This window comes from Oryzias latipes, chromosome 19 (genome assembly GCF_053564925.1).
Source record: "Oryzias latipes strain Hd-rR chromosome 19, Olatipes_Hd-rR_3.1".
NCBI lineage: Eukaryota > Metazoa > Chordata > Actinopteri > Beloniformes > Adrianichthyidae > Oryzias > Oryzias latipes.
Genome location: NC_136255.1, coordinates 6,414,755 through 6,475,796, shown reverse-complemented (window position 1 = coordinate 6,475,796; position 61,042 = coordinate 6,414,755). Strand labels below are relative to the sequence as shown.

General features: G+C 39.4%; 4 protein-coding genes across 6 annotated transcripts; 2 read left to right on the top strand and 2 right to left on the bottom strand.

Moving 5' to 3' along the window:
- Positions 1-183: 183 nt before the first annotated feature.
- Positions 184-8,742, bottom strand: kctd2 (potassium channel tetramerization domain containing 2). Its single transcript, XM_023949437.2, has 6 exons — positions 8,050-8,742; positions 7,019-7,127; positions 6,847-6,938; positions 6,641-6,736; positions 5,538-5,663; positions 184-5,182 (listed from the first exon to the last, which is right to left on the bottom strand). The coding sequence occupies exons 1-6, from the start codon at positions 8,404-8,406 to the stop codon at positions 5,153-5,155; spliced, it is 810 nt and encodes a 269-aa protein (XP_023805205.1). The 5' UTR covers positions 8,407-8,742; the 3' UTR covers positions 184-5,152.
- Positions 8,743-12,021: 3,279 nt separating this feature from the next.
- Positions 12,022-24,474, top strand: tubgcp2 (tubulin gamma complex component 2). 2 transcript variants are annotated; one of them, XM_004080662.4, is made up of 18 exons: positions 12,022-12,159; positions 12,489-12,665; positions 13,566-13,694; positions 14,887-15,063; positions 15,207-15,366; positions 15,435-15,642; positions 16,072-16,271; positions 18,324-18,513; positions 18,593-18,738; positions 18,814-18,994; positions 19,144-19,324; positions 20,503-20,675; positions 21,733-21,861; positions 21,941-22,061; positions 22,139-22,282; positions 22,561-22,662; positions 22,742-22,905; positions 24,200-24,474. In XM_004080662.4, the coding sequence occupies exons 2-18, from the start codon at positions 12,516-12,518 to the stop codon at positions 24,273-24,275; spliced, it is 2,631 nt and encodes an 876-aa protein (XP_004080710.1). In that variant the 5' UTR covers positions 12,022-12,159; positions 12,489-12,515; the 3' UTR covers positions 24,276-24,474. The 2 variants fall into 2 exon arrangements, with proteins under 2 accessions (XP_004080710.1, XP_078794046.1); XM_078937920.1 differs by having other exon boundaries at positions 12,034-12,132.
- A 1,142-nt stretch (positions 24,475-25,616) lies between these two features.
- LOC101166011 (zinc metalloproteinase-disintegrin-like atrase-A) lies at positions 25,617-43,525 on the top strand. 2 transcript variants are annotated; one of them, XR_013651672.1, is made up of 23 exons: positions 25,617-25,776; positions 26,110-26,216; positions 26,337-26,410; positions 26,490-26,565; positions 27,742-27,818; positions 28,209-28,407; positions 29,435-29,500; positions 29,570-29,632; positions 29,702-29,871; positions 29,951-30,032; positions 30,104-30,240; positions 30,346-30,538; positions 30,701-30,790; positions 33,207-33,405; positions 34,306-34,408; positions 34,711-34,882; positions 34,973-35,053; positions 38,763-38,847; positions 40,451-40,571; positions 40,639-40,780; positions 40,873-40,982; positions 41,109-41,159; positions 41,660-41,733. XR_013651672.1 is itself a non-coding variant. In XM_011488419.4 (23 exons), exons 1-23 carry the CDS (start codon positions 25,740-25,742, stop codon positions 41,789-41,791), a joined length of 2,505 nt encoding a protein of 834 aa, XP_011486721.3. In that variant the 5' UTR covers positions 25,617-25,739; the 3' UTR covers positions 41,792-43,525. The 2 variants fall into 2 exon arrangements, 1 of the variants encoding a protein (XP_011486721.3); XM_011488419.4 differs by having other exon boundaries at positions 40,873-40,920; positions 41,660-43,525.
- A 1,412-nt stretch (positions 43,526-44,937) lies between these two features.
- LOC101159621 (inhibitor of nuclear factor kappa-B kinase subunit alpha) lies at positions 44,938-57,235 on the bottom strand. Its single transcript, XM_023949501.2, has 22 exons — positions 57,087-57,235; positions 56,477-56,597; positions 54,864-54,958; positions 54,603-54,720; positions 54,392-54,461; positions 54,221-54,309; positions 54,058-54,147; positions 53,847-53,971; positions 52,857-52,964; positions 52,607-52,742; positions 52,249-52,443; positions 51,833-51,935; positions 51,599-51,722; positions 50,513-50,664; positions 50,371-50,432; positions 49,327-49,436; positions 49,187-49,236; positions 48,996-49,101; positions 48,755-48,902; positions 47,860-47,996; positions 47,445-47,544; positions 44,938-46,359 (listed from the first exon to the last, which is right to left on the bottom strand). The coding sequence occupies exons 2-22, from the start codon at positions 56,588-56,590 to the stop codon at positions 46,294-46,296; spliced, it is 2,298 nt and encodes a 765-aa protein (XP_023805269.1). The 5' UTR covers positions 56,591-56,597; positions 57,087-57,235; the 3' UTR covers positions 44,938-46,293.
- Between the last annotated feature and the right edge of the window lie 3,807 nt (positions 57,236-61,042).

The window sequence follows — 61,042 nt, the reverse complement described above, 5'->3', positions numbered from 1 at the left end:
GTTTAAAAAAAAACAGAAGTCCTTAATGATTTTCACTACTGCGTTTTTCCAAATATCCTTATAAATATCCTTAGCCAAATAACATAAATCAAAAGGATTTTTGAATATGCTCAAACCTATTTCCCTTTGTTTAATGCTGTTCAACCACAGTGTGAGAACTGACAGAAACCCCACAGAACCACATTCAAAACACAAACACATTTTATGATTAAAAACCAGACTGGGTTTTGTTAAAATCGATACATGTTAAGAAACAACAATTGTAGACAAAATTTAAAATATACAAAATAAATAAAAAGTGAAACAAACAACTGAAATGTTTTTTTTTTTTTTGCTTTCAAGCGTCTCTCCACAATTTCCTTTGAGATTATTCACATTTGACATCAATACTGCTGATAAATGAACACGAAGCAAGTTAGTGACATTTTCAATACGACCTACGAATGTGCATGTTTACAAAGGCATGCAGTGTTTACAGGTTAACTGGTGATATGATTTATAAAGTATTTTTATTCTTTTAAATAAAACATCTTTGTTTCCTTTTGCATTTCCTGGTTGATAAAAGGTTATAGAAACTAAAAGTTGGCTGGAAGAGAGACTGCAGTCTGTCCGGCTCGATAAGTTTGTATCATTGCTACCTTTCTGGATGAAAAGTGACGAAAGAAAGACACAAACACATGAAGGAACTGTGGGTGGAGGACCAACAACATAAAAACTTACATCTACACACCACAGAGCCATGCCTTCAACTCTGCACCCCGCAGCCCAACCACACATCACATACACTTTGCACAAACACAAAGGTCAGACAAAATCCATTACACCACTTCGTAATCTCTAAACAAAAGCATGCTGTCGTGTATTCACATGCCCAAAAAAACAGATACAACAGTACTTTATGCAGATTCGTTAGTTCAGGGTAGCACAAAGTCACGGTCAGGCAACTTTTGCTTTAAAACCTTATACATATATTTTTTATCTACTTGGCCATTGAAATTAACTGTTTAAAAAGTTCCTTTAGGTCAGTGATTCCCAATTCTTTTCTGATTGTAATAACTTGTCACAAATATTGTCGATTTTCTGTCATATTTTTTAATTTCCTCACTGGTCATATTACCGCGTCCACATTTCTGAGCTAAATCAACGCTAATTAGCATGCTGTGCTGTGTGGAAAAAGTGCTTTTACCTTTATGAAGCACATGTAAAAAGCATCATTGCATTTTACTTTTGTTAAACAAAAAGTAGTGCCTAAATTTAAATTACTTTGATTTCTATTTTTTCTTCAGAGGAAACAAAACTTTGATTTCAACATTAGCAAGCTAATTTTGAACAATATTTATTAGGTAGCTTTAGCTACAATCGACAGATATTTGTGACATCTAGCAGCTAAAGTGCATGTCTTAATATTTTTAATAAAAGTTTCAACGCTGTTTGTCCAATGAAAAACACATTTTAGAGACTCGTTTTATAGTAATATTAATAATGATGAATTAGGTGGATTCTTAGTGGGATAATATCACTTTCATGCTGGTGTTTTAGGTTTTGGAGCTGTATTATTAATCAATTTAAAACCTTTCAAACTGCTACAGGTACAAAAGCTACAGTAAACCAAGTCCAATAAAAGTTTTGTTGTTTGAACACCTACTTATTTAACAGCCAACTACTTCCAAAGGAACCCAAAGTGGCAAATGTCCTCATGTTAAGGTTGGGAACCATTGAACAAATATTAGCTTGAAAAGGACACAATAAATAAATAAAATGAAAATGATTTTCAAATTGCATATGAAAAATGTATATTCAAACACTGAAATGAAATATTTAGAAGTGCTAATACAAAGATCACTGCTAAGTTTAATTTAAAAAAAAGAACAAGCGGAAAATAAACTTCAATGTTTTCTTTTAACTGTCTTTTGTTTGGTAACTTTTCAAATACACTGACAATGTTTAACAGCAGATATAGAAACACGTCTAAATCTCTTGAAATAATAAAATGAAGCTAAATGTGGGTCAAAATTGGCAAAATAAAAGTGGCTCTTGAACAGTTTAAGCCTTAAACTTTAAGGTGACGAGTGAATAGAAGAAAAAACTATGACAGGAACAATGTGTTTTTGTTTTTGGCTCGTCTCTTACTGAATCATTTACAATAGAGATCAGGTTATAACATTAGAGGAGGAGCTTCCTGGCTTTTTTTTTAAGGGGAACACATCTCTGCACAACACCGGTCAAAAGGCACGACACCGGACAAGAACTGATGAAACAATACCCAAGGTGCTTTGCAAGAGCCAGAAAATGAAGGAAAGAAAAAGTGGTCTCAACAAAATGAATGGGCATTATTGAACACATGGTCTGCTAAATACACAACGCACCCAAGTGGGGAAAAGTACATCAAAGAAAAAAACGACATCAAGTTTTGATCTCTTAGACTAGAGACCATGATAGATACAAAAGAGCTGTTGTGTTCCTGTTTTTTCAAACAAGTGACGGTCCAGTTGGTAGAGGGCTTCAAATTGGTCGGTTTGATCCTCACCGAGAGTCACTGCGTTCTTGAGTAAAACACTAAGTCCCACATCGATCCCTGTGGTCACAGATGTGTGACAGAGTTCACAAAGTATGAAGAAAAAGAGGATGTGAAGGAGAAACAACAGCAAAGCAAAACAACAACTAAAAGGTGCAAAGAAATAAAGAACTCTTAGATATTCTCTTACACTCAAGTGATAGATGCCATTAAGATATAAAATCCAATCACAAATTTTGCAGATGTGTTTTCAAAGGTAGGCAAATCACGTGTAACGCAAAGCGTCTGCAAGTGTATAAATGGGTAAAAATATCAGTAATTGCAAAATTGGAAACTGGTTTAAATTGTAAGTTATTCAAATTACACTGACTTGTAAGTTGATTGTGCGTGTGCATCCAACTATTTACAAATTGTTGGATGCACAATCAGTCAACTATACCGTCTGTGCAAAAGACAGGTTGAATTTTGAAAGATTTTTTTTCCTTCTCTTCTAGTCTTCAGTCACAAATGTGCGCTGTGTTTAAATGTAGATTATTCTGCATGATATGCATTTGTTGCTCTTCACAGATACTTTAACGTGATTGCATTCATAAAATGTTAAATGCACATTGCCACACATTTGTAAAACTCGTAATTCAGCATATTTCCGAGAAAATAAATCTAGAAATGTTTAACCATTATTCAAATTTAAGGTCCATTGCTGACTTTTTCTGGCACACATTAATTGTAAATAAAATGTTTAAAAACTTTTGGGGTTTTAAATGGCATCTGGGTCTTTTAAAACTGTTGTTGATATATTTATTTATTTATTCTAAGCAATGTATGTACACGTTTATTTTGATATTTTTAACTAAACAAAGAGGAGAGCGTAGCTTAGAAAGTGGAGCCGCCATCTACCTGTTGATGGGTCAAAGGTTCAAATCCCTGTTAGTCCCTAACATGATGAAATAAAATGGCATATAGATAAATAAAATGCACAGAATAACTCAAACAATAAAGTTTAAACGTGAAATGGGCAAAGGGTGTTTTATGTTCTTTTGAATTAACTAAAAAAAAAGGAAACTGATATCAAAGTTTGTTAAATTACAAGAAACATTAGGAAAACGTTCGACTTTTTGCAGCCTTTAAAGTTCCTTTTTTTGTTACCTTTAGCAGCAACTTCAATAAAACTCCTCCCCGTGTGCATTTATCTGTACATTTTATGACTAATATTTAGCTTACTCTGTTTTTTTAATACATTTTCTAGCATCGTTCTGAAACCTGGGGACTTTTACTTTAAACTAGTGTTGCTAAAAAGCTCCTATCAACCCATGAATGTGTTCTACCCTCAGGTTGTTCCAAATCTGACCATGCCTGAACGGAACGCTTCTCGTCTGGCACGTTCACTGACATCTCGTTCATTTGCGTTTTAATGCAGGCTCTGAGATTGCATAAGCAGCAGTTTAGCTTTTGCAAAGATTGCTACACGTTCTGCAGAATGAGAAAAAAGGACATCTGGGAGTCATTATCAGTACAAAAACAGCACAACACATGGGAAACGATGGTTCATGGGGGGCATCTGAGGCATTATCCACCTCATTTCAATGATGACGCTTTCCTTTACTTCTCATTACAATTTTTAAGATATGCATTGCTAAAGTAGAACACAGGATAAACTGTAAAACCTTTTTTTCCAACACTACAGAAAACGTGCAGCTGAAAATGTGATATTTCAGTTATTCAACGGAGAGCCGAGGCACTGCAAACGCAACTCACACCCATGTTTCACAGGTGCTCGTACTGGTCATAAATCGGATTTTTTCTCTCTCTCTGTTTAAATAGATTCACTCACAATATGTATGTAACAACTATGATACAGAAATAACTAATTACACCGTTTGCATTCAGTTTTTATCATGTAGCCTATATAGATGTATATAGATTCCTCTCATGCCTTAAAAGGTTTTATACGAATGGCGTGAAATCCGACAGTTTTTTTTTGTTTGTTTTGTGGGTGAAAATATCAAAGATTGTCACGGATCAAACAGAAACCGGACGGTTTGGGATGTTGTGGCTCAATTTTAGAGTTTTGAAAAACTCCAGAAAGCGTGGTGGTGGTGGTGGGGGGGTTACACAACAGCCTGGTTCACAGCAGCTGGAGATCTGGCATCCCAAGTCCTCAGCATCCTTGACCCCCCGCCTCCTCCGTCTGCTGCAGGTAAAGACCAGCTACGTCACCCTTTTTTTTTAATCTCCTCTTTGTCCTTTGAGAGTCCTGAGGAGGTTCCTGCTAAACCGAAAGCCAGATTTGAAAGAAAGTATCCGGCGTGACGACAGGAAGGTCAGAGTGAGGATGATGGCTGAACGCAGGCGTTGTGCTGCGCTGTCTGCCATGCTCAGCAGCACTGCTCTGACAGCAACCAGCAAAAAGGAAAAAACTGCGACGAGGAACTCACTTATCAACTCCTCACAGCACATGAGAACAACCAGAAGGAAGATGAGTGAGAGTCGTGCTGCAGGAAGAGGATACGTCGAAGAGCTTCTGCTGCGGAAAAGGCCCACCAGAGGAGGGGGGGGCAAACTGACGATGAAGATGTTCATCAAAGTTGGTGGATGGGAACTGGAGGATGTGCTCGTGTTGATGCTGATGGGGTTCCTTCACATCCGTGAACCTCGTTCTTGAAGGATCTGTGAGAAAAAGAGGACGTCAAATCCATTTTTGTCATTTTTAAGATAATGTCTTTAAATGAAAAGAGTCATCACTTTTCATTTTAGTCAATGATCATCTTAAAAAAAAAACAATCAAAATTACTGGGTGAAAGCCAATAAAAAGGCAGAATTTGTTTTTTCAGAGTAAAACTGTTGATGAGACCTTAGCTAATCATCAGCTTGCAAACATTTTTTACAAACTCTAATAATTAAGTGGGTTTGAAGCCCAGACCGCTGAAGCTGAGCAGGTTGTAAACCTGGCAGGAAACAACTGGACAAAGTGCAAATGAATAACAAGGGTGTGAAGGGGCGACGAAAGCAGAAAAATGTCTACCTTGGCCTTCTCTGTGGGTTCGATGACGATCCCATTGGTGGAGTTGTTTAGTTCCCGGGAAACCACACAGAGAAACTCTGCCTGGTCTTCATTGCCATAATTATACGATGATCCAATACTGATGAGCTGAGGATGAAGAAGTAAAGTCCGTTTACCACATCCAGCTTTGCTTAAAACTCATGTTTTACTCTGTCAGACACAGAATTTCTGCTGGTATTTTTTCTCAAATGACAATAACCTGTGCATTTAAAATGATGACGTCATCATTTAAGGAATGGGCTTGGATTGAAAGTTTTTTTTAAATTAAAAAAACCCAGGACTGTTGACCTTCGATACTTAAAGTCCTCCCTCTTCTCCACCTTTATAACCTGACCATTCCAGACTTCCTCATCCAAACCACAACTCTTCTTTTTTCTGTCCTGTCATAGACTTTCTCTAGATCTACAAAAACAGTGCAGCAGATGGTGATGATGTACAGATCCTTTCCAAAAAAGATCTGAATACCATAGAAAAGTGTATTCATTTCAATAATTTCATTTTAAAAAGTTAAACTTTCATAGAATTATTAGATTTCTCCACAGTATTCTAATTTTCGTGGGTTTTATGAGCTGGAACTGCAAGTCATGTAAAAATAAACTGATTTTATATCTTAGGTTTAATTTTTCTTTTAATGAAATCATGTAAATGTAAAAAAACACTTTGCCATGATTTTCTAATGTTTGGGAGACGGTCTGCACATGTGCGCAGTAAAACGTGTATCTGAAGTTTTATTTGGTTAACTGAACAAAAGGTTAGAACTAAGACTGCAAAAGCTGAAAATGAGACTTTTTATGCAACTAACTGCCAGATATCGTGCTAAAATGTCTCGGCCTTGTCTTTGTTTCTGCTGAGCAACCGTGCTAAAGTGCAAAACAACTGAGATCAGTCAATGTTGACTTAAAAATGAACGCTGGAATTCCATGATTTCGGCTAAGACTTCACCAAAGAGGTATTGACAAAGCATCGACTCTGCACCAAACAGCAGGTCTTTTTAGACCAGTTGATGCTCTAAGTGCCAGCTTTACCAGCAATCGCTCAAAAACGCAGCGACCATATCTCTGCACCTGCTCAAACTTCCAACCGTCCGACATGGTGGAGACCATCTGTGTGAGCTCCTCTTCCTGGCACTGCAGCACTCTGTACACATGCTTCACAGGACCCTGAGGAAAGCAACAGAGACACCCCATAATAACACATTTTTAGAACAGTCGTTTTCGTTACATTTACACCTATGCAGAGCCTGGTGAGATAACTGGTTTGTTTAAAGCACCTGAGATGTTCGGTTCTCGTTGTCCCGTATCCTCTCCTTCACCATCCTCACCAGAGACGCGATGTTGTAGAACTCGGCTTCTTCGAGAACCCCTGAATCACAAAGCATCCATCTGTAACCCTGACATTGCTCCCAGCAGATGGGATGGCGCCTTAAATCCGCCAGCCTTTACCTTCTTCTGCCAGGTTTTTGTCCATAATCAGTTTTCCGTGTCGAAGGTAGTTCAGGATTGGGCCAAAGTATGTGGGGTCCCTGTCTATAAGGTAGGCTCCCGTCTCGTCCTGGAACATAAACAGCAGCATTTAGAGTTTTTACTGCCATGAAATTCTAAATAATGTCATTAAATTGATATTTACGATGTTAAAAAGCTCACAAAACGTTCTCTTAAAGCAGTAGTTGTGTAGGATCATGTGTGCCTTGCTAATGGGCTAATAGGCTCACACAAAAGCTAAATAATGATTTTGTTTCTATGTGATTGTGAAAAAAGGTGAGTTTTAAATGTCGCAACCTGTTTCTTTTAAACACCAACTCTGATATAAATATAATTTTTGGGTGTTCTATCATGTTCTTATTGCATTTTTCTGACGATGGAGGACATTCATTTAGAAAATTGAGATGAAGTTTGCATTTCTGAGTATTTCTGTATTCAAATGGTTGTGAATCAGGAGCAGATGTTTGAAAATGATCGTATTTGTGACGTAGAAAATACGCTGGCTGGACCCCAAGCCCCCTGCTCCGCTCCATTCTGATGCATCCACATCAACTAATAGATTCATGAAGGTCTTTATTGTCTGAGCTGGCATCTGGATCCAAACTGGATAGCTTTGATATTGGACCGCGTCAAAACAGATAAGTGACAGGAAGTGGGGGCGGGCTTGCTCCTCACTGACAGTCTTGCCAACAACTTCGTTATTAATTAACTCCTGCTACTCTGCAGAAACTATGTCCCAGAAACAGATTTTTTTTTTAAATTTTGGCTAAAACGGCAAAATCATAATTAAAAGACGATCGTTGTGGGACTTTAAATACATCAAAATCTATGTAAAGTAAATAAACTTGAATATTTGACTTTATGATTTTGTTTTTTGTACCAAATTCAAAACAAGAAACAAAGCAGATCTTGAACAGAATGAGTGGATTTATTCTAACATTTCTGTTAATAACAGGACTGTTTTTTGGGGGTGAAAACATTGAAATACTGACTTTGTCAGAGTCCAGGTCCGGGTCTTCCTGACACAGTCTGAATAGGAAGGATTTGGGGTCCCTGCATAGCGTCTGTTTGGTTGTGATGAAGTAGGTCCCACCCACGTTCAGTCGGACCCAGCGTGAGCCCGGTTTGTCCGCCGGTTCGGACGGGGAGCTGGGATTGCTCTTCATTGGGAACCCGAACACCGACCGGCCACCGCCCGCGCCGCTGCCGCCGCCTCCTCCGCCGGGGCTCAGCTGGCTGCTCCGCGGCGGAACCATGAGAGTGGGCGACGCCAGGCGCATGGAGGAGCGGCGCTCGGGCTGCTCCACGGTACCATTTCCGCTGGGTTCTACCACATGCAGTTCGGCCATGATTCCGAATCTGTTTCAGTAACAACACACACGGCTGCACGGCAAGCTAACGAGACACCGTGGAGCAGCAATCTGTCCTGGCCGATTTGTAAACAGAGCGGGACTATTTTTCTCTGTCGGGCCGGGGTGGCTGGCATCGGGGCGTAGCTACTCACGTTCGACCGCATCCACCTCCACTGCTGCAGTGTAGGACTCAAATATAACACTTAGCTGCTGAGCAGCATCGCGTTAAACCGTTTCTCCACTAGATAAATTAGTCATTCTTGTCTGTTCAAACGTTAGTCAGAGAGGCCCTATTCTTCCGGGTTGTAACGCGATTACTGTTTACTTCCGTTGTGTCACAGCTTTTCAAAATAAAAGACATACAAAGGCGCTCATCGACAATATTGAAAATACGTTTATTTTAAAATACACCACCACTACTTCTACTACTACTACTACTACTACTACTACTACTGCTAATAATAATAATAATAATAATAATAATAATAATAATAATAATAATAATAATAATAATAATAATAATAATAATAATAATAAGTACTAAAATAAACAATAAAATATAAATATAAAATATATAAAATAAACAAAAACAATGGTTATGGATGTGTGTTTGGATTGATTTGCTTGTGAGGTGTATTTTTTTTAAATGGGTAATGTGGCAAGTTTTGTTCTTGATCAAGGGTGATGTAATAGAATAAAAAATATCAAGTAACAACTAGAATATTTATTATTAGTTTAAATGTAACATTTAATTAAAATTTTAACATGGAGAATTAAACAATTTTGTTTTTTAAAAAGTGCTGATGTCCGCATAATATAGAACATTATTCAATATTCGAATAACACAAATACAAAAAGCGAAAATAGTGATAACCCATAACCTCTCTTTGTTTACAGTTTTGAATTTTTAAAATCCTAAAATGTGTGTGAAGACAGTAAATCTGATTCTTTTGCCAAAAATGTGCCAAAAGTACCTTTTAGTATCAATTTTTATTTAAAAAAAAAATGCAATCAAAATTTTCAAAAAATTCTCCAAGTGAAAAGCATTTGGCAGTGAAATACTGTACTCTTGCTTATTTCTTTGTTGACAGTGAAAATCTGACAAAAATAGATTACCTGAGGCAGAAGTAGCTCAATAATCCAAAGTACTCAGTTACATTGTCATGTAGTTTAAACAAGACCAAAGCAATTCATTTTAACGATGTGTTTATGTATGCCTACCATGACCAGATTAAAACTTTTGGTAGTTTTTAAAACAGAGTAAAATGCGGACATGTACACTGGTGACATTTTTAACAACAGAAATGATTTGGCAAAATTTTAATTGATGTTTTATGATCGATACACTGCGAGAAATTATTTTTTTTTCTTTTATAAACCAATCAAGACTCAGTTGGCACTTTTTTTCAGATTTAAGATAAGATAAGATAAAGATACTTTATTGATCCCAGCTTGGGAAATTCAGTTGTTGCAGCGTCGGCGTTAGGCTCAAGATACAAACTTACACACAATAGATGACAGAGAACCAAAACAATCAATCGGAAAGAAACATCAGTGAATTAGCACAGTTTTATTGCATGCCACATCAGGAGAGAGAAAATAGACGGACCATAAATGACTTTATCTATTGCACATGGATGACAAGTTATAGAGTCCAATGGAGTGAGGAATGAAAGATCTCCTGAAGCGGTTGGTGTGACAGCGAAGCTGCCTTAGTCTGTTGGAGAAGGAGCTCCGCTGACCGTCCAGTACAGGATGGAGAGGATGCTCAGGATTATCCATGATGGATACCAGTTTATTTAAAGTCCTCTTCTCCATCACAGATTCAAACGTGTCCATTTTGCAACCAATTACAGAGCCAGCTCTTCGGATCAGTTTGTTCAGTCTATTGCTGTCCCTAGCAGATATGCTGCCCCCCCAGCAGACCACCGAGAAGAACAGAGTGCTGGCCACAACAGACTGGTAGAATATTTCAAGCATCTTGCTGCACACGTTGAAGGATCTTAGCCTCCTCAGGAAATGGAGTCTGCTGCTGGCCTTCTTATACACAGCAGTGCTGTTGCTCTTCCAGCTCAGTCTGTTGTCGATGGTTGCTCCCAAGTACTTGTACTCCTCTACCTCTGCCACATCTCTGCCAAGGATGCTGAGAGGCTGGGAAGCTGGTGGTTTCTTCCTGAAGTCCATCACCATCTCTCTGGTCTTTTCCACATTCAGCTGCAGGTTGTTTTCTCCAGACCATCTCACAAATTCATCCACAAGATCCCTGTACTCCTCCTCCCCAGATTTAATTTAAAAGCTAAACAAATACCTCTTTGAAGTCTTGGGAAGTTTAATTTTTTCCCCCATTTTCTTTATTTTTATAAAAGCATCAGCTGCTTAAGAATATGCCATGGGTTACAATATAAAACCTAAAAAAAGTTTTGTCACACACCATAAAGTAACTACCTCCCGGTTATTTACTCATCTTCATTTTACAATTGTATTTCTGCAAATACTACAGATGAAAAATAGCCTTTGGGCTAATTCTGGCGCATTGGAGCCATGCTTTTAATGTGCACTGTCCCTGTTAAATAAACTAATAAATAAATGAAATAAATATATTTTTGTCGTTCTAGACTCATTTAAACAAATAAAGATGTTTCTTTTTCTCAATGAAATTAAGAAAAATAATTTTCAATGGTTTTTTAACCCCCTCAGCCAAAAAAATAAAATAAAAAACGACCCTCTCACCCTCCGTGGGTGGTTTCTCTGCTAGCACTGCCCTTTCTGGACTGACAGGTCTGAGATGTTTCCAGGTATCTGTAGCCACTCCTCCAGCTTGGGGGTTACTGCCCCGAGTGCTCCAATTACCACAGGCACCACTGTCACCTTCACTTTCCATGCTTTCTCTAGTTCTTCTCTGAGTCCCTGGTATTTCTCCAGTTTCTCATGTTCCTTCTTCCTGATGTTCCCATCGCTTGGTACTGCCACATCCACCACAACAGGTTTCCTCTGTTCTTTATCCACCACTATCAGTCTGGATCTGGAAGTCCCACAGGATCTTTGCCCTCTCATTCTCTACCACCTTCGGAGGTGTTTCCCATTTTGACCTTGGGGTTACCAGTTCATATTCTGCACACATGTTCCTGTATATTATTCCAGCCACTTGATTGTGGCGCTCCATGTATGCTTTACCTGCCAGCATCTTACACCCTGCAGTTATGTGCTGGATTGTTTCAGGTATAGGCTGTTTGCACAGGCTACACCTTGGGTCTTGTCTGGTGTGGTAGATCTGAGCCTCAGATCTACCATATATATATAGATTGATAGATATAGATATATATCTATATATAGATACAGATATATATCTATATATAGATAGATTTAGACATAGATATACACACACACATCTATCTATCTATCTATCTATCTATCTATCTATCTATCTATCTATCTATCTATCTATCTATCTATCTATCTATCTATCTATCTATCTATCTATCTATCTATCTATCTATCTATCTATCTATCTATCTATCTATCTATCTATCTATCTATCTATCTATCTATCTATCTATCTATCTATCTATCTATCTATCTATCTATCTATCTATCTATCTATACGTTTGAATACCTAGCCTGTAGGGGGCAGACTCACGTCATGTCCTTGTAAAGTGTCAACAAACGAAGAAGAGGAATTTGAGCAGCATTGGGCGCCTTTGGTACATGATTCACTGAACGTTGGTGAGCTCATTTTCACGACTCCTGCAGGTACAGAAATAGTTGAAATGTTGTATTTTACCCGTGATAAGGTTTATTCAGAAATGACCGAAATTCAAATATTGGCAAATTTTGCACTTGCGTTTGGATTAGCTAGCATACTATTTAGCATTTGCAGTTTGCAGGCTAGTTAGCCTGTTTACTAGTAACATTTGGCTCAGCATCAGAGTACAGAGAGACTTTAAGTATTATATATATAAAGTAATTGTATCTCCGTAGCCAATCTATAGGCGATTGTTTGTCGGTGTGAACGAGCTGATGCCTGCTGAGATGCTGTGTTCGCTGAAGCTAAGATGCTCTCCTCTGTTTTTGTAACCCAGCCTTCCTGACAACTGACTGACTGAGCCATGAGTGAGTTCCGGATCCACCACGACGTGAACGAGCTGCTCAGCCTGCTGCACCTGCGTGGAGGTGATGGGGCAGAAGGTTACATAGATCTTCTACAGAAGCACAGGACACCGTACGTCACCACCACAGTGTCTGCTCACAGTGCCAAGGTGGGTCATTTATGCTGTATTTATTTACAGGCTAGTCTATAGTCATGCAAATCTTATCATGGTTTTCGTTTTATGACATTAAAAAAGCCCTAATGAATGCTGTTTTGTGATTTGTTTTTCATCTTTTGAGGCGACCTTGGATGGCCAGAAAGGGGGGGGGGGGCATATAGATCATATTATTTATGATTATTATAATTAAAAGGGAAAAAATGACAACCTCAAAATATGTTTATATAGACAAACCTGCACTTGCTGGGAAACAAACAAAAAAATGTTATTGACAGAATGATTATTTACTCTAAAACTGTTCAAGAAGTATTTTTTAAACCAAATGCCAGACAGCCCAGTATTTCAGATATTTGGATTAGGGATGCCCAAACTGTCAGTCTAAAAACAAACCATATGTTCCATCACTGAACCAAATTGTTGGGGGGAAAGAATTGTGCAGCCTTACTACATACCAGTACAGTCAAAGTGTTAAATTTGTGACAAATTTATATTATATTAATTTTTATTACATAACACCAGACTAGTGTAACCCAATTGAAAGATTTTCCTTCGTTGTTACTTGCTTAATAACAAATTTAAAAAAGGATTTTTCTGAATCATAAATGGATTTTAGTATTGTTGTTTTGTAATGTATAAATCATATGGCGAACCCAAAAAACTTTGAACCGAGTAATGGAGAAAGTGAATCAAGACATCCTTATTAAAAGTTTAAGATTTATTAGTTAAAACACATTTTTTCCATTTGAAGGATGTTAAAAGATAAAATTAAAAAGGTGGCTACAAAGGAAGAGTAGCCAACTGCTAAAGACAGAAAGGTGTAGACAGTAGGAGTCGTAGTGGTTTTACTGTTTATAATTTGCAATGTCTGATATTACTTCTTTTGTCTCTTAGGTCAAATTAGCGGAGTTTTCTAAAACACCAGAGGATTTCTTGAAGAAATACGAGGAGCTCAAGTCTAAAAATGTTCGAAATCTCGACCCTTTGGTGTATCTGCTTTCCAAACTCTGTGAGGATAAAGAGGTAACGCACCGTATTTGTTGTGCTGAAGTTTAGGTGTCTGCATTCATACAAAATGACATTTCTTTAGGAGGTGAAAGTGGTCATTTTAAAGCAAATCCTCCCAGTAACATGACCTCTTTTTTTCTGTCTGAATATGTGGTTTTCCTTAAGGACCCACTCTATTTAAAAATGTGGTTTTGGTGTTTTTAACATGTTCTTCTGGAAATGTTCTGTTGATGGAGGAAATATATAAAGAAAATTAATTTTATCATTGCATTTCTGAGTATTTTTTATTTAAATCTATGGAAATCATGAGGGCTGTCCGGTCTCTATATGACCGGAGAAAGAGCTTGGTTCACAAAACCGGCAGTAAGTCAGACTTGTTTCCGGTGCATGTTGGACTCTGTCAAAAAGTGTCTTTTAGGACAACACAAGGGAATGCATTCAAAAATAAAGATGCTCCAGGTGAATCAGTCACTGGGTCTTTTCATAGTTTTTTATTGAAATTTAATTGATACTTTATTTATCCTATAATGGGGAAATTCTTCTCCGCATTTTGACCCATCCTCTGGGGGGAGCGGTGAGCTGCAGGCTCGACAGCTGGCTGGGGAGAGCGAGGATCGATTCCCCCAATCCTTCGGTTGTTGGACGACCTGCTCTACCGCCTGAACTAAACTGCCGCCCAGAAATGAATGGAGAGAATTTCCAGGGGCAGCCAGGGGCGAGAGGGGGTCTGGTTTACCTCTCTGCTCTTTGCAGATGATGTCCTGTTGGCTTTATCAAGTTGGGCTGCATTGGGGCGGAACGAGGGGAGTCTGGGCATCTTTGCTTAGACTGTTGCCCCCGCGACCTGGTCCCAGATAAGCGGAGGAAGATGGATGGATGGATGGAAATCATGAGCTGACAGTTTAAGAGCTTTTTTGTGACGTATGTTGGAAGAGGATCAAGCTCCCTGCTCCACAACCTGGAAGGGAAGAGGGGTGGGGTTGCTCTGTGCCAATGGTCCCGCCTACAACTCAGAGGAGATTTTCTAATGAACTACTAAAGCTCTGCAGAAACTATGTACTAGAAAATGATGCAGGTTTCTGGTTTGGGCTAAAAACTGTCTATTCATAATGAAAAGGCCACAGAGAAAACTTTGATAATAGATCAAAAGATGATCAAAGTGGGACTTTAATAAGAACTTTATTTTCTTTTTTTCCCCTCTTTTTAGACTCTTCAGTTTTTGCAACAGAATGCCAAAGAAAGATCAGAGTCGTCAGCAAACACAAATTCAACGACAACTACCAGCTACACTCTCCCTCAGTCCAGCGCCAAGATGTCCATGCAGGAGTTGGATGAGCTGCGGAAGAAGCTTGGCAACGTGACGGCCAGCTCCAACGCCCCACTGGTGAAGAGTTTTCAATTTTCTTACAGCATGCCTGAAATATGTATACATGGAAAAAAAGATTGACTCTCCCATTTTCTTTCAGTCTTTTTAAAATAAGTCTGTATTTTGGTAAATGCTGCTGTTGCTCATCATTGTTTCTGCAGCCCGCTGAAGTCACCAGGAAGATGTTGAGAGACAAACACAACAAGAAGAACCCCACGCAACCAAACCCTGTGTTCCCTAATTGGGTGTATGACCGTCCAGCCCTCATTGGAGACTTCATCACAAGCCCCACTGCAGCTGGAGACCTGACTGTAGCTGTTGGTAAGAGTGCCGTTCTGCTCAGACCTCTGATTCCGGTTTCACTTTTAATCCTTTCATTGTCCGTTCAGGTACGCTGCCTCTGGCGACCCAGGAGCAGGCCCTGGTGGAGGATCTGCTCTTTGTTCTGGTTGGAGTTGATGGGCGGGACATCACAGCTCAGCCCGTCCTGGGGAGGCAGAACCGCTCTTTCATCGTTGATGCGACACTGGACATGTCCGTGAAGGAGCTGGTGAACAGAATCCTTCCTGTTGCATCGTATTACTCCACTATAACTCGGTAAACGCTGGTTTCAGTTCACCTCTTCTCACTGAAAAACAGTCAAATTCTGCTTTCCTGGACAATCCTTTAGATTTGATCTCTGCTTTTTGGGCCACGTTTGAGACAAACTTCTGTTGGAATATTGAATAACAAAAATAAACTCATTTTTGACATACAAACCTTGAAAAGTTAATTTAATAATGGATAAATATTATTCTAACAAGTTTAAAATGTAAAAAGAGATCTAAAACCCAAATAAATTCCAATCAGACCAGAGAAAATTGAAATGATAAATGGCAGAAAACCATACAATCATTTGCTATCTTTAGGACAGTCACTCTTTTATTTTAAAATGATGATTTTAATTCTAGAAAATCTTCTTAATGAAAATTTAGACGTTAATATTTCTGTGAACGTTATTGTCAAATGGTTTTAAACCTTTTGCAGGTTCATCGAAGAGAAGTCCTCCTTTGAGTACGGCCAGGTGAACCACGCTCTGACGGCAGCGATGAGGACCCTGATGAAGGAGTACCTCATCTTGGTCACTCAACTGGAGCACCTGCAGCGGCAGGGCCTGCTGTCCCTGCAGAAGCTTTGGTTCTACATCCAGCCCACCATGAGGACCATGGAGATCTTGGCGTCCATTGGTGAGAGGCTGACTGGGAATGTCCAGACTTTAAAGTCCCACTTCTGTCATCTTTTGATCTATTTTAATGAAAGTGTTCCCGGAGGTCCTTTACTACGATTATATAGTTTTTAGCCAAAATCCAAAAGTCTGTGTCGTTTTTTAAGACATTAAATAAAGAAAATTAAGATAAAACATCGTTAGAGTATTTCTCTATTGTGTTGACTCAGGAGCAGACGAAAAAATGCTGTTTAAAAAAGCTTGTAGTTGTGACGTACAAACTACAGTCGACAGGTCACAAGCTCCCTGCTCTGCTCCATTCCGATGCATCCACTTACAGACAAACAGATTCATGAACGTCTTCGTTTTCCTCGTCAGAGCTGGAATCTGGATCTAAATTGTACGGCTGGATAGCTCTGACATTGCTCGCCATTTTTGTTTGCATCTGTGATTGCTCGGGTTCTGAGGGGCTGTAAGGTAGCACGAGAGAGTGTGGACAGAGGACTAATGGAAAATGAATGCAAGCTTACTGCGCACCACTGGTCTTCCCAACTCAGAGGAGAGTTTCTGATGAACTCCTGCCGCTCTGCAGAAACTAGAAAAACAACACCTATTTTTTTTTATTTTGGCCAAAAGCAGCATAAATATAGTGAACACTTTGAAAATAGATCAAAAGATGATCGAAGTGCAATCCAATTTTCTTTAATTTACTTAACAGGGGAATTTTCTTTTTTCTCATGCTGTGGAAGTTTTAATCTTTTTACAAGGATTCTTATAATTAGTAAAAGATGCAGTTGCATTTTTTACCATTTCATTGTCTTGCATTTACTTTTTTTTAAGTAAGTTTCAGCCTTTAAGCCACAGTCTTTTTAAATTAAATTAAATTAAATTAAATTTTTAAATCAGAAAATCGTGGCACTAAAATAGGTTTTAATTTATTGCAGGTATGTTACCTCAGTGAGCACTTTGCAAGCTGTAGCGAACTTTACTTAAACCTTAATGATTTAGCTGCTGTTTACATTTACAAAGGATATTTGTGGACTTGAAAAGTCACAATCCTGTTTGATTTGTGCTCAGTGTACCAGTTTTTTTCTAATACTTTTAGCCAACCATGCAATAAAAAAATACCTATTTAGTGACCGTGAAAGTACGGGCGTGCTTTACTTTCAAATAAAGTTTGTACTCATTCAGATGTGTGCAAATGTTGTAAAAGTCCTTAATAGTTGCCCTTTGTGTAAGTGTAATCTACACTGACAGCCGATCCCTCAACACTGTTGTATCTTTAGTTAAGTTTGAGGTTCTTCTTGCAGAAGCAGCTTCTCATTTGAACCACCAGGGGGAGCTTTGAGTCAGTTTTCTTCCAAATTTTATTTAGGAAAATTGAGAAAGTTATAAAACCGTACATTTAAATTCACTTAGGTCCAATTTTGGACCCATGACTTATATCTCCATTCTCAACATTTCTTTTCTTTTTTCCATAACATAACTTGGTGTCTAACAAAACACAAAACAGGGAACAGCGGATGCATTATGAGGGAAAGAAGTAAACAAAAAACACACTAAAACATTCAACTTGATTATAATTACAAGCCAGACATTCATTACTTCCATTTGTTGTAAGTGATTAACATAGAATATCCATTGTGGGCATCTGTTTCCGAAGTGAATAGGTTAGTCTTTCTATCTGGCAGATTTCATTTACAATGTCTATCCAATTGTCCAAGCTGGGTACAGTGGGGAGGAGCCAGTGTCTAGTCACTGCTTTTTATTACCAGTGGGTATTAATATTCTGAATAAAATTTTCATTGGTAGGTGGGAGTTGTGTCTTACAGACTGATAAAATCACAGGGTATTGTCTTATTTGATATATATTCAATATGTTTATGTATTTCCTTCCAAAAAATTTTTATAATGGGACAATCCCAAAATATGTGGTAATGGTCGGCTTCTACTTCTCCCCACTGTTTGAGTCAATTTTCACAACCTCTGTGGTCTCTGGATTTTCTGAATTATAGATAAAGCAGGACAGAAAACAGGAATACAGACGGGTTTATTGAAATCTGCTGTTTTCCAGCCTCCTCTGTGGACAAAGGAGAGTGCATGGGCGGAGCAACGCTTAGCCTTCTGCATGACCGGACCTTCAACTACACAGGTGACAGCCAGGCGCAGGAGCTGTGCCTCTACCTCACTAAAGCCGCCAGCGTGCCGTACTTTGAAATTTTGGAGAAGTGGATTTACAGAGGCATCATCAAGGATCCGTACAGGTCTGCATTCAGAGGGGAGACAAAAAATCCTGATAAGGGGTTTCCTGGCGCTCACAGATTCTCCTGTTCTCCACTTCAGTGAGTTCATGGTGGAGGAGCATGAGCTGCAAAAGGAGAAGATCCAGGAGGATTATAATGACAAGTACTGGGACCAGAGGTACACCATTGTACAGCATCGAATCCCCTCCTTTCTCCAGAAAATGGCAGACAAAATTCTGAGCACAGGTACAGGGACACAGACCCAAACAGGAAGAGAGACGTGACTTTCTACGCATAAGACTTATAGATGACACTTTACAGGGAAATACCTGAACGTGGTGCGAGAGTGCGGCCGAGATGTGACCTGTCCTGACGCTAAGGAGGTTCTGTACACCCTGAAGGAGCGGGCCTATGTGGAGCAGATTGAGAAGGCCTACAACTACGCCAGCAAGGTCCTCCTGGACTTCCTCATGGAAGAGAAGGAGCTGGTTTCTCGTCTGAGGTAAACCGTTTTCTTTGTCCAGAATAGCTTTTTTCTTTTTCTTTTGTCTATTAAGTCTAGATTTCCATGAAAGGTTAGCATCTTTACTGCTCACAATAATGACATATTAACAGTTATTACATTAACAATTGTAATTTTGTTTTTGCCAGATCCATCAAGCACTACTTCCTGATGGACAAAGGAGATTTCTTTGTGCACTTCATGGATCTGACAGAAGAGGAGCTGAAGAAGCCGGTGGACGACATCGTCCCCCCCAGACTTGAAGCTCTGCTGGAGCTGGCTCTGAGGATGAGCACCGCCAACACGGACCCCTTTAAAGACGACCTCAAGGTGGGGCCAACAAATTTCAAACAGAGATCCACCGATGTGGGGTTTTTTTTCAGGACCGATGCAGATTATTACCGGTAGTCAAGAAGGCTGATAATCAATATTTAGAGCCAATATTCATTTACTGTAAAAAGAAACTTATTAATGGCATAATCCTCGCTGAAGATGAAGGAATGATGAGGATGGTGTGCAAAGAAACTTTCTTGCATGTTTGCATGTTGCCTCTGAGCAGAGGAGGGAGGGGCTGGGGTTATACCTGCGCATGGAGCAGCTGAGGTGCTTGCGCTGTTTCTTTTTTTCCTCTTACTACAGGCTGGACAAACGTTTTCTAACGCACCATTAACATCGTTGAAAGACATTTGCATTGGCGCCTTAACTCATTAAAGGTGACGGCCCTAGTTGCTAGTAGTGTGGCACAGGGCTGTGGCCGGATACTGCTGAAGACCGCTCAGTGCTGCTGCATCAGAGCCAAAATAACCAGTTCAAAAACGGTCCGTTGGATTAAAAAAGAAAAGGCTGATGCAGACATGCATCAAAATAACAAATATCAGTGCCGATAACTGGCCTGGCCAATAATCTTGAGTCCAAGGTTTCTCTTAATCATTGACGTCCACTGGGCTCCACATCCATCATGTTTTCTGTTACTCTGCTTCAACAGATGAGCTCTAGTGAAGTCATAAGTGAGCCGTCCCAGACCCTTTTGATCAGGCTTTTTCTAGGGCTTTCATTGAGGGGCGGGGCTCTGTGCTGGAGGGGCAGACCTCTGTCCAAACTGAAGGCAGCTGCTTTGTCTGGGTGTTACTGAGAGGCTTTTATTTTGCAGGGTTTTAATCCTAAACATTTCCAGTGTTTAAAATGATTTTAAACAAAAGCAACTGAATAATGGAAACTAATGTGTTATCTTCTGACTCAATAGCACCTTTAGAGCTATTTAAAAGAAAAATTCAACCAAACCAAGCTGTGGGATTTTCCTGACAAACACACAAGGTCACATTTTCTCTGTGGACACTTTTTCCTGCAGGAAATTTTGGGTTTTAACAACAGAAAAATGCACATTAGGTCTGTTTACCAATTTAGTATTAAAGGTAGCCATCAAAATAACTGATAACGCATCTCAATGCCCCTCTTACTTTATTCAGATTTGTATTTTATTCCTCAAAACGCTGCTGTTCTTTCTCCAGATTGACCTGATGCCTCACGATGTGATCACTCAGCTGCTGCGAGTGCTGGCCATCGAGACCAAACAGGAGAAGGCCATCATCAACGCTGAGCAGGCGGACGCGGCTCTCAGCGGCCTGGAGGCCTTCTCCTTCGACTACATTGTTAAGTGGCCGCTCTCGCTCATCATCAACAGGTCGGTCGGAAATCTTTACAACTGAGCAGTCCAGCTCAATGTTTGTTCTTTCTTGTGTACCTTGACCATAAATAGAAAATGGGATATGAACCAGTGGTCTCCAGCCGCAAACCGGTACCGGTACACTTGGTACTGAGCCGCAGAGAGAGAGGAAAATAAAAAAGAGGCCTATATTTTTACTATTTTATTTCTAATCTGATTCTTAAGGAAATTTTATTTAGGAAAACTACTGGATTCTCTCAAACACATCCAGCACATTCTTGACGCATGTCAAGCCCTGCAGTCACGTATTGAAAATCCATCTACCATTTTCTTAAAGCAGCTGTGCCAACCGCTAAACTGAAATCCCCAAGCTAGCAAAGTTAAGAAAAAACAAACGTTTCTTTTGGCAGAAAATAATCTTCTGTGAAGAAACAGAAGAAGTGCCTTTGACTTAAAAAAAAAAATGCAATCTGCATTTAACAGACAAAAACCAGGAGTCTGTACTGCAAATATGGATTTATTGTGACAGTTGTTCCCACATACCATAATTATAATGCATAATAGTTATCAACCAGCTGTCTAAAGTAAAGTTTAAAGCAGATGCAGATGTTTTACAGGGGATGAAGATAAACTTTACCCTTAAAAATTAAGAGAAGGAAAAATAAAATCTGATGCCCACTTTAGCCTCATTTGCGGTCAGTGAAAATATTGTCTGACATTAAACCGGTCCATGGTTTGAAAAAAGGCAGCGACCACGGGTAAAAAAATGTAAAAGCAAAAGATGGTAACACTGACATCTAGTGTTTAGAAGAGGTAGTGCAACAAAGATTCATAACAGGAAGGTTTTTTTTTAAGCTATTTTATTTTTACAAGCCTGTAAAGCAGTTAAAGGCCAGTAGAGCCTCAAATAAGCTGGATTTAGGTGATTTTAATTCACCGATGCTTTGGGGTGTTTCGACACACACAGTTGTTGCTCAGCTGTATTAGAAATTTAAAGCTCTATGGCACACGAATGAATGATGTTTCAATAAATGATGACATTTTGTGCTAATAACAGCTCGTGTTTGTTGTTCAGAAAAGCGCTAACAAGATACCAGATGTTATTCAGACACATGTTCTTCTGCAAACATGTGGAGCGGCTGCTGTGCAACGTGTGGATCAGCAACAAAGACTTCAAGCTGTACTCCTTGCACTGTGCCAAATGGTGAGCTGACATCATTTCATGGACGCTTTGGTTAAATATCAGTCAGAAAAAGTCCTCAGACTCTGCGATCTGTGTTTAGGTTTGCAGCGGCGTTCGCCCTGCGCCAGCGCATGCTTAACTTTGTGCAGAACATCCAGTACTACATGATGTTTGAGGTGATGGAGCCCACATGGCACATCATGGAGAACAACCTGAAAACAGTGAGTGAAGAAGCCTGCAGGAAGACGTGATGCTTCCAGCTTTTTGGAGCTGAGACGTGTCTGCTCTCCTTCACCAGGCCTCCAACATTGATGATGTGCTGTGCCACCACACCAGTTTCCTGGACAACTGCCTGAAGGACTGCATGTTGACCAACCCGGAGCTTCTAAGGATCTTCTCCAAACTCATGACCGTCTGTGTCATGTTCACAAACAGCATGCAGGTTTGTTGTAGAGGAAAAAAACAAGATTGCACTGCTTCTTCTTCTTTTAACGCTGCATCCTGATTTATGTAGTTTTAATGTCTATGTTAACTTTAAGGAAGATTTAGATGTAAAATGAAAGATTTTACATGACTATTAAAGTTTGATGTATATGTTGACATGCTTTTATGCAGACAATGGTTCCATGGTTGAAGTGTTTCAGATAAAACCGTTTTATATAAGCCTTTTTTTAAATAGTTAACCTATTAAGTTGAAAAATGATGAATGTGTCACTGCAGCGGTTCACACAGACCATGAGGTTGGAGCGTCTGTCTCGAGAGCAGGGGACGATGGACGAAGCTCCAAGTCAGAGTGAAGCCGAGAAGAAGCTCAGCACAAAGGTCTTTGAAATCTCTGAAGGGTTTTCTGCTCAGGTCACATTTTATTGACAATTTTTTTTTCTTCTCTCATTTGTGTCAGTTTTCAGCCGAGCAGGTGGACGCTCTGCAGTCGGACGCCAGTTTTGAAGCCACCATCAGCAAGTTTGACAGTAACTTCAGTATGCTGCTGTTGGACCTGCTGGACAAACTCAGCATCTACAGCACCAATGACTGTGAGCACAGCATGATCAGCATCATCTACAGGTGAGACGCCGGCCCACAGCTCCGGGTTTGTTTGTTTGTCCGTTTGTTTGTTTGTTTGTTGTGTAGTGGGGGAATTTCCCATGAAGCTCTGAGTGTTTTTGCATGGAGGTTTTTGTCACCCATAATCCAAATCGGATTGTATTCTCAATTTGCATTTTGAAAATACATTATGTAATTTAGAATTTAAAAAGAAAATGTATTCAATTCAGTCTTCCTTTTTTTAAATTCAAGTTTAAATAAAGAAAAATCCATTGGGTTTGAGATTTTCCTGGCTTTTTGGTACCAACATTTAAAAAATGAAAATGCATTTTTATAACTGTCAGTTCAATATGCAAGTTGGTCATGCGTTTTGAAAAAATACATTATGCTGCAGTTTTTGGAAATAGCATATAAAGCAAAAAAAAAAGCATTTTCAGTCTGTACATAAGCAATCATTCTTAAAAAAACAAAATAAAACAAAATAAAGTTTCAAATAAGACCAAGCTTTATTTCTTTTAAATAGAATAGAATAGAATAGAATAGAATAGAATAGAATAGAATAGAATAGAATAGAATAGAATGGCTTTATTGTCATTGTGCATAGTACAATGAGATTTAAGCTTCACCATCAGTGCAAGAACAGTAAGGGAGGGAAAGGTAGTAAATAAAACATTGTAATATAATAAAATCAAAAAAGCGAACAAACAGTATATACAAGTGTGCAATATAAGCTGTAAACTGTATTGAAGAGTGCCGAGATAATTGTGCAAAAATTGCGTATGAAAAAAAAAAAAAAACTGTGCGTAGACATGTCAAAAGTGCAGAGGTGGCAATGAGGTAGATAGTTGGAGTAAACAGGAATGTTTTTTTTTCATCTGTGCATTTGGGAATTGAGGATGGTTATTGCCTTTGGAAAGAAGCTGTTTTTTAGTCTGTTCGTTTTGCTTCTGATTCCTCTGTAGCGCCTCCCAGAGGGCATCAGGTTGAACAGGTCTGAGCCGGGGTGTGAACTGTCCTTAATGATGTTTTGAGCCCTAGTGAGACAGCGCGCGGAGTAGATGTCCGTCAGGGTGGGGAGAGGGCACCCAATGATTTTCTGAGCCGTCTCTACGACTCTCTGCAGTCTCTTTTTATCCGCGGCCGTGCAGCTGCCGAACCACTTGATCTATTATCAAAGCGGTCCCAGTGGTCTTGATTATGTTTATGCTTAGGATTTATCAAACAACACGTGGAGCTGAAATGCACAGAATATTGTTTGTTTTGATCAGCTTGACCCATTCATTAAAATAACGTTTTTCTGAATATGACTTTTCAGGCTGGACTTCAATGGATTCTACACTGAGCGGTTGGAGAGGATGGCCATTGAGCGCAGTCAGAAAGCAGCAGCATAGTTGTCATCTGTGTTTCATTAGCTGTCATACAGCAGACGCTAGCTTTAGCTGCAGACAGTTTGTACAGTCAGCAAGTACATAATGTGTATAAACCGTGTCCTGGATTCAATATTATTGGTATGTGCAAATTTGTATTTATGCCTCGACTCTGTAGTTAAAAAGTTGTATTGAGCTTCATTAAAAATGTACATTTGCTTTACGCATTTCTACCTCTGTTGTTTTGTAAATGATATTCTGCTTGATAAAGTCAATAAGCACACTTTAGTCCATCATCAACTGCTGCAGATTTCTTTTGTTTCTTTCACCTTTTTACTGAATTTAGGCTGAACGGATTTGTGACTTGAAGAAGGGATTGGGAATTTATTGTTTTGACGTCTGAAATAATAAGACATAACCCAATTTGAGATGACAAACTTCAAAATAAAAGCATGAATTTTGGTTTGTTAAACATAAAGAAAAATCAGCTGAAAATGTCGAGTCAATAGTGTTATGTCACAAGAGAACTGAAGATATACGTTTTAATGTGAATCGATTTTTGTGTGTTGCTAATACTGTAGTTTTAAAGCTTTAGAAGGGTAAACTTTAAAGAAGTGTTTTAAAAATAGTTGTATTATTTCAACCCTCAGATGTTCTCCATTTTATAGCAAAATGAGCAAAACACAAATTCAAATTTATTTTCTGATTTTTATGTCTATGTGAAGATACTTGGGACCTTTTTAGGATATGAAGCCATGTCAGATTTTTGACTGTATTTTCATCTTAACTGAATTCCTTTTTCTTTCTTCATCAAGAGAAAATGAAATAAACTGATTTTTTTAAAATCAAATTCAAAAATAAAAAATATATAATTTAATTTAAAAAAGTAACAACTTATTATAAATATACAAATTCCCCAATAGTGGTTTAGATCTTTGAATTGTATTAATTTAGTTTCTTATGTGGCTGGCAATTTAAATTTATTTAAAATCCTAAATTTCACTTTTGAAAAATAGGGCTTCACAATTTATTCATTGACATTATTTACAAAAATACTGTATTATTTCGCTTCTCATATCTATAACTTTATTAATCTTATACAATTCAATCAAATTCATTTGATATTTTCATCCAAAATCGTCTTTTCTAAGTTCAGAATAGGTTTTTTCATTACTAATAGGTTAAACAGGACAAAGGTCTGACATGGAATTATTATTTTTTTTTTACAGCATCGAGTGCTGGGTTTAAAAATGAATATTTAAATGCCTCTTTTGTTTGCTAAATTGTTGCGAGCATAAAATGCTCTGCGCCACAAACTTCATAACAGAACTTCTGAAGTTTTTATTTTGAAATTCCTCTGTCACGTGCTACGTCTCCTCGCGGTCATGACCGTTTTCTTTCCGTGAAATCGTGAGTCACGGAGGCGGGGCCTCAGCGGCGGATTCCCGGCTCGGTTTGGCTCCGCCAGAGAACGAGCCGCGCGCCGTCATGATGGGAAAGGTGTTGCCGCTGTGTTTTCTCTTCGGTGAGACTTTATTCTGTTTTTAATAACAAAAAATTACAATTTATAAATAGTGTCAGACACTTATTTTTTTCTGACCGGAAACTGTTTAGCTATCGCTTCTTTACGGGTTAAAGTATTTTTATCAAAATAAATGTCACTTCCCGTGAAAAGAGTTGGATAAGGATTTTTTAAGCTTGTATGCGTTCCAAAGTGTATTTAAATGCAAAAAAAGTTTATATCACTTGAACAAATAGCCAATTATTGTAATAATACTATTATTAATATTCAGACTAAAGCAAGCTTCTTAAACATAATGGTACAGTCCGTCATCATGCCGAGTAACGTTTTGTGCAGCCTGCCTCGTGCACGGCGGGCTGTTGCTTTCTCACGTTCAGCATTACGAGGTGGTCCGACCTCAGCGACGTCACGACAGACACAGGAGGAGCCTGCAGGATGGTCAGGTAAGAACACCTGAGCAACAAAACTCGCTCACAAACTTTGTCCACTTGAAAGAACTCATTTGTCCTGTTTATGGTTCTGCCTTTGTTTGTTTTTGTCTGAATATTTTGTTTTTTCTTCAGAGTTATCCAGATACAGTTCAATATGATCTGACAATCGAAGGGAGAAACCGGACTATTCATCTGGAAAAGAATTGGTAAAAATCAGACTTGATTTGTTGTTTCAGAATATTAACATGAAGAAGTTAGTTTACATTTTTATTCCATATTTATCAGGAATCTTATTGGGAGAAACTACACTGAAACATTCTATACAGAGGATGGAAAAAGGGTCACAACAGCACCAAATAAGGTGAAATTTTCTTATTAATCATGTATAATTACTTATTCATGTTTTATTTTAAATATTGCCTTTTTTTTTGTTTGCAAAGTTGTGAAATTTTGTTTTATGTATTTTTCCCTCGTAAAAATGCTAAAGTTAAGCTTGAAGTGCCATGGAAGTGTTGTTAAAATGTTCTTGTGGCATTTTTCTCATGATGTAGGACAGATATTAGGAAAATCAAGCTTAAAATAGCATCTCTGAATGTTTCTTTCTACAAATTGTTGTGAATATGGAGTAGACAAAAATAAAATACAGTTTGAAAAAGCTTGTTTTTATGATTTAGAAAATAAAAAGGGCACAGCTCCCTGCTCTGCTCCATTCTGATGCATCCACTTGCAGACAAATAGATCCATGTACGTCTTTGTTTTCCTCATCAAAGCTGGAATCTGGATCAAAACTGTACGGCTGGATTGCTCTGAAATTGCTTTATTTTTGTTGCGCCGCTGATGTTAGGTTGGCGGTCAGAGGGGCTGTAAGCCAGTGGGGGAGCATATAGACTTCTAGATGATGGGAAGGTAGCAGGCTTAACAATTCAGAGGTGAATTTCTAATGAACTCTTGCCGCTCTGCAGAAACTAGGTCTTAGAAAACAACACAGTTTTTTTTAAATTTTGGCAAAAAACTTCAAAATCATAAGTGAAAGACCACTGGGAACACTTAAAACAATCACATGATGACGTGAGTTTAAGCACTCATTAGAACATGTCCATTTTGGCATCATTTCTTTAACTTACTTTACCTCCTACGTGTTCATAGGCTGCTAAAAAAAAAACAGCAAATTGTTAAATGTTAAATTTAAATTCACATTTACTAAAAATTTCAGTGCATCCGGCAAAGAAACAAACAAATTCCCAATTGTTTGGGGCTTAAATGCTTATTGTTTGTGGGATTTTAATTTACATAGATCATATTTTAATTTTTTCTTCTTATCAACATTCATTTTTGTTTTTCTGTCTTTACTGAACTCAAACACCATAATTAAAGGCTGACCCCACATAATAAAGTCTGCCTGTTTGTGAGCGTCATCAGTCTAGTAGGACAGAGATGCAGCATTTGCTCCATGTGACTCCTGATTTCTTGGACATTACAAAACAAGAAAGAGTCTTTGTGGTTGGAGCCTGAAGCCTCCTCTGTCCCTTCTGTTTAGGAGCACTGCTTCTACCACGGACACATACAAGGCGAGGAAGACTCCTCTGTGAGCGTGCAGATATGTTCCGGCATCAGGTAGGAAAGTGTTTTTTGTTTTTGTTTTTTATGCATATATTTTCTGTTGTTTTTTTTAACCGCTTGTATCAAACTAAATGTTTCCAGTGAAAACTTATCAGCTGATTGAGAAGAAGTCTTGCTTCACCGTGTTTGAGCTTTCTGCTTTGTAATTATTACTTGGCAGTGCTGCACATTTGTTCTGCAGTTGTTTCTCAACCTCTTATTTCCTCCTAAAGAATTTTCTTTTTTTTTTTATCCAATATGGTATCTGCTTACTGTTTCTCTTAATTTGCATTCCCACACACAGAAAGTTCTTTGTTTTGTGCGATATAAAGCTTGATTTTGTTTCCTGCAAAGCTGATTCCTGTGTCAATAACCCGGTCCGGTTCTTTCTTGTCGCGGGCACAGCGGCTTCCTGAGAGCGCAGCAGCAGCTGTTCCTGATCGAGCCTCTTGGACAGACGATGGAGGAGGACCATGCAGTTTACAGAAGTGAGCAGCTCAAGCGTAGCTCTGGCCAGCACTCTACCTGTGGCCTCAAAAGATCTGCAGAGGACAGAAAGCAGCAGGGCCCGCAGCCTGCAGCCCTCTTCATGTCCAGATCACGGGTACGCTCCTGCCTTAGGGCCTCTGTTACTGGAGACATGTTCTCCCACATCTTATTTGAACAAGTCGCACTATTTTGAGTCATGTCTTTATTTTACACGGTGTCTCTGTGAGCAGTTATCCCCTTTTCAGTCGTTAGATAAAACATTTGATGTACGTCAGAACAGGCTGGCTGCCAGAGAGTCTGGCAGATTTGGTTTGATTAGAAAGCAAATGCCAAAAACGACCTACTTTTAACTGGTTTTATCAGATTGTCTTATGTTATATTGTTTCAGTCAGCTTGAGCTAAGATTCCCGCATTAAAGTTTCCCAATACTAACCCAACATTATTAAATAATATTAATAATAGCATATATATAATATAATAATATTTCGGTAAAATGCGTGAGCAATAGATGAACGTAACTTTTACCAGTTCACCACACCAACGTCTTTCAAATTCTACTAACTTTTTCCCAATTTGCTTCTCGATGCATTTTTGGAAAATTCAAGGTGGGGGCTTCTTTCCGAGGTCAAAGGTCAACAAAACTTCAGTTGTGGTTGTAGACCTAACCTGGTGGTGTGTGTTGGAAATTTTGTGAATATCGCTGGAAGAAAAGTTTTCTTTTCCCATATTGTGTGGAAAATGTGTAGCCACAAAACTGCTGCCAAGCTGTAGGTCCTGTGGCCATCCCATGATACTTTTAAAACTTTCTTTGGATATCCCCAAACATTTGGGGGGGGGGTCGCTATACTCCAAATTGATTTTTGGCGGGTATTATGTTTGTGTAAAGTTTGCTGGGTTTTGTTGTGAAACTTTCGCTCAAAGGCACTTTAAAAAAGAACAATTGCTAAAGAAAAATTCCCAAGAAAAAATCCCAGCTAGTTCATAAAAAGTCTCATCTCTGAATAGCTTCACACCAGAAGTCAGTTTTCTTAACTCATACGTACATTCAAAGCCTAAATTGTAAGCGCTTGCAAATGCTAATTGTCTGCATGAGCATTTTATGAGCTGAGTCTAGTTTCAGACGTGTTTCTGTGTTCTTTCAGAGATCAAAATCCGTCCCAGATCCACAAAAGTTTGTTGAACTCGTCGTGGTTGCGGACAACGCTGAGGTAAATGTTTCTATGACAACATCAGTTGCACCTGGTTATAAATCTGATGACAATTGTATCCATTTGCAGTACAGTCGACATGGAAAAGAGACTCGACAACGGATTCTTTTAGCAGTGAATCATGTTGATAAGGTAAAGTGGCTTTCATCTGTGGAAGGCTTCTGTGCTCAGCCACTTCCTAACCCAGCGCTCCACCTGCAGCTGTACCGACGCCTAAACATTCGGATTGTGTTGGTGGGCCTGGAGATTTGGTCCTATAGAGACCTCATCAACGTGGATCTGAAAGCAGGGACTACTCTGGACAACTTCCTGTCATGGCGTCAGTCCGACCTCCTCCTGAGAGTGCAACACGACAACGCCCAGTTTGTGACGTGAGCGCCGCATTGCAGACATTACAGGGAGAGCTGCTGCCCGCCTGAGCTCACTCTGTCAGGCTTCTGTCTCTAATAGGGGGACGGACTTTGAAACGGACACCGTGGGACTGGCCAACAAGTTTGCTATGTGCACCCCAAACTCTGGTGCTGTTAACCAGGTAGGTTTTATGCCTCAAAGGTCATCTTTATCTATAGAGTTTGAATCCACATCGCTACACCTCTCCTCTAGGACCACCATGAAAACCTGATAGGCCTCGCCTCCACCATCGCTCATGAAATGGGACACAACTTCGGCTTGTCCCACGATGAAGACGGATGTCTGTGTGGTTCCGATGACAGCAGCACGGACTGTGTGATGACAGAAAAGTAAGAATTTCAATATCCTCTGGGATTTTTTAACTCTGTTTGGTCGTGTTTCTGAGAAAACCTTCGCAGCAGACAGGATCTGACTGTCCTGCTCTCTGTGTGCAGGATCAAAAATGGGCTTTTTCCAGAGTTTTTCAGCAGCTGCAGTTTAAGGCAGCTGGATGAATTCATGCTGCGAGCTCAGCCTAGCTGCTTGGAACTACCTGGCTCCGGCTCCGTCAAGAGCATCGCTTTGGGCCCCCGCTGTGGTGACGCCATACTAGACGCCGGAGAGGAGTGTGACTGTGGCACTTCAGAGGTAACTGACAGTCGAGTTCATCCAAAGTTTTCGTTTTTAGGGCTCTCTCTGTAGAAGAAAAGCTGGAACTGGAGCTTGAACATTAATGAGTTAATACATTTATCTAATAAAATCCCAACAGAGTTTACTTCACACAGACTAATGTATTTCCTTTCATTGTAGGAATGTAACAATGCTTGCTGCGAGGCATCAACATGTCGGCTCACTGCAGGATCCCAGTGTGCTCACGGACAGTGCTGTGAGAACTGTCAGGTACTGAATGAATGCAGAGCCTTTGTCATATGAAGTAATTGGGAAGTACACAAAATCTAAAACTTTAAAACAAATACAAGTACTTGAAAAAGAGTAAATAATTCACTGGGAAAAAAATATTTTATGTACTGACTAACACTTTGACCACATATTGGGTAAAACCAATGGAAGTGAGCAAAAACTGTAAGAAACACGTAAATTCAGGTGTTTTCAAATATTAAGACACAATTTAGACATATTTAAACATTCTATTTAAACAATATATTTCAATTAATACTTAAGCCTTTGCTTTTTATAATAAATCAAATTAAATCCAGTTATTCCTTATTTCTTGCTATGATTGATGATTTGAAGTGAATATTTGTCACAAATATCTGCAGGTTTGTTGGAGGCACCGATTGTGGTTAAACAGTCAGAACTAAGTTGTTTGTAAGATTTAGAGTTAGACACCTTTGTACTGTCCGACACTGATGGTTTCCTCTTAACACAAGTGTCTGCCCACACCGATATCATTCTGCATCCCTCAAATAAATAATACAAATGGAACATAGAAAAAAATAGTACTTAAATAGAAACAGCCAGTTGATAAGCATGAGATTTGCTTTTCATTCAAAATCAATCTACATCAAGGTAATTAGTATGGCGCTGTGAAATTACTTCAAGTTTATAACTTTGACAAGCTACTGAAGTAAATGTATATGAGTAAACTACTGTATACCTCCTTATGCCTTAGTCACAAAAGCCCCTAGATACCAGTTGTCTGCGGGTGAAAAATTATTGAATGCTTGCTGAACCAGTAGAGACGAAATGTTCCTGCAATTTTTGTTCTATGGACCTGCTGTGGGTGACCAGTCACGGTGAACACGTATACAACACATAAGGATGTGTAAGCGTGAAGTAGCTGAGACACAGGCAGGTCGTACACATTTTCCATGTTTTCAACGCCTCCAATCAACTTCACAAGGACTTTGTTAGAGATGTTCACCTGATAGTTACGCACTCCTTTAACGCAGCCTGATTGTCAGAATTGAGGAAATTAGACAATCAGAGGGTAGTTTGTGTGGACATCCAATGGCCGTCCTATGGGTACTTACGTCTCACCTACACAAGCCGTGTGTGTAGCAATTTGTGCGGGGATCAGTAAGCAGCCTGTACTTGTACCTTACTAAGAACCTGAGTGCAACGTAAGGGCATCAAATGACACCATCACCCCTACATCATACGTGCGTACAACTTCCATTATCCTTACAAATACTTCAAGTGACACCCACCTCTGAATGTGCAGAAATAGAAGAAGGCAACATTTGTATTCTTTCACTATTTTTATCACAACAGTTTAAGGTAAATAATGCTTTCTTTCTTGTTGTAGCTGGGGCTGATGTAGCATTTATATGCTTTCTAAACTTTTCCTTTTTTTTTAATTGTTTGATCAAATTTAAATGACATCAGGCATTTCAGCTGTGAAGTGGAGCCTTTCCTGAGCACTAAGAACAGTCTGAACCAAAAACCTCTGTAGAAATGTGATAGTCACTGAACTGCAATTGTTGCTTCCTTCCTTTTTGGAACAAATTTCATGTGAGGATAGATGACTAAGCTTGAGGTCTGCCCTTGAAATTGGGGCTGTTAGTAGTAAATAAATGATCTGCAACATTTGGAGCTTTCTCCAAACAAATAGGTTTTGTTTTTAGCCCAAGTTTAGATTTAGGGAGATTGTGAGTTTGTCCATTATTCCAAAAACGTCTGCTTTTCCAGGTTTGAGTTTGGAGAGAAATAAAATGAAAATAGTTTCCTTCCCATTGATTTTGTGCAATAGTTCTTAATCTATTGTGGTTTGTATGAGTTTGCTCATATACTGTAGCACAGGACTAGACCACTGAGGAAGTCAGTGTCTACAAATATCTTCATGGAGGAATTTACTGCTCCATTCGGTGCATTAACATAGATTTCAACAGTCAACAAATATCAAGAAAACTCCTTCAACAACATGACCTAAAGTTTAAATGAGACATTTTCTTTAAAAAGAGCTTTTTTTTTTTTTTTTTTAAATAATCACCTTTTGGTGCCTGAAAATGATCTATTAGTTAACCCTTTAAATAGGACATGTCTGTTCTCACTTCTGCAGTCAACAGCCTGGATTAAAAACAGTCTAGAAAGCATTTGCAGCACCAGAGAGCTCCCTCATAGAGACTCAAAGGCCATCTGGTTAGAGACGATGGGCATCAGCACCAACCCTCTGTCCATACCTACAGGAAACAGAGGGTGATAGTCTTCCGCTGTGGTGTAATTTACCACATCCTTCCTTTAATGACAGCTTCAAGGACTGGAAGACTTTCACAGAAATAAACAAGATAATGATGATTACAAAGAAAAACAAAGCTTTGTTTTTTTGTAACACGGCCTGCACTTTAATCCACAGTTCAAAGTGACGGGCAGCGTGTGCAGGAAGCCAGCGAGCGAGTGCGACCTGCCTGAGTACTGCACAGGAGACTCCCAGGACTGTCCTGAAGATGCTTTTGAGATGAACGGCAAACCCTGCTACACACAGACGCAGGGCTTCTGCTTCGACGGCCGCTGCCCCACACGAGAGCACCACTGCTGGAGGCTGTTTGGGGAAGGTGCTCTGCACACAACCTTTGCTGTCTCCTATAGAGACTGCTATGCTTTCCAAATCAATCCAGTTTCAGTGGAACCAACCTGAATAAATGTAAAGACGTGTTTGCAAAACTAAATTTGGATGGAGTGTTATGCCTGTGATTGTGGTAACACTGACCATAGAGAACCATAAAGGCTGGTTTATACATCATAGCGATCAGTCATCTCATCGGCCTTGTATGTGTCACTAAGGTTGGCTGGTTTTGTTTGCAACTATCCACAAGAACTGCAATCAACTTTTGAGTGGCGTTTATACTTTTCAAGCCTGATGACGCAATTGTGTCCAGCGTTTCAGTGGTTTGGTATTTTATTTAGAGTTATGTATAGGGATCTTTGAGGTTCTGTTATTTTATAGATGTGAAGCTTACTTTTTCATATGCAAAGTTTTTCTGAAGACATTTACGTTTCATATGAATGTGTTTGTGGTTAATTAATGGTGCATAGGGAGGTGGTACATCCATTTGTTTTTTTGTATTTTAAAAGCCTCAGCATACCAAATAACTATACTCTAAGAATTTTACTATACTGTACTAAGATTTGCCACCTCCTCCATTCCTTAATTGAATATAGTGGAAGTTATAGTTGCAGTAGAAAGTAAATACGCTGTGGAAAAAGTCGTGTTTTTATTTTTATTTTCTTGGAACTGTGTCAGAATAAAATAATGTCTAACCCCTCTTGCATCTAGAATGCAGTAATAGCTGCTTTGACTTCAAAATCCAGGGACATGGAAATGGCAATTTTCTGGATTGAGTTTGCTCCGCCATGGTGTCTTTTAATTGCTCCAAAGATTAAGCCCATGTCTGAGTAAATCTGCTTTAATATTTCAACGTTTTTAAAAAAATGTGTTTGTTTCTTAAACTCAGGTGCCAAAGTGGGACCTGATCTGTGTTTTAACTCCAATAAAAAGGGGGAAGATGGTGCCAACTGTGGAAGGGACAGATCCGGCCCTATTCCCTGTTCTGCAGGGTAAGTTCCAGCATTCACAAAGAATTTACGCTGCAAAAAAAACAAATCTAACTAAGAATCTGTCAAATCTGAAGTCAGATGAACTATTGTATTTGATGTCTTTATTTTTAGTAAGTCCATTGTAAGTGGAGCATTTGTGTAATTTCCAAACATAAGATATCGCAGATGTTTTTTCAGCTTTTGAAAGTAGGATTTGCTACGTTTAGAATGGAATTCAGGCCCACACACTGTTTGCACACATCATTAACTAGGCCCAACTGTTGGTTCTAAAGATTTCCTTTTCTTGTCTCTTGTCTTTGTAGAAATGTCAAGTGTGGCTCGATGTTTTGTGTGAACGGAGGTGACTCCATCACAGGCAAACTGGCCGTCTACAATGTGTTCCGCTTCAATTTAGAGTGTAGAGCCGCCGTGGAAGACGACCGGAGCAGAAACCTGGACATGGTACCAAATGGAGCCACATGTGGACCAAAAAAGGTAAAACCCTCGGAGGAAAGAAACTCTATATCAGTCACGTTTTAAAATACCGTGAGGTGTTTTTCTGAGAATGAAACATAATTTGCACAGATTTGCTTGAATCATCGATGTGAGGACATCTCCGTTTATGAAAACAGGGAAGATTGTGCAAAGAAATGCAACAACAATGGGGTAAGATGATACAAATCAGTCCAAATAATTTTTTTTTTTTTTTTAAACCATAAAATACAAGTATGTTGATTTGAGAAGACTAATAATGATCCACTCTTATCAGCTGTCATGATGTAAAACGTCATAGTTGAAGTGTCTCGCATGTTACCGGAACATCCAAAGTTAGAATTCTCTAGAATCCTGAGCTCATTCCTGTTCCTGCAGAAGTTTCAACACTTTCTTTCACTGAAGCTGAAATAGTCTGAGAGTTTTCTTGACCCATTTTCCTGCTGTCCTGGTATGTAGCTCTGTATCAACAAAGCCGGCAGTTCGCCCAGAGTTTAGTCTGTTAGCTTAGGAAAAAAAACAGCTTTTCCCAGAAAATGACTTCATGAAACGGAGATCAACAGAGTTTCAAAACGGATCAGATTACACACAAAGTAAACTATTGTTGCTTGTATATATTTTAACTGAAAAAAAAAAGACAAACATTTTAATTTATCTTATTTAAAAACTGTAAAGGTTTTTCAGTGATGTCTTTTACTTTGCTAAATTACCACTCAGTGTATTAATAAAACCGTAAATGAGGTCATAGTGCACATGTGGCATACAGACAAAAAACATGTAAAAATAGGAGCTGCAAGTTATGTTCTGAAAAAATAAAACAATATTTCAGAAAAGCAGCTCAAAGTGTTTTTTCTCTTTTCTAGCTGACGAGACCCTCTGGAAAAGGTAGGGTTAGAAAATACACCTTCACAGCAAAAGCTGTATCCTACAAATAGGAAAAGAACACTAATCTTAGGGAGAAAATCACTAAAAATTAGTAAAATGATCTGTTCATGCAGCAAGTCATTTTACTTCACAAGAAATCTTATGTGAAGAAATCAAATTCTACAAACAAGGAACTCCACACAAGCATTCAAAAAAGAAAAAATGAGCTAAAAAAGCAACTGTTAGTCAGAATCACTTCAAACTGAATGTTAAACAGCTCAAAAATATTTTTTTGTTAGTTCTAAGCAAATGGTTTGTATTTATAAATATTTTTTGAAGTTCATTTTAATTAAAGTGACAGAAAACTAGTGTAATGGGTGGAAATGACTCATTTTAGAACAAATATGAACAAAATAAGAATACTATCCTAGTACAAGATGGATAATCATAATAAATCCTCATAAAATCTAAAAGTAGCACTTATTCTGAGAACATAAATCAACATTTTGGTTTCTAAAAAAGTGACAATGAATACGAGTTTAACCTTTCAATATTTATTGAACTTTAAAATAACAGTCTTTAAATTCAACAAAAAATTACAGAGTAATTTGTGTGTTTTAGTTCTAAATCAAGTATTTCTATTGTCAATAGTATAGTGCAAAAAGGTTTTTGACCTATTTTAATAATAATTTTCTTATTTATGGATCTTTGCTCTTAATGAGACAAAAAATTCTCAACTGTGCTGATTTTGAGAAAAGCTTGAAAAGATGTAGAGCAAAGAGAAGTTCAAACACCTCAAAAGGCGTATATTATGCTTTTCTTAAACCTTTCAGAGTAAACTATATCCTTATAAATGATCATATTTTACCTTTGGCACACTAAAAACAAATTATTTATGAAATATGAATAATTTCGTGGCTAATTTTCCTGCTCGGAGGTAAGATGACTCGATCTCTGAGGCTCTGCCTCTTTCTCCTTGTGACGTCAACCTAGAGCCGGCCTCGGCAGCGTGTTTGTGTGTCGCCCATAAAAACAAACAACATCCAAACGTATGCAAAGATGGATGCGCACATCAAATATCTGCCTTTAGATATTCGTCATCACAGACTGAACGGTGATGACTAACGAGTTCATTTGTGGTGAAATCCAATCAAAAAAAATGCAGCACCAGATGAACATCTCAGGATGGAGTTATGTTCTGGTTGGCAAACATTTCTATTGTCTTTGAAGCATCAGTCTCTGTATCAAAAATCCTCTTGGCTATCATCATTTTCCAGGAGTTACACTCACCTTTCCGTCTTCGCTCAATCATCCACGGTCAAACCAGTTCTTCTCAAAATCCCTCATCTGCTTGCTCAATTCTCTGAAATGTTAAGGATCCGCCCCAAAATGTGGTGCATATCCCTCACCAGAATGTTCTTTGGCATTTGCCACCACACAAAGTTTAAACTTGGACTAAAAGCGCAGGACTTCCATCATTTCTGCCTCTAGTTGCTTTGTCCCGCCCTCGTAATTCCTGACCAATGAATGAAGAGATCTTTATTCACTTGGTTTTGTTTACAAGCTTTGGTTTGAATGAGGGGGGGGTATTCCAGAAAGCCTGTTTAAACTACCCTGACCTTAAGCCTGAACTCTGGCTAAAATCCGCCTGATCTTACTCTGGGTATGTTGGTTCCAAAAGACCGGATATGAGTTGGCGTAATTACGCCGGATTACGCTGGGTTATGGCACGTGCACAGCAATAAAGACATTCTCAATAGATCGCCGATTTCCAGGGTCACCATGGAAACGCGTGGAGAAAAAAAGAGAGCGCTATACTTCAGTGAGACGGAGTCTGAGATTTTAATGACGGCGAATGAAGATTATACGACCATCAAAAAAGTAACACGGCTGCATCATCAAAAGAAAGAGTTTCTGATTGGAAAAAAATAACGGACGAAGTAAATTTCCATTGTGACGCATATATATATATATATAAATTATCCATCTTAAATAAATTACTTCAATTAGTAACAAGTAATTGAGTTAAATTTATTCAACCCAATTTCTTGTGACTATCCAACTCAATTATTGTTTATGCAACTCAAATTTACATATTTATCTAACTGAATGTCATATTACTCCAATTCTATTAAATGTTTTTCCATCTTAATTTATAGTATTTTATGAACTCTCATATGTCTAAGTTTGAGGGCACAGATACTCATTTTTATAACATTGAAATGAGTGATACAATGTACATTAGTAACATGAAACACTGATTTTTTTAAACATGACCCTGACTTTAACTTCAGTGCTTATATCATAACGTGGCACTAGTGGTGCTACATAGACTCATCATCTTCTCCCTCCCTCTCACTCATGGTGCAGAAAAAACACAGTGAAACAACTAAACACATTTAGACAAAAACCCACACTTAAACCCCAATCCGTCCAGACAGGCAAAGGGAATGGTATCCCACAATTCCTTGCGCTGCCAATCTAACAGCAGCACCAAAGTTACACCTACTTAATTGAATTAATTTGAATGAAAGTAAAATAACTCTGATAACTGCTTGTTATTTTTAGGCTGACTTAACTAAAAAAAGTATTTATCTTAACTGAAGCAAATAATTAAGTTAGATCAACAATGTAATAAAGTAAATTTTTCCAACATCCATATGTGGTCTTATCACCCTCTCACGGTGGAAAAAGTATTATCTGAGCTTCTTCATCCACTAAATCATCTTTAAATGGACACGCCATGCTGCTTCACCTCTCTGTAAACAAACTAACCTTCAACTAAACCTGCTCCAGACCAGGTTATGTTCAGAGCATGAGTTGCCATGGCAACTTGACCTACCCTGAAACACACCTCCATTTCTGGAACCAAAAACTGAGGTTATCAACTTCCTTATCCTCAAACTTACCGTGGTAACTAGCATAACCTGCTTTCTGGAATCCCCCCCCTGAATGACGTTCCTGCTGTACTTCCTGTTGAATCTGGATCTGTTCTGACTGACATGTAATTGGCCTGCAGGTGTGTAATCACAAGAACCAGTGCCACTGTGATCCTGGCTGGGCGCCACCTTACTGTGACATTCGATATGCAGATCTACCTCAAGGTAAAAAAAAACAAACAACAGTCTTGATTTGATCAAAAGTTCCGAACATGTTTGTGTTTGGTTTAGACCAAACTTTGCCTCATTCCCTGACAAAGTTCAGCAAGAATCATTCTTCCAGAGACGAGGATGAATGACAAACGTCTTCTGTCTCTTAGTTTTATAAACGTGACTTTAAATTTGCATCAAAACCTAGAATTTGTTGGACATTTATCAGAATGTGCTTCATTTTGTGGTACTCTTAACTTCTTCCTTTGCTCATCATAAAATGAAGAAACAGCGACAGTACAATTTTACACTTTAGTTTCTTCAGAATCAGCCCGACAAGCAGAGCAGAAGGATCTTTTTTAGTCATTTGACAGAAAAATGAACCATTTTCTGATCAATGTTGTTTTCCAAACAGACTATGTTTTGGTAAAAATTGAAGATTTTAATGTAAAAATGATCAAAAATTATTTAAAGAGACTGAAGAATATTCTGAAGATATATTTTCTATGATTAGAGGCAAATGTTTCCCTTTTTTTGTATATTTTTTATTTATTGAGTTGATTTCTATCTAAAAATGCTAAGCAGCATTTTTTTGCTTTTGGAAATAGGGAAAATGATTGTTCTTATCCTAACATTTTGTTATTTGTATCAGCTGTGTGCATTTACACTCATAACAATTATATATATTTATTGAATATCTGGTTTGTTGGAAATATCTAATCAAACAGGAAAACAGCAGAAAAGGCAGAGGAATGCTTTAATATTTAACATACGGTAGTCTAGAAACACTAAAACAGATAAAACTTCCCGTTATACGTTTTTTATTTGTTTATTTATAATAGCTGAACAGAGGATTTTGAAATGAAGCCAAATATTGCAAAAACCTGACATTAACTGCAAAATCAAAGAAAATGAACTAATTAAATTCCAACGTTATTAGATGATAACAGCAGAAAATGCCGGAAAAATTCCTAAAGATGTTTTGACTAACAGAGAAAAAGGCCAAAGCATGTATATAATGCCTCAAAAATGGTTTAAAGCAAACTGCAAATGATACTTACTAAGATAAATATGGAAATGTAGAAAAAGAACCTAAAAAAGGTAGAATGAAAGAAGAAAAAATGTAAAAAAAGTATCCTCTGTCAGGGTCCTGACAGAGGATACTTTTTTTGTTCGTGCTGCATATTTATGAAAAATGTCTATGTCAAAGCAGACATGAGACACTCAAAGCTGTGTGAAACTGTGAGTTATCCAGCATCTCTGTAACTGCAGAGCTGTGTTAATTTCATGATCCTGGTAGGTTGCTGCCTCTGTTACAGCTGCACGCCATGGGGACTGGTAACCATGGAAATAACAGTCACCACCCTCCTCCCTCTAACACAATGCAAAAACAATCAAAAATACTTCAAATTAGAAAGGTTTTCTTTGCCAATGGGCTGAGAAAATAACAAGTTTTAGAAAAAAACTATTGACTAAGTCATGTTTTCTCAAACTAAGACTATTTTGCTGTTGAAAAACAGAAAAAACGTCTTTTTCTTTAGACCAGCGTCTTTTTACTTTCTTAGGATTCGGTTTTGCGGTCAGTTTTAACGGTTCATTTGGCCGTCCTCCTCTGCAGGTCACACTGTGGTAGTCGCCGGTGTGTGCGCAGCGCTGTCCGCTCTGCTGGTGGTCTCGGTGCTGGCGGTCGGGCTGTGGTGCCGTAAGAGGACACTCATGGACAGCCACACCAGAAAAAGGTAAATTCTCACAGGCTTTGTTTTGATCTTTGCCATTTTTCCAGCTGATTCAGTGCTTTGTTTCCAGGAAAGCTCCTTCCAAGCTGACCCCGACATTCCAGGGAGGAGCCCGCCCTCAGATCAGTCAGCCCACTCTGATGGCGTCCACAGCCACGCAGGCCCACAGTCCTCTGGTTGGAGCTGTGACTCCCAGCAGAGCTGCTCCACAGGTACACTGGCCTCACCACTGCACAGGCTTTTATCAGCTTTCAGTAAAAAAAACACCATAAAAACCATTTCTTCACATTTGTTTCTTTCTCAGCCTCCCAAGAAAGTGTCTTCAGTTCCGTCTAGCTCTGAAACTGAAGCGGTACGCCTTCACTTTGACTGTCTGAGAGCCAGCAAATGGAAAACCGAGCCTCATTATTAGAGGCATTTTATTTTTTCTGTTCTGAAATGAAATATTAAGACATTCAAAAATGTTTCAATATATGATAAGACGTTTATTGAGATATTTAGTAAATAAAGCCAAATTCTAATGGATTTTCTTTGTCACAGACCAAACCTCAGCCTCCATCCAAGCCTTTACCACACCTGACCAAAACACTGGTGAGTATTTCTGAGGTTCAACCATCCAGACGGCATTTTCTGCTCATATCGGCATTTTTTTCTGTCAACAATTACAAAATGTATATTTTAAGATGTAACTTTAGTCAGAAGAAAGAAATGAGTGGCGGAACAGCTGATTTTTCTTTTTTTTTTTAAATAAATGAAAAAGGACCTACAATAGTTTACGACTGAATTTAAAAAAAATCTGTGTCTAAACTGACCGCCTTTATGATCTAAAGGAGCGTCCTAAGATTCAATTTTTATTAATTTGACCAAAAGACCCTCACAGAATCCGGGTAAATAGAAATCCTTTTTCTATTTGACCAATACATCAGTTTTATTGTTTGAAAGAAACATAAAAGTCTGGTTTTTGTGGTTCAGATGTCTTTGTTTTGTCAGTTTTACATGGAACAGAGATTTTAAAACCTGCTTTCAGAAAGACTACAGATGAACACCTACAGCTCAGAGCCTGACTGTCTGACATGATTTGTTGTTTTTAGCACAAAGGAGCCAAACCAAATCCTCCACCTGTTCCTCCGGTCAAGCCCAGGCCTCCTGCAGCAGGCAACATGAGACCCACTTTTAGTCCTCCTCAGCTTCCAGCGATGTCCAGACTGCAAAGCTTCACCTGACATTCACGTTCACATAACGGGGACAGGAGGTGGACAGGAGGAATCCAGCAGGAAGTTTACAGAGCGGACACGTTTACTTTTTAACGACGCCGTGCGGATGAACGCTGCACCACAGACAGATGGGCAGCTGCGCAGCTACTGCTGGACAGAGACTGGAAGTGAAATATTTTGACATTTAAAGACGTTTCTCTTTTTCAGTTTGAACAAACTTGTTAGTGGGAAGATCCAGCTCAGGTTCTGCAGTTACCCATCTTTGAATTTTGGTAAATTCCTAAACAAAACAAACGTTTATATATTTTATGTTAACTTATAAGAGTCAAAAACGACTGGAGATGCACACAAAGCAGCCAAATATAATAATAATAATAATAATAATCAACTGCTGGATATATAAACACCACAAGATTCATTTGATCGGCAGTGTGATCAGTGGGTTTTTAAAACAGCAGCTGGTTTGGGGGATTTTATATTTATGCTTTTAGGTTTTTATGTCTTACTGATTTTAGTGTTTATCCATGCAGTCAAAACCACAAATTTAGTCAGAAAAGACATTTATTTATTTATTCCTGCTGCTAAAAAGATTTGCAGCTTCAAGTTGTAATACTTAAGACAACTTGAAACATGTTTTAAAAACAGATCAAATCCTGACTGTTGATCAGATTAGAATATAAAAGCAATTTCTTGCACATTTTTATTGAATTACTGGTTGGGAATTTGACCAAAATGTTCTGTGCTCGTTCCTGTCTTGTTGCTTCAGGATTTCCTTTGCAGATTCTAAGAGCGTCTTGGTGATTTTGATTGATTGGATTGACTTTGGTGAGTCAACTTTGAATACAAAGCCAACTGCTTTGCATTTAAAGTTCCACTCCTATCATCTTTTGATCAATTTTCAAAATGTTCCCAGTGCTCTTTTAATTATCATTATGCTGTTTTTCGACAAATAAAGAAAAAAACCTGTTGTTTGATGGACATAGTTTCTGCAGAGCAGCAGGAGTTCATTAGAAATTCACCTCTGAGTTGTGGGCGGGACTGTTGGTGTAGAGCAAGTCCACCCCCCTTCCCCTTCCCACAAATACTCAGAAATGCTATTTTAATCCTATTATATTTTAGAATTCCTCCATCAACACAAAAATGCCATTTGAACACGCTAAAACACCAAAAACATGACTTTGGTCGGCGCGGATATTTAAACGTAACAATGAGGAGGAGGCGGCTGTGCTTCATCGTTTGGGTTTTATTGTAACTAAAGTTTGAAAGAAGCTTCTTCAATGACTGTCCAGATTTGAAAAACAGAAACATTGTTATTTAGGAAATTCTGAAAACCTTTGAAGTGTTCAAAATGTCCTTGAGTCCCATCCAAATTCCCTTTTATACAGTCAGTATTTATTGTTTTATACTTAAAAATCTCTGAATTGCTCTTTCAGAAGGCCTGTGTGTTCACAGACTTCATGACATGGGCTCCTGTGTTCAGTCTTGGGGGGTCTGAAGAAGCTTTTTTGTTGAAGCACTGATCTCTTGGACGGCAGATATTCACTAATATTTGCTCTTTTTTTGTTTCGGAAATGTCAAATGGGATTTGACTTTGTAAAGATTGTTTAAAGACTGAATGAATGTAAAAACGGGGACAACGAAGAGTTTCTTTACTGGGAATTGTGGGATTTGTTTTTTTATAAGCAGTTTACACAACTTCCATCTTCTGCTCAGTCTGAATAAAGGTGAAAGATCCTCCCCTCATGCAGCTTTTCTTTGTGTTTGACGCGTCCCTCTGTGCCAACTCAAACCAGAAACTCCCCTCATAAATAAATCTGCTCCGAAAAGAAGAGTTGGGCTGGAAAATGCTGGCTGCTCCTCTGATTCACACTGATTCATGAGCCAAATAGCTGCTAAATGCAGTTTACAAGCAGCACAGCTTGTTTCACAGCGAGTCATGCCTGCTCTGGAAACGCTAAGTGATGATAAATAAAATCCATCATCTAAAGCCTGAGGGGCCTTAAATCAGAAGATGTGATGTCACTTTTAGAAAAATCCAAATGTGATGAGTTTAGACAGAAAAGACCCAAAAATCTACAACAGAGAACGACAGCATGATGGTTTCAAACCTGCAGTTTGAGGCTGATCTACAGCTCCTCAGAGAGAAATCAAGTGACTTAAATGTTTGCAGCTCCCTCCTGACGAATCACTTCCTGACTCGGGCAGTAAAACAGTCTGATTGTGCTGCAGAGTCAGGAAACGCTTCAGTCTGGCCGTGAGAAAGGAGGACAGGGATGACTTCCTCTGCTGACGCACGGCTCTCTGCGTGCTGAGGACCTGAGGCACGGCCGCTCCGTCACTTCATCTGCATCTCCAAGAAAAAGGCTTTCATGGAGTCACAACTTTTAACCCTTGTGCTGTGCTATGGGGTCCAGACGACCCGGTCCTTACATTGACGTGTTCTCCCTACCATGACACAGGGGGATAAAGGTGGAGAGGATTTCATGTAATCCATGGACACCAGTGAAGATCACAAATCATTGTAGAAAAAAGGTTCAGCGCACTGTCTAGTGGGTCTAGATGACCCAACTCCCAATGTTAAAGTGCCTAGGATAGCACAAGGGTTAAGCAGGGGACTTTTCCAGCTCTGCAGGATGGTAAACCATTGAGGCGTAAAGTATCACCAATGGTTTCCTTTGTGACTGTGGTTCCAGCTGCTTTGAGATCATCAACTAACTCCTGCTGTGTTATTTTAGGCTGATTTCTCACTGTCCTCGTGATCATGGAAACCCCACCAGGTCAGATGTGGTTTGGAGGCCCAGACCTAACGGTGCATTGATGGTCATGTTGCAGCAACAGTTGTCAACTTAACCTTCCAGCTTTTTCTTGATTGTTTTGTAGTCTATAATGGTCTTGAGCGAGTCTACAAAAAACTCAAAAATTCTCAAACACGAGTCAGTGCAGCTACTGGAAGTTCAGTTTCTCATCCAGTTTAATCTATAAAAATGTTCAGATTTTTCAGAACAAAAACATTTGCAATACCTAAAAACTAAAATACTTCAGCAGAAATTATATATATATACATTTTTCTATGAAATGAAAGTCACATAGAAGTGAGAATAAAATGACGGAGGCGTGTTCCTTGACGCTGCACATAGAAAGAGCGACTCCACGTCTGACGTCTCAGAGGTCAGAGTTTATTAGCGGGTAAACATCTGATCTTCATACAACAGAAAAACTGTTCATAGACACATTCAACGCAGCAGCTGGAAACAAAACTCAAGTGTGAGGGAACAAAAATGAAGAAAATTAAATACAAATTTCTGGCATTCCACTTTAATTTCCTGAATACATCTGAACATGCGCCCAACGCTGACTGGAACTGAACTACATGCCCCTCATTTCTTTCATTCCACAGGTCTCCTGCAGCTCCACGGGGGAGAGGTCGGCGGGATCTTCGACTCTCGTTTGTGCGGATGACCCTGGAGCCCTCAGTGCTTCACGTTTCCTGCAGCAGGTTTTTATTTGGAAAGAAATCCATTTCCAGCTGCTGGAAAGTAAGAATGTAACACTTTCAGATTAAAAATGAGAAAATTGTGCTTCAGCGAAAACCTGAACGGCCGTCCATCACAGAGGCCTTCAGCTCCGCCAGTTTTGTTTTTTATTTGTCATCATCACAACAATGTTTGTGGGACCGACAAGAAACGAGATTCTCAGACTTGACGTTCCAGTTAAGATCTTAAACTGAAAAGTGTCCGACCTTGAAGAAAACGCACAGATTTCTGCACATTCATCCAGACTGCAGTCGCATTATCATTCTGCTAAAAACAAATCGGTTTATTTGGGTAAAAAAACACTTTGTACTCGTTTGGATTCATCCTCAAACATCCACTGAAACAAACCGCGCGTTACCATGGCGATAATTCAAATATACAGACAGTACAAACACTGTACAAACATGATGGCCCGCCATATATCAGCCTGTTATATAGAACACCATCAAGATAAAAAAAAAACCAGATACATTTCCAGAAATTTGAACAACCAAAGGTTTGTGGGGTTTCTTTCAAATCAACCGTTCTCTTCACAAAGAAGCTACATGGGAGTTTCAAAGTGCAGTTTGCTTGATTATTACCCCCCAGCACCTCCTTAAACTCTTTGGTCCACTCCACCTCTGACCACTTCCTGTTTCCGGTTATGGAGTCAAAGTGGAACCAGTTCCCACGTCTGTGCCGGATCCCGACTGTTTTCATGATGAATGGATTTAGGGCAGAATGAGCAGCAAAGCAAAAGGAGGCAGGAAGGCTGAAGGCTGCTCGTTCTCTGCTAGAACAGCCGATTTTGGATCCATCGCCCTTCCTCAGTGAAGATGAGAGGACCAACACCAACATGTCTGCCTTTCAGGGACGATCCGTTTCATAGGCTTTCCAGGTCCGTGAACTGCTGTACAACCCCCCCCCCACACACCCCCAGCTGCAGAGACACTTTACACTCTTTAGTGTTAGTTCGGGGGGGGGGGGGCAAAAATGGGTTTATGCATTTTGCTTTTTCAACTTTGTGGATAAAGACTCGTATTTTGTCCAGCTCCAGTCTTGGTCCTTAAAACAAAAAACACACAAAAACAACATCAAATAATATTCTTCACTAATTAGACTTTTGTATAGGACACTCACACGCACGCACACACACACACACACACACACACAGACAACAACAGATTGATAAAAACAGGTAGACCTCCAACCTATCTTTCTTCTCAAAGATAGGGAGGGCTCTGCCACCTTCAACACTCGAAGAGCCAATCAGGTCGACGTCTCACTAGCTGCGTTGCTATTGGCCATGAAATTGTGCAAAATTGGTTTAGGATAATAAATTTGCCTAATGAAAACATGACAATTTCGAAAAAAGTGCAGTTGGGGCAGGGGGTTTCTGAGACGTATTTAAATGGACAGATTTCTCAAAGCTGCAATGGAAACGCTTTAGAATGAAATGAGTCATGTGACCAACAACCGGATGCCAATGCGCGTCTTGGTAGGAACTGGTTGCCTTGGGCGCCACAAGAGGTCCCACTGCTCATCAAAAGTAGAGCGTTTGTTGGATCCACAGCTCTTCTGAAAAATCACCAACCACCTTTTCCTAATATGGTTTGATAGATGATGATGATGATGATGCCGGGGCAGGATTTGAAATGTGTTTGCTGTAAATGAAAGTATTGATCACATCTGTCGCCATGCTTTTAAAATACTTATCGTGCGATTTGGTTTGTGCCCATCTGCATAATTATCATTTAGTGGAAACGATGTCATTGGGGGATTGTGTTTTTGTTTCTAGACTAACAAAGTTTTGCACAGTTGTGTGATGGAACCACAGAGCTGCTGACAACGGCCCAATAGGAGCTACAAAGCCTGACTTCACCCTTTAGGAAGAAAAAAAAGACCCTGATTTGTTATTGTTACTAATATGATAAATATAACTGAAAAGCCAAACCACTTGAAGCATTGTTGAAGCATTATGGGTATTGTAGTCAGGAGCTCCACAGAGGGCTATGGTACTTTGGTAAATGTGTCATAACTTGGATTTGGGGCTTTCCAAAACGATTTCAAAAGTGACTTAGAAAATACCGACTCAGCTGAGTGGCATCAGAGTCAAATAACAGCAATAAACCTGGAGAGACAGGACTCACCACTATGCTTTTGGCCTGATCGTCAGCGGCCTCCTGCATCAAGCTGGTCAGCTGACTGAGGTACTTCTGGTTCTCCTGCAGCAGGCGGGGGGCAGCATCACTGAGGGAAGGACATGCAGGAATATGAGGGACACTTCTGTCCTTTCAGAGTTAGATTAAGAAGGAAAAATGGGATAAATCACGGCCAGAACTCCGGGCAAACCCAAACCATCGCCTGGATTTCAGACCTACAATTAGGTGGTTGACCATAAAGCACAGAAGATGGTCCAGGATGGCAGAACCTGAACGGCCCACTGATGAGTTTATTGAGTGAGTAAAGAGTTCGACTTTTGGCACAAACTCTTAAAACTAAAGACAGTCACTGGGGTTTAATGTCGTTGACTTTGAAGGATTCGTACAAACACGGGTGGGTTACCTGTCATTGGGACCAGGCAGGGAGACGAGAGGATGGGGGGAGCTGACCGGCTGGGCCGACTGCGACCACTGAGACACCTGCAGCAGATTGGAGGACTCCGGACTGACGGCGATGGAGTTCCGGGAAGAGTTCTGGGCCTGAAGGACAGACAGACCACAGTGTGAGGCTGACAGATGCAGGACGTACCAGGACACTCACATGCCCCCACCGTGGTAAAAAAAACTGCACTCTGACTAGTATTTCAGCTGTTTTTCCCTTTTGACTTCCTTCACATTTTTATTGAGAATTATCTTTGGACTCGCTTTAATTGTCTGCTGTTAAAACGACAGATTTCTTGAATATTAGGTTATTAAAGTCCCACTGCGGTCACCTTTTGATCTATTGTAAAAGCGTTTCCAGTGGGTTAGGGTTATGGATTATGCTGTTTTTTTGCCAAAATCCAAAAAGTTATGTCGTTCTCTAGGACTCCTGCCGAGTGGCTGGAGAGCAAAACCAACCCCGCCCCCCTTCCCCTCGCCGTTACTGACAGCTCGGAGCAGGGACCCACATTTTCTGTCACAAATAAGATCTTTTTGAAATGACAATTTTCCGTCTGCTTCTGATTCTCAACGATTTGAATAATGAAAATACTCTGAAATGCAATCTTAGGCTTGATTTTCTTTGCATCTGTCCTCCATCATCAGAGAAATGGCACAAGATCATGACAGAAACACTAAAAAGGCGAGTGGGTCTATAGATAAACATCCTATTTTATAGGTTTGACTGAATATCAGCTGCAAATTCCCGTCTAGGTCAAAGCAAAGCTGGATTGTGGAATAGCACACAAAGCTGTAAACTTCAGCAAAGCTGTGGGGAAATCCAAGAACCAGTAGAATGAGAAGAGAGAACCGCTTACACAAGCGATCTTGAGTAAATGCCAGAACTCCCTCTGTCTCTTGATCTGCATCTGCATCACCGTGTTGTCAGCATCTTTGATGTTCTCCAAGGTTTTCTCAATGCGTGGGAACAAGTCGATGATCTTCTGCTTGCTAATCAGGATTTTACTGCAGAGGAAAGCAAATCGGATTCGTATGAGGCAGACGAAGCCGGGTTAAACCCAAAACTGGACAACATCTGAGTTCAAACCTGACTTTTACCTGAGGTGGGTGTAGAGATCTTTGAGGACTTTGTCCTGGTTCTGGACCGTCTGGATGATGGCCTTCACCATCTCTGAGCTGTCACTGCTCACATCTGAGTCCGGTACTGAGAGAAACAAAACCCATTCAGACTTTGTTTTAATTCATCGTACAGAGTTGAAAAGAGTTGTTGCGCTGAAGGCATTTCTTACTTTTGCATTTCATTTTTAGTTGTCTATAGAGCTCAATCGCTTTTTCTTCTCTGAAAGAAAAAAGGGAATATTTGAATTTGCAAAGACAACAGTTTTTTGTTTTTGAATAAAACTATGTTTTTCTAAAATGAACCACTCACAGCTGCTCCATCTTGTCTCCTTGGCGTCGAGCATACGGGCTCCTCTGAAGCTCCACGATCTCAGAGTGCAGAGCCATGATCTCATCGTCCAAGTGACTCACCTCTGCCACCTGGAGGAAAACACGTTCCATAACAACAAACACTTTCAATACTACTCTGAGTCATTTAGGTTGCATTTACACTGCAGGTCTTGATGCCCAAATCCGATTTTCTGAATATATACGATTTTTTTGATGACATCATCTTTTAAAAGTGACCCGTATCCGATATTTGCATTTACAATATACAATGCTGAAACTATCAAACGTAGACGTTCTGAGGACTACGTAGCAGCATTTCCGCCTTCCGTGGACCTCCTTCGGACTTTTGTGTAACTGCGGTTGTCATGGAGGCAACGCAGCGACGGAAGGAGGCGTTGCCTTGGGCGCTCCTGGATGAGGCAGGAGAGGGGATGCGTGGGAGAAGAAAGAGAAGGGCTGCTCGGCCGGCTTATGTGCTCTCTCTGAGTTTTGAATGAGGAAGTGTTTGCAGACGTTGTGCTGTACTAACAGTTTGCTCCAAGCAAAGAAATAAACGGCTTCTAGCCTGTTCCAGAGCAACGGTGTCCCGCTTGATTAGTTACCGTTTGCGTCCTGACCGGACCGGAAATAACGAAGCCTGAGGCTGAAAGGTAACAGCTGATGGGGCTCCAGCTGTCCTCGAACAGCAAAATCAGCGCACAAAAGCACCTTAATAAGTCATGTGATCTCAGTTGGTGGTGTCCTGAGTTGACGTCACTGACGTACGACTCGCATTTACTGGGGAATATCCGATTTGTCTGCTTACATGGCACACGCAAATGCAAGGATCCGATTCGTATCCGATTTATTTCCACATATGAGTGAGGCCTGAATCCGATCTGAAAAAATCGGAATCCATGCGCTTTTGTCCTGCTTACACGTTCACCGGTCATATCCGATCTGTGCCACATGAGAGGGAAAAAAAAAATCTGAATTGGGTCACTTGAACCATGCAGTGCAAATGCGGCCTTAGAGCTGTGAGTACCTGTGCAAAAGCAGCCGCTCTCTCCTCATTCTCCTGCCAGGCTTTCAGCATCTTCTCTGAGGCTGTGAGTGAAGAAAACACGCCACATGTTTCAGCGCTCCACGAGCTCATCCACGTTACAGAAAGACGACCAAACACTCACAGATTCCATAGTGCATCTGGTCGCTGTACTTTTCCAGGTCGTACTGAATGCTGCTCTTGAAGAAATCCAGCTTGGCTTTGAGCTGCTGGGAGAAGCCGAACATGCTGTTCTTACACCTGGTCAGGTTGGTGTTGTAGCGCAGGAGGCTCAACCTGCAGGGGAACAAAGACAAGGGATGAAGAGGGGCGAGCACCAACGCTCAGACGGCCATGATTAACTCCATCATGTCAAATAAGACGTTAATAATGTGTTTTAGGGGGAAGAAGCTACAGCTGGGTAAGACCTAAAAGCCCGTTTTTAGACACTTCAGGTTCAAAGGTGTTTGTCTCTTTACAGCTTTCCAAGCTTTTCTCCAAACCAGCACAAATGAGAACGTTCGTCTCATTAAGAGCTAAGATCTAGAAACAAGGAAATTATTCTTAAAATCCTTTTGCTCCAAACTCCTGACAATAGAAAAACTGGATTTAAGCCTAAATTGCTCTGGTTCCATTTGAAGGATGTTGTTTTAAAGTTCAATAACTGTTGCCAAGATGGGCTGGAATTATTATTATTATTACTTTTGGAAACAAAAATGTAGATTTCTGTTCCAAAAATCTGTGCTAGTTTCAGATTTTGAGGATTTATGGAGATGGGTACAACTTGTTCTAAGATTATTATTCTCAATTTGTTGACATTTGGTTCTAAAATCAGTCATTTTTCACTTATTACACTAGTTTTTGTCAGTGTAATCAAAAGGAACTAAAGCCAAGTCCATAAAAACTCCAAAAATACAAAAAGCATTTGCTTAGAATGTGCAAAAAGTAATTGTTGGGTTGAGTAACATTCAATTGGAAGTCATTCTTTGAAGCGTTTTCAGCCTATTTTTCCCTTTTTGAATTCCTGTGTGGAACTCCTGGTTTCTAGATTTGGATTTCTTCTTAGAAGATTTCTTGTTGTTTATCCCTTGTGCTATCTTGTGGGGTCCAGATGACCCCACTCTCAACGTTTAACGTTGAGAGTGGGGTCATCTGGACCCCACAAGATAGCACGAGTGGAGGATGAAAAGAGTGAAATATGAAACCATGGTGTATAAATGCTGCTACCCACATGGCAGCTCTCTGTCCCTGGAAGAGTCTGCAGTAATCCTCTTTCAGGCCGCAGATGTAGCTCACCGCTTCACCCCACACCTTCTTCAGCACCACCAGTGGCAGCTGAGTCTTGGGTTCTTGCACTGCAAAAGCAATTGAAAATTGAAAAAAATGAAAAAAAAGCAGGAAAACATCTGCGGCGTTGGATGCCAGCAGCAGCAGTCGAGGGAAACCGTGAGCTAGCTCTGCTCACCTATCGTGTTAACCTTCTCAGGCAGTCGTCTGGCGCTAAACGGGCCAGAATACTTGGTGAGGCTTTTATCGAATAAATACACGACGTAGCTATCCCATCCTCTCTGTAACACAGAACACAGCGAGCCATCAAGAACTTGACATGTTTAAAGTGATCATGTTTTTTATGGAATTTACTGGATGAACATGTTTGATAAGGAGTTATTCCAGCTATTATTCATACAGAATATCAAACCTTTAAGCTTTTCTTTTGGAGAAAACAAACATTTTTGCTCATGAAACCACTTCTAAAAGGCCACTTTTTTTGAGTGTTTTTTTTCTAAGACCGTTTTACAATTTTGTGTTTTATTCTTGGCTCCTAGAAGGAGGCAGACTGTTTTCTACTTCCAGAAGAAAAGCTGTGCGAGTTGGACGCACCACTCCGTCTAAGGCACACTGTGCCGCAGGTTTCCTGGGATCCAGGGACACGCCCGTCTCATGCAGAAGCTCCTGGTTGACCACCTCGATCTTGGTCTCCCCTTCAATTCTCTTCTGCAAGCTGTGGAGACTCTCGTCTGGACTGAGCTGGAAAGAGTGGACCTGAGCTGTAGTCATGTTCAGAATGTGGACGACCTGCAGGGACCACAGCGAAGGAAAAGTTGAATTACAGACAGAGATCCTGCAAAGCTGCATCCTTTACAACAAACGCAATACTCTTCTTAGTCAAGATCCTTTTTCCTAACGGTTTTCATTCAAACACGTTAACAACACGTCACGCATGAAGGGAAACCCTCACCCTCATGCTGAGGATCTGCTCCAGCACCTCAAAGCACATGGGCTTCTTAGTGTCAGAGTTGACTCTGCCCCCCCTCTGGACCGGGTCCCACTTCAGCATCAGCTGAAGCAGAGTCTCCATCGGCTCCAGCAGAGTCCTACCCAAGAGAGAGAGAGAGTTCACCATCAGGACGTTCAGCATAATTTTAACCGGGATGAACAGAAAACATGAGTTATCAAATCTTATTTTCAAGCTGGGTAAAGGGTTGAACCTGCTGAGATTGTTGGGGTAGGGGAGGTGAGTGGAGAACCGGACTTCACCGTTCAGCTCCTCTACAGCCATGATGTCCTTTGGACCTTTATTCTTCACTTTGCTGGCCCTGTGGAGAAAACGATAAAGAAGAAAATCCCACACTTCTGACATTGTCGATACTGTTACAGCTGTGGTATTGACATCCATCGTTTACAGTGATTTTCTTCAATCCCAGTTTTTGTTCTTTTTGTGTCCCCTGTGATCTTATTTATTGAATCTTTATTTACCCCAGGAAAACAGATTAAGAAAAAAGGTTGTGTTTTTTCCGATGAGATAAAACTAATAAATAAGTTTAGATTTCTGCAAACCACTGTTAGGTTTAAGTTCTAAACTTTGGCCAGAACTTAGAATAAGCTTTAATGTTGCATTTTTGATGACATTAAGAGAAATGTTTCTACGTTTTAAACAACAAAATAATGTTTTTTTTAATAAGAATAAAAGCAGAAAGTGTTGGTTCACAGTTATAGCCTACATTTTAAAACCAAAAATAAATCAAAATACTTTAATACTTTACTGCCAATATTCATGTTTTCTTGTGATCTAAAGGATCCAAAACGCTCGTAAATAACAAACATGCAAATAGAAAACTCACGTGGGAAAAAACACCACCTTGGTGTGATTTGGCTCCCCCTGCTGGGTCATCTAATTACTTTTATTGTTTATATCATCAATCATCTTTTGTTCACCATTAGGTGACAAAGGTTTCATACAAATAATTAGCAACTACGTTTTTCTCACATAAAAACCTGACTAAAAACACCAACAAGAAGCCCCTTTTTGTCTTTGATTTTAAGTTAATTGAAGGTTTTATGTGATGCCAGAAATGATGCAGATGGAGCTTTTTCCACGTAATGTGCCAGAGGTTCAAATCCACATCAGCTCAAGAACATCAGAATTTACAGAAGTTCTCAGTTTGGAAAAAGTGTTGGGCCTGTTTTGGCCCTCTCACCATTGTACAGGTTGCAGATTGTGCAGAAAAGGCCTGAAACCACAGCTGCATTCGAAGATCATGGTGCCGAAGCTCCAGTAGTCCACGGTGACGGTGTACGGCTTGTTCTCAAACAGCTCAGGCGCCTGAGGAGGGAAAGGGGTTGGGTCTAATCATCTCCTTAAAAGCCAGACGCCGCTATGATCGCTAATGACCACCAATAACTTCTTACCAGATACTGCAGTGTGCCGACAAAGGAGGTGCAGAGACTGCCCTGGTCTAGGTCTTTGGCATAGCCCAGGTCAATGATTTTGTGGACGAGCTGCAGCAGAAATGTCACAGAGAGGTTTCCTTCATGCAGACACACCACTGGAAATCAAACCCCAGCAGCTCACCTTTCCATTGATGTCTTGCAGGACGATGTTTTCAGGTTTAAGGTCTCTGTGTATAATTTTGTTCTCGTGAAGATACTGAATACCAGATCCTGGGTCAGATGGGAAATCCCGTTAGCTCACAGCTGAGCGTCTGAGGGACGCGAGAAAGCAAAGCTGAAACAGCAGACTCACCCACATCACTGAGTAAAGAAAGCACCTCGCTTTCTTTCAGCCCGCAGCAGTTTTCAGGTTTACTTAACACCTGAAAACGGAAAATGAGTTTCATAAGATCAGAAAAACTGCACTCAGCTTAGACAACTGCACAACTTATTCTCTGATGTTTGACAAAATGAAAAACAGGAGTCCTCCAGCAACGTTCCATGAGGATCAGGGAGCGGCTCACCTTCCTCAGGTCTCCTCTGGAGCAGTACTCCATGGCCAGCAGGGGAAGATCGTTCAAGGCGATGCGCTTCATCTCCTCTGGAACATCCTGAGCCGTCACCACGTTGATGTGATTCAGCCTGAGTGAGAATGAAGCAGCAGCTGAGATCAACGACAGCGCAGTTCTTCACAGCGCTCTACTCCTTCACTGCTCATATTTTAGGAAAGGGTTTCCGTTAAAAGGCTGAAGAGGAAATTTGATTTAAAAAAACTCGATACTAACTTTTTCATGATCTGGATTTCTCTGCTCCATCTGTCTCTATTCCTTGGTGTGAGCTCCAGGCGGCACATTTTCACGGCGAGCTTTTCGTTTGTTGCCTATAAAAACAGAATTTAGTGAACACAAAGTTCAAAATAGAACACTTGTTTAATAATGGAGCGGACTGAAAGCACATATCAGCTTGTTCATTTGAAAATAAAAACGTTTTCAACATTGCATTTATCAGAAACACTTTAACCAACATTGTTACAAATTATGCAAAAGAGATTTTTCTAGAATTTTCTTAACAGTCCATGAAAATGAAAGTCAGCATAGCTTTCAAAACAACCAATAGAATATTAAATAAAATGTTCTCAAGCAAAGCTAGGATCAGCTGTGGGACAGCAGCTCAGGTTTTTTTGAATAGCAACAGTTTCTTTTTTTAAATTAACTTTGTTAGCTTAAGGCTTTTAACATGGCAGTACCAGCAGCTACATGTGGTAGACAGAATCCGATAGATATCCAAAATAAAATGTCATCTAGAATCAGAAAATAAACTAAACAGAAAACATGCAAGCGTAACGTATGTATTTTTCTTTGTCTGCTGCATCATACTGGTTTGGGACCACTGATGCAGTAGTTTGTGCAACAAATTGAAATACCATTAAATAACCATTAAACAACAATCTAGGAGTGATTCCTTTACGTAATTTTGTATTAATAAATAGCTGTTTTGGGGTATTAGTTGTGGATTTGGAAATGTCTGAGACTTTAGGAGCTCGCAGGAACCCTGCTACTGTAGAAATTCACAATTAATGATAAAAGTTTCCCCTTTTTGTTCATTTCAAAAGCTTTTTTGTAATCTCCCAACATTTTTAAATGAAAATGTTAAGAAGTAAATGATTTTAAATCAATCAAATTATGAAAACTTTTCCCTTCTGTTCTAAAGGAACAGAGAATTTGAATCCGAGCAACATCATTGTAAATGTATCTGTGGACAAGGAGGACGTTATCAAGTTATTATGGGATGATTTCACAAAATTGAACTATGAAACCTAAATCCTCTATCTTTAATAAGGCCAATGAAATTACTTAAACCAATAAACCTTTGGCAATGATTGACTTTAAGAGCTTTTCTATCCCTTGTGCCATCTTGTGACCCCACCCTTCCATTGACGTGTTCTCCCTACCATGACAAAGGTGGATAAAGGTGGAGAGGATTTAATGTAATCCATGGACACCAGTGAAGATCACAAATCATTGAAGAAAAAAGGTTCAGCGCACTGTCTAGTGGGTCTAGATGACCCAAAGTCACGTCCTGATGACCCCACTCCCAATGTTAACATGCCTCCAAGGCATCTGAACCCCACGAGACAGCACAGGGGCTATATGATTCAAACTACTCAACATATATATTTTTAGTTTATGTTTTATAAGTATTTTGATTCGTTCTTTTTCTCTTAAGTGGGGTTTGAAGGTCTTAGATATTTTCTGGTGTCAGGCCTGTCCAGGAATACTTCAGTCAACATCTGATTACTTCCTGAATACTGTCCTCTGAAAGTACAACTATATCCTAACTTAGTGTATTTGCATGACGTTAGGATCAGTGGGGGAGGATTCAGGTCTGGCACACTTACACAATGTTGGTACAGGTAAACATGGGCAAACCCCCCCATCCCCAGCCTCTCCTTCATCTCCCAGTCCCCGCAGTTTACGTTTTGCCTGAACGGGGGCTTTTCCATCGCTGCCATATGTAAGCTGGAAAATAAAATAATAATGAAATCACAGACATTTTTCTAAACTAAAACATCACAAAAAAAATGCATTTCAGAGGGGGGAGGGGCGTTGTTGTTGTTTTCTCGGGCTTCCAAATAAACAGCTATCAGACGAAGGTCCAGGCTACATCCCGGAACATCAACTACGCTAACGTCAAATTTACAGTACAGACGTGCCTAAATCCCCCTGCACATATTTATGGCGGTCTAACACAGTAGGAATTCCTATTTGTAGACACGACACGGTTAACAAAACGTATGTGTTTGAATATTAAAACCCGAAATCTTTAAAGCAACACTTGCAAAACAGAAATAAGCTGGCTAGCTAGCTAACGACATCACCAAATACACTAGGAAATAGCCAGAGTCATTCACAGGCTAAATGAATGCTGGGAAACGAAGCCTAACCCTGGACGCGTTCTGATATTTATTTCCTAGATGGAAAGCAGGTGAGACGCGTTTTGAGACCTACTTTGGGTTTCTATGAGACGGACATTAGCCGTTTTCAGTGGGAACGCGGACGTGAGGAGTCTTGTTTCCAGGTCTCTGCAGCACCGCGACGCCGCTGCTGTGTGTACTTTCCACAGACATACGTCACGACAAAGTTGAAAATGAAACCAGGCTGCGTTCAAGAACACTCGGGTTTAAAATGATTCACTGCGGCGAGACATTTTACGCCTCTTTTGGAAAAAATTCTAAACTTTGTGAAAAATAAAGTCAGATATAATAAAGCAAGACTTTATTATAAGACTGCATTATTTATTATATCTTAAAATGAGAGCCTTAATTAAAATAACGGGGTTAAAAATATGTTTTTACTTACTCGTATCACAAATATATGCAAATATATTGGTAGAGTTGTAGTCCTTGAAGATCCACTCCAATGAAATAGTGTTTTTGGCGTTTTAACATATTCTTGTAGCATTTCAAAACAAAATTAAGCTCAAAAGTGTATTTCTAAGCAGGCGTGTTTTTTTATTCAAATCTTCGTGAACCAGGAGCAGATGAAAAACTGCTGTTTAAATTTGAAAAATAGCTTATTTGTGATGTAGAATTAAATTACTTTACTCCATTCTGATGCATCCACTTGTAGACGTCTACATCCATAAACATCTTTGTTCCCTTGCTGGAGCTGGTATCTGGCTCAAAACTGAACAGCTACATTTCCATTGCACCAGTAAGGTGAGATTGGGTTTGTGAAGGGCTGTATGTTGCGGAAGAGTGTGTAAACAGAGAGCTCTCAGCAAGGGGAAAGGGGGCTCTGCACCAATGGTCCCACAACTCAGACGCAAATTCCTAATGAGCTAGTGCTGCTCTGCAGAAACTGTCCTAGAAAACGACACAGCTTTTTAAATTTTGACTAAAAATGGCATAATTATAATTAAAAGACCACTGGGAGCGCCTTTCACTTAACTCAAATGATGTTCGGAATGGGTCTTTAATAAAAACACACAAGATGATGAAACTTTACAAGGCTAGAAATGATTAATAAAATAAAATAAATGTCACTTCTGCATAGGTGTTATACATAAGGAAATGTGAATGTTTTGAGGAAAAAAAAAACAGAATAGAAATATGCACATATAAGGTGTTGTGAGGTGGGATCATACAAGATTTTTCGTCTACCCACTCCCTTTCAAGCACATTGTTTTGTTTTATCTATTTTAAACTTGTGCTTATTTTCATTTTGTGTTTGAAATAAAAACAATTCTTATATGACACCAATTAAAATGTTCCTAAGCACAAACCTTGAGTATGTTTTTTTGCATACACACCCCTCATTTTGAACACAGAAAAAAGGCCTTTCACTTTCCACATGTATGATTATTTATGATATTTCCTTGCTTTCTGAACATTTTCTGTAAGTTTCCTTTCATTTAACAGTTTTTTTAATGTTCCCCAAGCATTATGAGTAACAAAAGGTGTCAAACAAACAACACTCTCTTCTGATGACGTAGTGAAACTGAAACGCAAATGTTTAGATGGGAACTCAAAAGGGATGTTGTCGAATCACAAAGAAGAATCCTGTCAGTGGGGGGGGGGAATAGTTGAAGAGGTAGAAGCATCGCAAAGATAAATTTTGACTTTAATTTCAAGAGGCCTCCATGAAATCACCAGAGTTTCTGCTTTTGTGAAGGATTTCTGTGTGCGGATGTCATGGTCAGATGAGGAGAGGTGATGGGAGATTGAGGATAAAAGATTTATTGAAGGAGAACTGCTGGGAATCCAGGGGAAGAGGTCCAGGCAGGTCATAGGCCGCAGGGAGTCCAGGAGGATCGAGGTCAGTACAGGCTGGACGGTTCTGGCTGGGTAAGAGCAGACTAAAAACAGAAACAAAATGACCCCATTAGAATAGGAGTAAAAGGCCAGGGATGCAAACTCAGCCGTGTGCTCAATACCACTGGAGGTAGGCAGACGGACTGGCAGAGAAAAGCTGGAGGAGCTGGTCTTAAATGCTGCTGGGGTGATGAGTTGCAGGTGTGTCAGGATGCCCTGCCTCATTCTGGACATCATCTCTGCAGGAGGGCGATCAACAGGACCAAAAGGGAAAGAAGCACCACACAGTAGAGGGCAGCAAAGGGGAAGGAACTGTCAAGGCCGGACAGCTGACAAAAATGCGCCATTTGGGCCACAGATCCAGTTTCTCACACAAACAAACCCAGGATTGCACCATCACTCATTAAACTGCAAACCATCCTGCTGCTGAAATAAAGAAAAGGTAAGCTAGATAAACCAGATTCTCTGATTTATGGATGGAATCTGAAAAAAAAATGGTTTACACACTTTTAAGACAAGCTGGAGAAAAAAGCAGCTGAAACTTTAACATTCTGTGTAAAAATATGTTTTTCCTCACACAAAGAATGGAAAGTAAAATAAAAAATCTTTAATAAATACAAAGTAAATAAAGAGACTCAACACAAAATCCTTTGAGAAACATGTATTTTAGGCTTACAAGGAATGTGGGGCTTTATAAAAGTTCATTGTGCCAAAAAATGATCTCAAAACAAATCGTAATATTCTCATAAACAACAAAACACACAAAAAAAAAAGAAATTAAGGCAACAATGGTGTATAGTGCTTTAGTTGTAATAAAATACGATAAATGTAGAAAATGTGATTACATTTGGAGAAAACAGTAAATGGTTGTGTTGTTGATCCAGCTCTGGCTGTGTGAAAAGAAAAAGTTCTGCAACTTGCGTTCATCCTAAACCATTACTTTGGAACACACATATAAAAGTGCATTTTTTCTAACGTTTGGGCTGACTTTGGTCAATTGCATCATTAAAACAAATTTAACTTGGTATGAGGAGCAAACTAGGTCAAAGAAGAAAAAAAAACTCCCTTTGGGACTTCACATCCTCCAGGATCTGGAGTCCTGCATATTCATACTGTAACACTTTTAATTATGTGTTGGAAAAATGTCAGTGCTGAAAGATGACTTGAGTCTATAGGGGTAGGTGGAATACTTTAAAAAATCTAAATAAATATTAGATTCATATAATTTGATTATTGTATCAAAGCATTAATTGAAACATTTAGACTTTTAATGAAAAATTCTTGCTGACGTTTGATTTTGCTGAAAAAATCAATATCAAAAATACTTTTTAGTACTGTGCAGATATTTTTTAATTACATAAAAACGTTTTTGAAATGAAGAAAAAGGTTCTAACAAATCATAGAAACTAACTGCAGGTAAACTCAGCCGTTTAAGATTTCTGTTTTTATTGAATGAGTGTTACTTTGCTGAAAGATGTGATGCCTTCTCTAATAAAAAAATTTATTCATGATCAGATAAGCTTCTAAAAACGATGTTTTTTCTTATTCGCACTGATTTTTTTTCCCTTTGCATGTATTCAATGACCACATCGATACGGATAAATATCCCAAAAAAGCAATCAGAAATTCAGGCTTTAGCATGTCATAACTGAGTAACTCCTATAGATTCTTGAAATTTGGTTTGTGGTCTGAGCCAACGTTTTCTTCTATTTTTTAACGAATGAAATTGATGCTCCGAGTTTATTTTCCTCAAACCTTCAGCTTTATTTAAAACTTCTTAAGTAATGGAATTAGTAAACACAATATTTCCACAACCAGGATAAAGTTCGAGCTTGGATTTAAGACTGGCTTATTTAAAAAAATACTAAAAAAGACAAACAAAAGAGAGATAAATCCATGCATAGATATTCTTTGGATGATATGCTGCATTTAACTTACTTTGGAAAAATTAAAAAGTAAAAGAAGATGCATAAATCCACATACAATGTATATGATACCATCATAATTACTCTTAATCATAGACATATTTCCTCCTATGCATTCAATACATGACACAACAAATCCATTACGTGTGAAGTTTGTCAAAAATAATATATACTTATTTGCTTGAAAAAGAGTGGGAGGAAGTGAACTTCTACCATCCCACCCCTA

Excerpts from the sequence above, each read along its gene's own strand:
- kctd2 (XM_023949437.2), bottom strand. The coding sequence starts at position 8,406 with ATGGCCGAACTGCATGTGGTAGAACCCAGCGGAAATGGTACCGTGGAG. Across the intron at positions 6,939-7,018 it reads CAAAAACCTGGCAGAAGAAG|GGGTTCTCGAAGAAGCCGAG; the intron begins GTAAAGGCTGGC and ends TTTGTGATTCAG. Across the intron at positions 5,664-6,640 it reads ACGGTTGGAAGTTTGAGCAG|CTCATCAGTATTGGATCATC; the intron begins GTGCAGAGATAT and ends CTTCATCCTCAG.
- tubgcp2 (XM_004080662.4), top strand. The coding sequence starts at position 12,516 with ATGAGTGAGTTCCGGATCCACCACGACGTGAACGAGCTGCTCAGCCTG. Across the intron at positions 20,676-21,732 it reads CTCTCGCTCATCATCAACAG|AAAAGCGCTAACAAGATACC; the intron begins GTCGGTCGGAAA and ends TTTGTTGTTCAG. Across the intron at positions 22,062-22,138 it reads TGGAGAACAACCTGAAAACA|GCCTCCAACATTGATGATGT; the intron begins GTGAGTGAAGAA and ends CTCCTTCACCAG.
- LOC101166011 (XM_011488419.4), top strand. The coding sequence starts at position 25,740 with ATGATGGGAAAGGTGTTGCCGCTGTGTTTTCTCTTCG. Across the intron at positions 29,501-29,569 it reads TGGTTGCGGACAACGCTGAG|TACAGTCGACATGGAAAAGA; the intron begins GTAAATGTTTCT and ends ATCCATTTGCAG. Across the intron at positions 41,160-41,659 it reads CACACCTGACCAAAACACTG|CACAAAGGAGCCAAACCAAA; the intron begins GTGAGTATTTCT and ends TGTTGTTTTTAG.
- LOC101159621 (XM_023949501.2), bottom strand. The coding sequence starts at position 56,590 with ATGGCAGCGATGGAAAAGCCCCCGTTCAGGCAAAACGTAAACTGCGGG. Across the intron at positions 52,965-53,846 it reads AATCTGCAACCTGTACAATG|GGCCAGCAAAGTGAAGAATA; the intron begins GTGAGAGGGCCA and ends TTTTCTCCACAG. Across the intron at positions 47,545-47,859 it reads CTGCCTGGTCCCAATGACAG|TGATGCTGCCCCCCGCCTGC; the intron begins GTAACCCACCCG and ends TCCTTCCCTCAG.